At 46.1% G+C, this 72,089-nt stretch overlaps 1 long non-coding RNA gene across 1 annotated transcript; it reads left to right on the top strand.

Annotated features, from left to right (window-relative positions):
* Positions 1–28,842: 28,842 nt before the first annotated feature.
* LOC137545030 (uncharacterized) lies at positions 28,843–70,470 on the top strand. The gene is made up of 2 exons (XR_011025971.1): positions 28,843–28,975; positions 70,173–70,470. It is a non-coding gene; the product is annotated as an uncharacterized lncRNA (long non-coding RNA).
* The last annotated feature ends 1,619 nt before the right edge of the window (positions 70,471–72,089 follow it).

Raw genomic sequence — 72,089 nt, 5'->3', positions numbered from 1 at the left:
CCCTCCCTGTACCTACCCCTAACCCCTAGACCCCCCTTCCCTGGTGGTGCCTAACCCTAAAACCCCCCTGGTGGTGCCTAAACCTAAGACCCCCCTGGTGGTGCCTAAACCTAAGACTCCTCTGTGATAAGCATTAATAACGTTTTAAAAAATATTGTGCGGTTTTTCGTTTAAAAATAATGTGTAAAAAATTATAAATCATGAAATAATGTGTAATCATGAGAAGCAGTTATAAAACATTAAAAGTCTCCGGGCGCCGCTTTTAAAATGTTATTTTTCTCCGGCGCCCTTTTTTCCTGTTGGGCGCCGATTAAACGATATTTATTATGGGAGTGAATGGCGGCGTCCTTTTTGTCCACCTGCCTCATGCGCCCACATTTCCTGCTTCCAGGCTCAAAGCACTAGGGCACACTCTATAGGCAGTAGCTGTGTTAGGGAGTCTTGCACAATGTCTTCTACTGAACAAATGCTGGCTTACTGAACAGGAAGAGCCAAGGCTTGAACCCTGGTCTCCTTAACCAATACACTATCCAGCCACCATCCAGCAATGCATACATCTGTGCTTACCTTAAGTAGTTTTGCCTCAGATCAGGTGTGCTTTAGGAGTGGTGATTTATATTTAGGTCATCTTCACTGGAGGTCCCTGGAGATATTCTGAGATGTCTTTAGTAAATCAGGCCTTATAAGAGCACTTATCCTATAAGTGGTGATTTTTTTATGTGTGCCTGCAGGTCATTTCTCAAATTGCTCTATTTTCCAGCCATACGCAAGCCGTTACTTGAACAAATAGTTCTCTAAAACAGACCATGCCAATTCCTATTCATATCTCTAACTCAAGTTACATATTTGTGAATTTGCCATTGCAGGGCCTTCTCTCTTGTTGTTCTATCCACATACATTTAAAGCTAGTGGATTCATAAACAAACCCAAAGCAGCTGCAAATGACACAATGCCCAATTGGTGCTTTTTACGCATTTGGAACACAGAAGGAATTACGGGCTGAGAGGGAATGAAAGGGCCGCTGACAGCTTGTGTGTTTTCATAAACATTTAACCACTCTGACGTTCTCTTCTAGAACAAAGCCTGTGAGTGACTTATTAAGCTAATATTTAGATTACTATTCTATTTTAGCCCCTTATTTATACAGCTGAACAGAAAAAGGTTTTTTTATGTGTGTGTATATATACAAACAATACACTTAACATATTGAACTGCATTTCTGTTTGTATTCTATATTATGAAATGCAACAGGGTATAGAGATGGCAGCGCATCCTAAGACCAGGCTGAATTTGAATGACTACCAACAGAGGCGTGCAGAGCCCCCCTGGAGGTAACATACACACCTTGTATTCAAAGCAGATGCTACAATATGCACTAGAGGCCTAACCTATTGAAAAACAAATGGAATGCAAACATAAATCTCAAATTGAAGCATCTAGCCATAAGGTAAACTTTTTTTTTTTAGATAGCAGGTAGAGGTGGCAGCGCTTCCTAAAGCAGGTTGCATCTGAATGACTACCAGCATAGGCGTGCAGAGCCTAATTATAGGCAGGGTACACATATTGCATTCAATAGATGCACCAAATGAACATTAATGGAGGATGTTAGCTTCCAAAATAGTTTGCATGCAAAGTATTCAGTACTGGACCCATCCACTGCAATGAGGCCATCCTTTTGTTAATCATTTTATCAATCTGTTTTGTGGATCGATTACATCGGAAATGAGTGGAAATGTTATAATTTTATTCCATTTATGGGCCAAAGTGATGCTTTCTGCTCTAATAGGGGGAGCTGGGTGGAGGGTGGAGTTGGACTCGAAGAGCAGCCGACAGTGAGGACGAGTGACAGCTCAGGTCACAGACAATAAGCTTCCCACGTTTGCTGCCCCAGGTCACATGTTTGGCAGCTTGACTGCATGAGTGGGCCAGCCCGCAGCCCGCCCCTTGCCTCCTGGTGCCCTAGTCCATGACCTTTGGGGCCTTGCCTGAGATATGTAATTGTAGGATAGCTTGTTGCAATACTTACAAATGATTGTATAAAAACTGGTTTCTGGTTTGATGTAAAGAGGAGCTACTCTTTAAACTTCTCTCACCTGACCGAATCACATGCTATTTTTTTCATCCAAGGAATTTCTCAGAAACATGTTTTTTTGCCGAGAGTTTGGACCGAACACGTCTCTGAGTCATTATTAAAGTAAAGCCAAAACAATTTTAAAAGTACATTTAACTTCTATAATAGTTTATTGGTAGCAAGAACATTCTGAACCAAAATAAAACACTCCCAGAGACGGTTTTACCAAAGAAAGGTGCAAACGGCACTGAAACAAACAGAAAGTAAGCCATCTTTTCACTTCTGTATTGATTTTAGCTCGTTATGACAACATCCAGGAATGAAGTGCACTTTGGAGGAAATGTTACATTATGAAGAAGATGGGTACAAAGTTGGCACGGTAAATTGTAAACACAGAAGCCTTGTACAGGATAACTGGGCTTTTAATGTGTAACTCCATATTCTTTAAAAAGTTATGCTGTTGCATTTGTCATTAATAATCTATTTTTTTTTTTTACTTCTTGCCGACCTCTTCACGCCAATCGGCGTGAACGTTGCCGCAGCCCCAGGACCACCCAACGCCAATTGGTGTGAAGTCCTGGGGGCGTGTTTTGCTGGGGATTGCGCGCGCCGATTGTACACGAATCCCCACTTGAATGATGGAACTCTGCTCCGTCATCAGTCTACCAGCAGCTAGGAGACTGTTAGATGGTGAAACCGCCGTCTTTTACATTGTACAGTACTGTAATCTATGGCCGAGCTGTACTGGGGACAGCCGTGTCACTCGGCTGTCCCCCTGGGAGGCTCAGAGAGTGGTCAGCTCTCATAGGCTGCTGTCTATGAGAGCCGATTGCTGCGATTGGCTGCCAGGGGGAGGGAGAGCAATAATAAATAAATAAAAAAATAGTATGATTTATTAAAATAAATAAATACATTTATTTAAAAAGACCACAACAGCCTGCAGCAGCGATTAGAGCCCACCAACAGAAATCTCTGTTGGTGGGCAGAAAAGGGGGGGTGGGTTCATTTGTGTGCTGCTTTCTACGGCCCTGCAGCAAGCTCTTAAAGCTGCAGTGGGCTGAAGTGTAAAAAATAGCCTGGTCACTAGGGGGCGTAAGCCTACGGTCCTTAAGAGGTTAAATTGCTTTTCCAGTTGAACTTTTATAAAACCCATTTAGTCATTTTTAGTCTGCTGTCTTGTTGGAGAATTTTTGGCCTGTTGAAAGTAGGGACGCTTAGTCATATTCTGCAGAATTGAAATTTCCGCATTTCCATTCTGTGCCAAAATTGGCATTTAAATCACAAAACGATATTCTACAGAAATCAGATTTATCACAACTCGGTAATTTTAGCCCAATCATAGAACTCGGAAGCATGGCACCTATCTGAGAAGGCAGTCATTTTAGAACAATCACAAGGCTGATGATTTGGGGAAGACTGTTTCTTGAAATGTATAAGAATGATCTGAATAGCCACTCACTGAGCAGAAGGGATGCATTATGGAAGTCCCTTTTTCTTCTTACATGAAGCTGAATATTTTAAGAGATTTGCAAACTCCTAACCAGTGGCGTAACTAGACATCACTGGGCGCCCCTGTGAAACTTTGGATGGGACCCCCCCCACCCCCCTCGCTTTATGCACAGGAAAACTGAGGACCAATGTGTTTTCCCCATGCAGATAAAAACACTTAGACTTAAAGGAAACGTCAGGCAAGCTATGCTACCCCCGGATCTACTTACCCGGGGCTTCCTCCAGCCCCTTGCAGCTGACAAGTCCCTCGTTGCAGCTCTGCTCCCAGTACATACATACATACACAGCCATATTATTTTACTACATGAGAGCACATGCTATATGGAGGAACAACAATGACATGCTGAACATAAGATATAGTATTCACTGTAACTTTGAGAAAACATTCAGAATGTCACTGATTGATACTGTTATTAGGGGATCTCGGACTCAGTATGAGACAACAAGCTCTCAATGAGGCAATGACAGTCAGACATCAATCTTACCCACTCCACTTTGTCCAGTAATCAGACACCATAAGGTCACTAGCCTGTGTGTGATAAGAATCTAGGAATCTCTTTTGAGGGAAGGTCTACAAATGTTTTTCAACTGTGACTCCTTTGTTTGTAAAGTTGTACATGAAGTCATCAAAACTGCTGCAGTGTGAGACAGATGTTTTTTATGAACCCTAGGGAGCAGGGACAGTGTACACATTCCAAAGTGTGTATGATTCCTTATCTGTGTGGTAGATACATGCAGTCAACATAATGATGGTATGAGAGTAGAATAAGTTTTCTCTCCATGCCCTTAGTTGTCAGTCTCTCAAACTTTTTCCCCCACGGGGCACCCTGTGGCTTCTGGGCCCCCCTGCAGAGGAATCCCTTGCACGATCTATTCTTACGCCCCTGCTCCTAACATAAATACTTACTTTGGGAGAGGCTTCCTTCCAGAGGCTTCCCCATCACTCTGCACCTCTCTGTTCCAGTACTCAGTCCCCCTAAGTGCAGTCGCATTGCACCTGCGCAGTAGCACCAACCCACTCAGGCTTTGGCAGATAAAGCCGAGCCCAATTGGGTCCGTGCTACAATGCAGGCACAAATGGCTTGCACATGCACAGTAACACAGACCCGATCAGGCTCGGCTTCTGCCAAAGCCAGAGTGGGTCCATGCTGCAGTGCATGCGCAGACAGCTCACGCATTTGCAGTAGCAGATCCCATCAGGCTTGGCTTTACACACCAAAATCTGAGCAGGTCCGAGCTACTGTGCATATGCGAGCCCTCGACAAGCGGTTTGCCGGACAGGACAGCATTGGAAATGGCAAGAGTAGGAGGACGGGGAAAGCCGCAGGAGGATCCAGAGGCTTCCTTCTCCCATGCTAAGTACCGACTTGGGACACATTTTTTTTCAGAGGATGCCTTTAAAGAGACACTGAAGCCACTTTAAAAACTTGATTTTACCTGTTATCTAGATTAAGGAATAATGCCAGTGCTAAAAATGCTGCATTCCCACGGCAGAATGAGGGTTTTATAACTCCCAAATCCCGGGCAAAAACCGGAGAGCGCTTCCTTGTAGAGGCAGAGCTTAGCGCTGAAGCTCTGCCTCTCCTCACATCAATCGCCGCTGATTGCCGCCTCTCCCCGCCCCTTCCAGTCTTCTTACACTGAGAGGGGCGGGGTGAGGTGGCGATCAGTGGAGGATTGATGCTAATAGAGGCAGGGCTACAGCGCTAAGCTCTGCCTATACAAGCAGCAAAATCCACGACTTTGAAAGCCGAGGATTTTTGCCCCAGGATTGGGGGTTATAAAACCCTTTTTCTGCCGCGGTAATGCAGTGTTTTACACAATCTTCATTCACAGATTATTTTAGTCAGTGTTTGCCCATTTTACATTTTTCCCTCTCTTGAATTACATTCTAAAATATATCACCGGTGGTGACACTTTTAATTCTGCTAGGTGATCATTACGGAATGTTCATCACTGAGAGTTCTATGCAAAGAGGGAGATATTGTTTTCTTGGCAATTGGGAAAAGCTGTTATTTCCCACAATGCAACGAGATTCACAGACAGCAAACTGTCAGGAACTTTGGTTCCTGACATCACACTGTGGGAGGGGTTTCACCACAATATCAGCCATACAAAGCCATCTGATGATCTATTCGAGAACAGGTAAATATTTCTCATAGGAAAGGGGGTATCAGCTACAGATTGGGATGAAGTTTAGTCCTTATTTAACCTCCTTAGCGGTAACCCCGTGTGTGACACGGGGTAAGCCTCCGGAGGGTGCCGCTCAGGCCCTGCTGGGCCGATTTACATCTTTGCTAGCTGCGTGTTTAGTCTGATCGCCGCCGCCCGCCCGCCGCCGATGCGCCGCTACCCGCCGCGGATACAGGCCCCCCCCGCATACCCCTTGCGCAGCCTGGCCAATCGCCGCCAGGCTGCGCTATGGGGTGGATCGGGACTCCCTGTGACGTCACGACGTCCATGACGTCCATGACGTCACTCCGTTCATCAGGGGAAGCCCTCAAGGAAATCCCGTTCAGAATGGGATTTCCTTATGGGCAAGGCGGCGATCGGGCGATACGGGGGGATGCCGCAGGGAGGGGGGGGGGAAGCATGTAGCTAGCGATAGGCTAGCTACATGCTAAAAAAAAAAAAAAAAAAAGGTGAAAAAACCCTCCCGCGGCCGCGCAGCCGCGGGAATTAAACCGCCAGGGGGGTTAAAGTTCCTCTTTAAGGTGGCAAATTTGTATTTCATAAGCTCAAGCCAGAGGATGGCAAAGCCTACACTGCATCTGTGATTAATGGCCTCCTGTCTGACACGTTATCATTAGTATTGTTGCATAAACATCACCGTCTTGCATTTGGGAGTACAATAAGATTAAATATGGCGAGAGTTATGTTAGCGGCTCTAAAGCCCATCTATCAAATATTACTGCTTTTCGTGGCCATTTATAAAGGAAAATAAATCAATATTGTGTCAAGTGTCTTTTTTTTCTCCCCCCCCCGCACACATTTGTCTGTCTCGTATAAAAACACATTTGTATCTCTTATACAATTACTCTCTTAATCATATAATCCATATATTTAAAGCAGACCTGAACTCAGAATTTGCTCTCTGCTCTAAAAGATAAGTAACGGCATAATAACCTTTAAAGAGAAACTCCGACCAAGAATTGAACTTCATCCCAATCAGTAGCTGATACCCCCTTTTACATGAGAAATCTATTCCTTTTCACAAACAGACCATCAGGGGGCGCTGTATGGTTGATATTGTGGTGAAACCCCTCCCACAAGAAACTCTGAGGATCGGCAGTTTCCTGTCTGTGAACCTTGTTGCATTGTGGGAAATAGCTGTTTACAGCTGTTTCCAAATGTCAAAAAATCAAGCAGCAGCTACATCACCTGCCAGCAGTAAAAATGTCACCACGTAATAACTTCCGAGCATCGACTTCCGAGCATTTTCCGATCGATTTCCGTGCACTTTAATAGGAAATCGATTGGAAAATGCTCGGAAATCGATCGGAAAGCAAATCGAACATGTTGGAAATAATTGATCTGACAGTAAATCGGCCAGAAAATCTCACAGTGTGTACCCAGCATAAGGGCCTGTTTCCAATACACACAGATTGGATGCAGAATTGATGCAGAATGCATGCAGAAAATCTGACTCCAATGAATGTCTATGGGAAAATCTGCATCAGAAAAATTGCGTTTAGGCCTGTTTCCATTACACACAGATTGGATGCAGAATCAATGCAGAAAAACTGACTCCAATGAATGTCTATGGGCCTGTTTCCTCTAAATGCGGATTTTCTGATGCAGATTTTCCCATAGGCATTCATTGGAGTAAATTTTTCTGCATCCAATCTGCGTGTAGTGGAAACAGGCCCTTAGTGGAAACAGGCCCATAGGCTTTCATTGGAGTCAGTTTGTCTGCATCCATTCTGCATCCAATCTGCATGTAGTGGATACAGGCCCTAATGGTGCCCATACATGGTACTTTTTTTTTTCATCCAATCTTACCATTTCTATGTAGTATAAGGGTAAGTTAAGTGAATATACTGAAAGCAGAGATGATCGTAGTCAGCCAACTTCGCTACGCTGAAACTACGCATAGATTTACGCACTTACGCTTCGCAAACTACAGCTTCGAAATTAAATATTCGCTTCGTATGCATTTCATAGACTACGCGTTAAAAAACGCAATTACGCGTAGTGCGAAGCGTAGTGTATGCGGATACTTATGCCCGCAAGCAGGAAATTTTACGCATTAATTTTGCTTTAATTGCTTATACCAGGTCTTCTTCTATGCATACATTCCCCTTTCCAATGCGTAAATTTGTAAGCATACAATCGCACGCGGAAAATTAGACACGAGTAACGCATTCATAGTTCACTACACAATACACATGTTAACTACACATAGTGGGCGTAAGCTACGTGTAGCGATACTTCGCTACGCGTAAATTCGTAAGCGTAGTTTTGAAACTCCACCTATGAACTGCGGTGCGTAGATGCGAACTACGATGTGTAAATTCGCACTGGCGTAGTTTCTGCTCATCCCTGACTGAAAGGTTAATTTAGGCAGTTCCCTTATATTGCATAGAAATGGTAAAATTGTACCATGTATGGGCACCATAAGAATCCCCATGAGGAGTTAAACTGGCCCTAAACCTTTCGGTTCTGTCAGTATTTATTTGCCTACTTTTTTAGGGATAGTGTCTGGTCCTTTAAAGAAAAACATTTCTTTATTACAACTCATACAAATTCAGCAATAAATCTGCAATCTGTGTACTTCCTGCTTTCATGGAAATAGACATAAGTTTAGCATCCTGTGTTTAGCTGCTTGTCGACCGTGTCACGCCGATGGGCGTGGCCACGGCGGCAGCCCCAGGACCGACTAACGCCAACCGGCGTAAGGTCCTTGGGGCTCGCAGTGCAGCAGATCATACGCAGGCTGCGCGCGCATCTCCTGTTGGTAGGCGATCGACGCTCAGAGACGATTAGACGACGAAACCGCTGTCTGTAAACATAGTACAGTGCTGCGATGTACAGCAGCGCTGTACTGGGGACAGCCGTGTGACACGGCTCTCCCCATGGGGCACTAGAGAGCAATTGGCTCTCATAGGCTGAAGCCTATGACAGCCGATCGCCGTAATTGGCTGGATGGTGGTAGGTAGGGAGGGAGGGAAAAAAAAAATAGGCAGATTTAATAAAAAAAAAAATAATATGAATCTTTGTAAAAAAATAAAAATAAATAAACACTGGGGGCGCAATCAAACCCCACCAATAGAGAGCTCTGTTGGTGGGAGAAAAGGGGTGGAATCACTTGTGTGCTGTGTTGTGCGGCCCTGCAGCTTGGCCTTATAGCTGCAGTGGCCTGTTTTAGAAAAAAATGGCCTGGTCTGGGGGTGTGTGGGGGGGGGGGGGTCCTGAAGTGGTTAAAAAATAGCTTCTCTGCCAAGGAAGCCCTAATTCCTGAGCTGACACAGCTGAGATATCAAATTACACTTGTGCTTAGTCACAGATGAGGGGGAATTAGACAGGCTAAACTCTCTAATACACACAGGGTGTATTTCTCTATGTTTTCCTTCTACCCTGTGCAAGAGTTCAGGTCCACTTTATGTATAGGTAACAGAATGGTGGGCAATGGTCATGCAGTGTTTATATGACATATTCATTTCTGGGAAGCGGATTGACATGGGGTGACAATGTTTATGTTTATTTTCCCTTATCCTGCTGATCTCCATAGATTATGGTGGCCACTAACGATACAATTTCCTGAACGATAGTTTAAGAACGATTCTTCATATGAACGATCAGAAATTATAGTTTGGGACCAATAATGGACAAAAATCACCTAATCAATCCAATGAGATTTTTATTAATCTGATCAGATTGGTTAGAAGATTTTTGTCCATTAGTGGTCCCAAACTATCATTTCTGATCGTTCATACGAAAAATCGTTCTTAAACTATCGTTCAGGAAATTGTATCCTTTGTGGCCACATTTACAGACATTTGGTCCAGTCATTTCTCCAAGTAACCACATGCTTGTACTCTGCATTGGTGTAGATTACCAAGTAGAAATTCATGACAGTGGCCCTGGGCCTTTATGTGATGCACATTGTGACATCATCATCAACATGCACTTATGTAGAAATTGTCATAGTTTCCCTGGCTCACAAGGCATCAGTCATGTGCTTACTACATGCATTTACGGCATTGTACCACCACTCTTTTGCATCACCTGTGCCATTCGGCATATGGCGCGAAAGTTTGTGCACATTCATACATGCAAAATTACAAGGTTTGCCTATCTTCTGGCAGATTATAGTGGACCCAAATTAAAAATACAGGATTTCAGAAATAAAATTTATTTTCTAAATTATAATAATAAATAGCAGCCTTTTTTCTTCTGCATGATGATGACAAATATAAAATATTTTACATTTATTGGAGGAACCCCTCCCTTCCTTTCATATTGACGGGACAGAATCCGGCAGACTGGTGGAGTAGGAGGTGTCCGGCAAAGGAGGAATTGCTAATGGCTGCCACCTGTATAACCCCTAGTTATGAAAAGAGAAGGGTGAAAAGCATGCACTGAATTGCTCATAGGCTTGAAGGAGTGTTTATTTATCTTTGTATGTGTCAGAGTGGTGCAACTAAATATTTTGAATAAAAAAAAATGTTTGGTTTGGGTCTGCTTTAAGTTTGTCTAAATTGTGGCAAATTGCTGTGATATCTGCAACTCTGAGCGTACCTGGGCCTATATGCAATTAACTTTATTTCCTTCATTTGTATCCTAGGAGATACTTTTTCAACTTTTTTTTAATATTTATTTTTTCATCATTTTGCAATTGAAAAGGCACCAAACAGTAGATGAAAAAAGTACTATCAAATTTATTTTTGAGGATTTTCCTGCTTACTGGAGTGCCTCGGAGGAAACCCACACAGACATGGGGAGGACGTACAAACTCTGTTAAGATAGTGCTGGCTGGTATTTGAACCAGAGGACCCAGCATTGCAAGGCAAGAGTGCCAACCACTGCACCACCACAGTGCATGTTTCAAAAATGGTGCCTGAACTGTGAGCAACACAATTGAATTGCAAAGATTTCTTCTTTAAATCAGCACCGCATGGCAAAGTGGGACAAAAGGAGTAGCTCTTTACAACTTGAACACTGACATTGCATACCATCTAAATATTAGACAGTATTGTGTGCCAAGCAACAGCTTAGCATAGTGCCTTGTATGGAATCCACCACGGCTCAGACATTAAAATGAGCAGGAACTTCCTGTGACCCAAAAGGTCTTTGGAAAGGACAGCAGACTGTTCACCGACAAGGCTGACAGACACTATTAATTGTCACGCTTTAGTTTTTCCCCAGTAGCTGACTCTACGCCTAGACTTTGGTTAGAATTTTCCGGGCCATTCATTCTGTGTCCAGATCACGTTGACCGTACAGATATAAATCTGTAGTCCAGATACTTGCTGTAAACCGTGGATGACTGAAGAAAACCATTTTCTTCAATTCCCACATCCCAGATCCATACCTGGGATAAATTTTCTTTCCGTTTTTGGAACGACGGAAACACTTAAAAACTCGAAATCAGACCCTTTCTACAACTGGTGGAAATGGACTCTCGAGGGTCCCTTCAGCATTTGATTTATAGATCACCTCTGACTCCACGGGCAGTCAAGCAGAGGAAAACAGATTTTTTTTCTCTCTTGAAAACTCACATTATCCAGTAGTGGAAAAAAATAATAATTGGTGTGGAGAATGATTGCACATATAAAAAGAAACAACAGTTCACGATATCTGGTAGAGAGAATAAAGTGCTTTCCTCTTATCATAGACAGGTCTTGGGGCAAAAGGCCGAATCAGCAAACATAATAGACCCGGTTGCTCAGGCTTGAAAATGACAAATACATCCTTTAACCCTCGCATTTTCTGCAGTAGGAAATTATGTAACATTCGCCAGACAAAAAGTAGGATCAGGAGTGTAACTAGACATCACTGGGCCCCCCTGTGAAACTTTGGAAGGGGCCCCCCACCCCTCTCGCTTTCTGCACAGGAAAACTGAGGACCAATGTGTTTTCCCCATCCAGATAAAAACACTTAAGGTGGCCATACACTGGTCGATTTGCCATCAGATTAGACCAACAGACAGATCCCTATCTGATCGAATCTGATCAGAGAGGGATCATATGGCTACCTTTACTGCAAACAGATTGTGAACCGATTTCAGCCTGAAACCGTTCACAATCTGTGGTGGTGGTGGTGCTGCTGCCGCTTCCCCCCATCCCGCATACATTACCTGCTCCGCCGGCGCGACTCCCGGGTCTCCGCTCTTCTTCTCCGCTCTGGTCTGGTCTGGTCTCCGGCATGCTTCCCTTCTTCCTGTCTGGGGGAAGTTTAAACAGTAGAGCGCCCTCTACTGTTTAAACTTCCTGCCGGGACAGGAAGAAGGGAAGCATGCCGGAGACCAGAGCGGACCAGAGCGGAGAAGAAGAGCGGAGACCCGGGAGTCGCGCCAGCGGAGCAGGTAATGTATTGCAGCTCTATTGCGTCGGCACTCGAAAGCCGCTAGCGATGCGCTCTTTACCCGCGGGCGATCGACGGCTATTTTCCGCACGGCGCGATCGACGGGATCGGACGGAATGGACCGAAATTCGGCATGTAGCGCGAACGATTGGCAGCAGATTCGATCCCAGTGACTTAAAGGAAACGTCAGGCAAGCTATGCTACCCCCAGATCTACTTACCCGGGACTTCCTCCAGCCCCTTTTTTTATCCGACAAGTCCCTTGTCGCAGCTCTTCTCCCAGTACATACATACACACACAGAGCTGTATTATTTTACTACATGAGACCACATGCTATATGGAGGAACAACAATGACATGCTGAACGTAAGATATAGTATTCACTGTAACTTTGACAAAACGTTCAGAATGTCACTGATTGATACTGTTATTACAGGATCTTGGACTCAATATGAGACAACAAGCTCTTAATGAGGCAGCGACAGTCAGACATCAATCTTACCCATTTCACTTTGTCCAGTAATCAGACACCATAAGGTCACTAGCCTGTGTGTGATAAGAATCTAGGAATAATCTCTTCTGAGGGAAGGTCTATAACTTGTTTTCAACTGTGACTGCTTTGTTTGTAAAGTTGTACATGAAGTCATCAAAACTGCTGCAGTGTGAGACAGATGTTTTTTTTATGAACCCTATGGACTAGGAGCAAGGACAGTGTACAAATTCCAAAGTGTGTATGATTCCTTATCTGTGTGGTAGACACTAGTGTTGGGCGAACAGTGTTCGCCACTGTTCGGGTTCTGCAGAACATCACCCTGTTCGGGTGATGTTCGAGTTCGGCCGAACACCTGACGGTGCTCGGCCAAACCGTTCGGCCATATGGCCGAACTAAGAGCGCATGGCCGAACGTTCCCCGAACGTTCGGCTAGCGCTGTGATTGTCCGAACGGGTCACGTGGTTCGGACCCGAACGCGCTCTGATTGGCCGAACTGTCACGTGGTTCGGGTAAATAAATACCCGAACCACGTCATATCTCCGCCATTTGTCTGTGGGTTTAGCTTTGGGTAGGCAGGCAGGGTAGTTCGCGCTCCAGCCACGCTAGCCAGGGTCCCCCCTGTCATTGTGTCACTGCTGGGAACAGTAGTACACCGCTTGCTCAGCCACACTATATAGCATTCTGTTTACTGCCACTCTGTGTACCTCGCTCAGCCACACTATATAGCATTCTGTTTACTGCCACTCTGTGTCTGCTGGGAATAGTGGTACACCGCTCGCTCAGCCACACTATATAGCATTCTGTTCACTGTTCTGTGTCTGCTGGGAATAGTGGTACACCGCTCGCTCAGCCACACTATATAGCATTCTGTTTACTGCCACTCTGTGTCTGCTGGGAATAGTGGTACACCGCTCGCTCATCCACACTATATAGCATTCTGTTCACTGTTCTGTGTCTGCTGGGAATAGTGGTACACCACTCGCTCAGCCACACTATATAGCATTCTGTTCACTGTTCTGTGTCTGCTGGGAATAGTGGTACACCGCTCGCTCAGCCACACTATATAGCATTCTGTTCACTGTTCTGTGTCTGCTGGGAATAGTGGTACACCGCTCGCTCAGCCACACTATATAGCATTCTGTTTACTGTTCTGTGTCTGCTGGGAATAGTGGTACACCGCTCGCTCAGCCACACTATATAGCATTCTGTTTACTGTTCTGTGTCTGCTGGGAATAGTGGTACACCGCTCGCTCAGCCACACTATATAGCATTCTGTTTACTGTTCTGTGTCTGCTGGGAACAGTAGTACACCGCTCACTCAGCCAGAGTATATAGCATTGTGTTTACTGCCACTCTGTGTACACCGCTCAGCCAGACTATATACCATTGTTTACTGACACTCTGTGTACACCGCTCAGCCAGACTATATACCATTGTTTACTGACACTCTGTGTACACCGCTCAGCCAGACTATATACCATTGTTTACTGCCACTCTGATTCTGCTGGGAACAGTAGTACACCGCTCGCTCAGCCAGACTATATACCATTGTTTACTGACACTCTGTGTACACCGCTCAGCCAGACTATATACCATTGTTTACTGCCACTCTGATTCTGCTGGGAACAGTAGTACACCGCTCGCTCAGCCAGACTATATAGCATTGTGTTTACTGCCACTCTGTGTACACCGCTCAGCCACACTATATAGCATTGCGTACTCTGCCAGTCAGTGTGTATATTGCTGGGATCAGTAATACTCCACTCACCGTCAACCACTATATGAGCTCAACATGAGTTCCCCAGAGACCTCCGCTGTGAGCAGCACTCCCAACAACAGCAACAGCCAACGCCCCACGCAAGCTATAACATCCACCCCAGCAGCCAGTGGTCAGCAGCAGCCCTCCCCGGAGGAGAACGTTGTGTCCATCAGTCCGTCGCCAGAGCGATTAATGAGGGCTGCCATTGAGGAGATGGTGGGGCCTGATGTGGAGGAGGAGGTCTGGCTCAGGCCAGCATCCCAAGTTAATGTTGAGGACGATGAGGGGTCTGTGTCTGGGGATGTTGGGGTGGCAGAGGTGGTGGGTGGGTCAGACTCAGGAGAAGAGTTGTATGATGAGGATGATGATCGGGACCATCTGTATGTGCCTCAGAGTCTGACCCCGGAAAACATGTTGTATCGTGTGTTTAGGTACTAAAATCTGCGTTCCCTCCCAGTAGTGTTGGGCGAACAGTGTTTGCCACTGTTCGGGTTCTGCAGAACATCACCCTGTTCGGGGTGACTATATAGCAGACTATATAGCATTGTGTTTAATGCCACTCTGTGTACACGGCTCAGCCACACTATATAGCATTGTGTTTACTTCCACTCTGTGTCTGCTGGGAACAGTAGTACACCGCTCACCCGCCACTGTATAGCATTGTGCTCTGTGTCACTGCTGACAATAGTGGTACACCGCTCACCCACCACTGTATAGCATTTCTGTACTGCCACTGTACTGCTGCCAGTCAGCGTGTACTTTAAGGATAAGTGAAATGAGGAAGAAATCCGGTGAAAGAGGGAGGGGCAAGGGAAGAGGTGTTTCCCCTGACGGTTCACGTACAGGCCACAGGGGAGCACCCAAGAAAACCCACTCAATACTGCCCATGTTGTCCAGGACAACAACCCTCACAGATCCAAAAGAGCAGGACCAGATAATTACTTGGATGACCTCTCAAGCGTCCAGCAGTGGGTTAAGCAGCACCAGCACATCACGCACGAGGTCCGAGTCCTCAGCCAGTTAAAGTCTGGGCTTTCTTTGAAGACTGCACTGAGGATGTTACCATGGCGATTTGCAAGGTGTGCAAGACCCGCCTGAGCAGGGGGAAAAGTATTAACAACCTCTCCACCACCAGCATGAGCCGCCACATTCTATCCAAACATCCCACTCTGTGGGCAAACGCGGCAGGACAGGGTACCACCAGCAACACTGCCTTTCTTGGGTTCACCAGACTCACCACCAGACCCGCCTCAGCAGCAGCAGTAGCCCAGCCATTGCGTGGTTCACAACATTCACAAACATCAGACGATGCTGACACTGTCACTTTCCGGACTAGTGCTCTTGAGGTCTCCCAGTGTTCATCAAACACAACAACCAACAGCCCTTCGGTGTGCAGCGCTACGGTTGAGTTGTCTGTCTCTGAGATGTTTGAGCACAAGAGGAAATTGCCAGCAAATGACCCCCGGGCCGTGGCAGTAACAGCCAGCCAGCATAGCCAAGCTTCTGGCCTGCGAAATGCTGCCATATCGAGTGGTGGAGACAAACAGCTTCAAGGGCATGATGTCAGTGGCCATCCCACGTTACGTGGTTCCCAGCCGCTACCACTTTGCGCGCTCTGCAGTGCCTGAGTTGCATGAGCACGTGGTCAGCTAAATAACCCGAAGCTTGAAGAATGCCGTTGCCTGCAAGGTTCACCTCACCACTGACACCTGGACGAGTGCGTTTGGCCAGGGTCGATACATCTCCCTTACCGCGCACTGGGTGAACCTTGTGGAGCCTGGCAGCGATTCCTCACCTGCTACGGCGCGGGTGTTGCCCACGCCACAAACAGCTGGATAACAACAGCAGCACCTACCTCTCTGACTCCTTCTCCTCCAACGCATCTCAAAGCTGTACCTCATCCGGAAATGCTAACCCAGCACCAGCAGCAGTAGGATCGTGGAAGCAGTGCAGCACAGCTGTTGGCATGCGTCAGCAAGCGTTGCTGAATCTGATCTGCCTTGGGGATAAGCAGCACACAGGGGAGGAAATTTGGAGGGGAATAAAGGAACAGACGGATTTGTGGCTGGCACCGCTGGACCTGAAACCGGGCATGAAGCTAGACACCTGGCACGAACTGGCAATGTACGCAATAGAGGTGCTGGCTTGCCCGGCAGCCAGCGTTATGTCGGAACGCTGTTTCAGTGCTGCCGGAGGCATCATCACAGATCGGCGTATCCGCCTCTCCACAGAAAATGCAGACCGTCTGACTCAAATTAAAATGAATCAATCCTGGATTGGAAACGACTACGCAACACTCCTGGACCCCAACCAAGTAACATGACCGATGAACATCTGGGATGGTTTAGCGTTTCCGGTCCCTGTTTATTGAACCTCTCATCTGTATTACATTTATGACTGCATGGCGGCAAAAAGCATTGCTGCTATATCCGCACGCTTTTTGTCCTCATGCAAGGCCTGGGTTGTTGTGTCTCACAAAGCGTGGCCTTCTCCTCCTGCGCCTCCTCCTGTTCCATCACGTGTGCTGCTGCTGCTGCTGCTGCTGCTGGGTTACCGTTGCCGGTCCCTGTTTATGGAACCTCTTATCTTTATTACATTTATGACTACATGGCGGTACAAAGCATGCTATCCGCACGCTTTTTGTCCTCATGCAAGGCCTGGGTTGTTGTGTCTCACAAAGCGTGGCCTTCTCCTCCTGCGCCTCCTCCTGTTCCATCACGTGTGCTGCTGCTGCTGCTGCTGCTGGGTTAGCGTTGCCGCGTGGTCCCTGTTTATTGAACCTCTTATCTTTATTACATTTATGACTACATGGCGGTACAAAGCATGCTATCCGCACGCTTTTTGTCCTCATGCAAGGCCTGGGTTGTTGTGTCTCACAAAGCGTGGCCTTCTCCTCCTGCGCCTCCTCCTGTTCCATCACGTGTGCTGCTGCTGCTGCTGCTGCTGGGTTAGCGTTGCCGCGTGGTCCCTGTTTATTGAACCTCTTATCTTTATTACATTTATGACTACATGGCGGTACAAAGCATGCTATCCGCACGCTTTTTGTCCTCATGCAAGGCCTGGGTTGTTGTGTCTCACAAAGCGTGGCCTTCTCCTCCTGCGCCTCCTCCTGTTCCATCACGTGTGCTGCTGCTGCTGCTCCTGCTGGGTTAGCGTTGCCGCGTGGTCCCTGTTTATTGAACCTCTTATCTTTATTACATTTATGACTACATGGCGGTACAAAGCATGCTATCCGCACGCTTTTTGTCCTCATGCAAGGCCTGGGTTGTTGTGTCTCACAAAGCGTGGCCTTCTCCTCCTGCGCCTCCTCCTGTTCCATCACGTGTGCTGCTGCTGGGTTAGCGTTGCCGCGTGGTCCCTGTTTATTGAACCACTTATCTTTATTACATTTATGACTGCATGGTGGTACAAAGCATGCTATCCGCACGCTTCTTGTCCTCATGCAAGGCCTGGGTTGTTGTGTCTCAAAGCGTGGCCTTCTCCTCCTGCGCCACCCTCCTCCTGTTCCATCACGTGTGCTGCTGCTGGATTAGCATTACCGGTCCCTTTTCCTGGAACCTCTTATATGTATTACATTTATGACTGCATGCCGACAAAAAGCATGTTACCTGTGCAAAGAAAACAGACATTTCCCGCATTTAAAAGACAGTTTTCCCTTTGAAACTTTAAAATCGATTTTCTCAAAAACTATAAGCTCTTTTTGCTAAATTTTTTTTTCCTCTTGTACCCACTCCCAAGGTGCACATACCCTGTAAATTTGGGGTATGTAGCATGTAAGGAGGCTTTACAAACCACAAAAGTTCGGGTCCCCATTGACTTCCATTATGTTCGGAGTTCGGGTCGAACACCCGAACATCGCGGCCATGTTCGGCCTGTTCGGCCCGAACCCGAACATCTAGATGTTCGCCCAACACTAGTAGACACATGCAGTCAACATAACAATGGTACGAGAGTAGAATATATTTTCTCTTCATGCCCTTAGTTGTCAGTCTCTCAAACTTTTTCCTCCACGGGGCCCCCTGTGGCTTCTGGGCCCCCCTGTGGAGGCATCCCTTGCAGGGTCTATTGTTACGCCCCTGAGTAGGATGCCTGCCTTCAGCTTTTACCTATCTACGACGCCCATCAGAAGTGGTGCATTTGGGAAAGGTTTTGTTTCTCAGGCATAAGCTCAGTCTTATGAAGGCTCCCAAGTTACTTATTGTGAGCCGCTATAGCCGTAATTCCTATTATGGCCTATGGTGGCGCCGGCTGCACCCAAATCACCTGCGCCCGCTTAACCTCTTGAGGACAGCAGTGTTAAACCTCCCTAGTGACCAGGCCATTTTTTGTTAATTGGGCCACTGCAGCTTTAAGGCCAAGCTGCAGGGCCGCACAACACAGCACACAAGTGATTCCCCCCCCCCCCCCTTTTCTCCCCACCAACAGAGCTTCCTGTTGGTGGGGTCTGATCCCCCCCACGGTGTTTATTTATTTATTTTTATTTCTTTATTTCTTTATTTTTCCCTAAAACCTTCCTCCTTCCCCCCGCTAGCCAATCACTGTGATCGGATGTCATAGGCTTCAGCTAGAGATGGCCCGAACGGTTCGCCCGCAAACTTATTCGCACGAACTTCGGTGGTTCGCGTATGCGGTGAACCGCAAACTTTATGGCGGTTCGACTCGCCCCCTATACTACATCATTAGGGTCAACTTTGACCCTCTACATCACAGTCAGCAGGCACAGGGTAGCCAATCAGGCTACACTCCCTCCTGGAGCCCCACCTCCCCCCCCCTTATAAAAAGCAGTGTGGCTCATGTGGCTGCAGTAATTAGAGAAGGGAGAGGTGCTGCAGAGACATTAGGGAAAGCTTAGTTAGTCTACAGTTAGGCTTGTTAGGTTGCTCTTTCTTGCTGATACTTATCGTTAAAAAGCTCTCCTCATCCTCAACAGCTCTTTTGAGAGCTAATGTTGTTCTTGTGATCTATTTTTTTGTGTGTGTCCAACAGACACTTGTTTTGCATATACAGCCCTGTCAGTCAGTCGCAGCTGCTGCTGGGACCTTGGCCCCTTGGTAATTCCTACTCTGTCACTGCCAGGCCCAGCACATTCAGTGACTACCTGTGTGTGTGACAGTTGTACACTTGTAATACCCATCACTGCATATACCTACCTGTTGTTCACAGTGCACCCACCTACCTACATGAGCGTACGCAGTGTCACTGTACCTGTGCAGTACCTATGTGTGTGTGACAGGTGCACATTTGTAATACCAATCACTGCATATACCTACCTGTTGTTCACAATGCACCCACCTACCTACGTGAGCGCACGCAGTGTCACTGTACCTGTTCAGTACCTATGTGTGTGTGACAGGTGCACATTTGTAACACCAATCACTGCAAATACCTACCTGTTGTTCACAGTGCACCTACCTACCTATGTGAGCGCAAGCAGTGTCACTGTACCTGTTCGGTATCTGTGTGTGTGTGACAGGTGCACATTTGTAATACCCATCATTACATATACCTACCTGTTGTTCAGTGCACAAACCTACCTACGTGAGCGCACGCAGTGTCGATTTACCTGTTCGGTACCTGTGTGTGTGTGACAGGTGCACATTTGTAGTACCCATCACTGCTTATACTTACTTGTTGTTCAGTGCACCCACCTACCTACGTGAGCGCACGCAGTGTCACTGTACCTGTTCGGTACTCTACTGGTGCTGCGATCTCCACTCCAACTACACAGCCCAAGCTCCCCAGGGCCTATGCTGCATGCCAGGTATGATGGTGTCACGCCATCTTAGACATGTCTTGCCTCAAAGCCGAATATCACACTGGAGCAGCTCTCCTGGCTGCTCTTAACAAACAGGTGGATCAGTGGCTGACCCCGGCAACGTGGTGTGTGACAATGGCAGCAAACCCTCGGTATAGGCACAAAGTGGCGGAGATGTTTCCAAATCACCAGAAGGCAGAAAGGATGCAGCACTTGCAGAACAAGCTGGCAACTATGCTTTACAATGCATTTAAGGGTGATGTCACAGCACAATGGAATAAAGGTACCAGACCACTGCCAGTAATCCTTCTCCCATGTCCACGCAGGCAAGGACAGGATGCTCCAGCGATTTCATGGTGATGCCTTAGCCCTTCTGGATCCACCCTCCACCAACGCCTGAACCGGCAGGTAGCCGAGCCGACTACCTGGCCTTAAGTGTGGATGTAGACACTGTGAGCAGCGATAAACCCTTAGACTACTGGGTGCGCAGGCTTGACCTGTGGCCAAATCTGTCCCAATTTGCCATCCAACTTCTGTCTTGCCCTGCCTCAAGCATCCTGTCAGAAAGGACCTTCAGCGCAGCTGGAGACATTGTCACTGAGAAGAGAAGTCACCTAAGTCACAAAAGTGTTCAGTACCTCACCTTTATCAAAATGAATGAGGCATGGATCACTAGTTGGATCATTAGTGTGGAGAGTTTGTCTGAAGCTGCGCATGTACAGCCTGTCCGTGCACCTAACTCAATCACGTGTGCATTGCCATAAGCCTCCTGCACATGCGCAGTTCTCAAAAGACTGAACTGCACATGCGTAGAAGGTGTACGGCGACATGCGGGTGATCAATCCAGGTGTTCAAATGGGCCGTGAATGCATAGTTGCGCACAATTTCAGCCGAAGTCACCGCACTAATGGGGCCGCCAGTGGGACCACAGAGGAGAAAGAGGGGCCTCTCAGGTAACAGGTGCTGGAGGAAGCCCCAGGTAAGTGGCAATTTTCATTTTAAAGCTCTGCTTAGGGTCCCTTTAAGGCATCACATCAGGGTTATCCCTATGCTGCAAACTGAAAGAGTATTTATTTTGGGGTTCTATTTTATAGTAATCTATAAGAAGCAATCTATGAACAATATTGGGAAAAATGATTTTGTTAATATGAATATTTTGATCTCAGGTTTTCTGATTTTGCTACAAGAGCATAAAACTGATAAAGCTGCATAGTCTTCTAGTTCTTACCACAAAAAACAAAAACCATCAGGACAGCACCTTTACAGTTCTACAAGCTGTACACTGACTACTTGTAGATCCATTGTATCAAAGTGTCATATCTTCAGTGTTGTCTCATGAAAAACTATTATAAAATATTTACAAAATGTGGGAGGTGTACTCACTTTTGTAAGATACTGTATACAGGGCCTGCCCTAGACTTTTTGCCGCCTGAGGCAAATTTAGGAGAAAATTGCTGCCGCCAACCCCGCCCCGCCCGTCCGCCGAGCCGGAGGGGTAGCGGGCAGGTCGGGGGTATTGGGCCTAGCGGTGGGGAGGTGGGGAGGGGGGTTGGACCCCCCTCCCTCGCCTGGGTCCCCCGATCTGTGCTCCCCTCCAGCTGTAATTAGGAAGCAGTCGCTTGCAGATCGTAAGAGGCACGGGCGGGGAGGACTTACCTTATCCGCGTTCCATCGTGCGCTCCACTGACGTCACTTCCTGCATCGCCGTCCACTTACAATACAGTGGGCGGCGATGCAAGAAGTGACGTCAGTGGAGCGCTCGCTGGAACGCGGAAAAGGTGAGTCCTCCCCGCCCGTTGCCTCTTGCGATCTGCAAGCGGCTGCTTTCTAATTACAGCTGGAGGGGAGCGCAGATCGGGGGACCCAGGCGAGGGAGGGGGGGTCCGACCCCCCTCCCCACCGCTAGGTCCAATACCCCAGACCTGCCCACTACCCCTCCGGCTCGGCGGCCGGCCCCCCCGGACGGGTGCCGCCCCTAGAAGTTTGCCGCCTTAGGCAAATGTTTCACCCCGCCTCATGAGCGGGCCGGCCCTGACTGTATATCAGTATACACTTGTGATCGCATGTTCTATTCTATAGAAATATTGCCTCTAAGGGCTCTTTCACATCCGCGCAGATTTTCTGCGTTTTGACCCAACAGCTAACGTTTGCGTTAACCAAGGTAAATGAAAGTCCATAGACTTTCGTTTTACCTTTCACACCCGACACTGCGTTTTTGTGCGGTACAACGCACCTGGGAGCTGTTTCTCGTCCGACGCACCCGCGAGCCGACGTTTTCCGTCGGGTTCAATGAATAGTTACCGCCGCTGATTGCGTCGCACCGCAGATACCCGACGACACGCCGCAGGCTATCAACGCGTGCAGGAGAACGGCTCATGCAGGCATTCGTAGATGTGAAAGAGCCCTAAAGACTTTTGAATCATTACTGAAATTGGACTGGACTTTGAGGCTCTTTGAAAGGATCGTTTCCTAACCCGGTTTATTGTTCAGACTGAGTTTGATCTGCAATTCATCCAGCAAGAACTGTACTTAACAATCACTTGCAGTTGTCACTGATATTATTTCATAATTATATATCGTATTACATAATACATGTACCTAATTGCTTAAAATTACTCTGAAGTGTCACCATTTGTATGTGTTTCATGACATTTGAATGTGGTTCTAGCTTTTCATGTCACAGTTTGAGTAATTATAGTGAGCTGATGATGAGATACTTTAGCTATATTATTCTTGTGCCACCGATTGCCTCCCAATGACAGACGTCCAACCTGTAAGTTATTATTATACTTTGATGCAGAGTATTATCCTATGAACAGACTTTTGTAAGGCTTTAGCCACCATTTACCATTTATGTAGACCATGTAATTTTCTTGGAGTTTAATGATGATACATTGTTTCAATTACATAGGATGGCTGTGAGTGTCATATAAAGGGAAAAGTGAAGTGAAAGGAATATGGAAGTAACTATTGTTGATGTTTGAATATAATCCTTGCTGTTGTGCTGATCCTCAGCATCTAACACCATCTACCGGTAATTTACTAACTAAAGATGGTCAATGAGACACTAATAATTTAGACTTGCATGCACCCCTGATGCAAATGTTATGCATGTTGGCATTGGGCCAATCAGAACAAAGAGGAAGTGGATTTCATTGGTTTGTTTTCAGATTGTATCCAGTTTACTTTACATTTGTAAGGCATAATCATTAGCATCTGTTGACTAGCAGGAGACATTGGCAGTGCTTCCAAACAGAGGCTGCACCCGAATTGACTACCTGCAATAGATGTGCAGAGCTCCACAATTGTGGACTAAAATACACAACATGCATTCAAAACAGGTACAGCAAAGTAGGACGTTAGCTTCAGTATAAATAATAAGTGCACAAATTATTCCCTACTAGACTTCCCCACGGCGGTGACGGGTCCTCCCGGGGAAGACATACCGCTAGTCTAACGATAAAAACACGATTTTTTTCCTAGTGCTGCTAGTCATAAAATGGTATACACATTTTTCTCAAACAGACATCAAACAAATGACAGCGCTCATAGGCTGCAACTGAATTGTAGACCAACAGCAAAGCCCCACAGGGCTAAATACATGCCATGAATGCAAATCAGATGCAAATCATGTACTAGTCCTAATCTATAATTTGAATACAAATTGATGCATTTGGATGCAGCTAGCCATAAGTATACTTACATAAGTAAGATAAGATAAGCATCTATTGACTAGTGATGACCCAAAACACATAGGCCTCGATTCACTAAAGGATGCTAACTGTTAGCACGCCAGTGAAAAGGCACTTAGGACGTGAAAACGGCTGTTTCACCCGCTAATATGCATGCAAGCGTTTGCACACACATAGTTTAGCGCTGCACAGTGCGCGCGAAGCATCGCACTGTTCGCGTGCAAAATAGCCTGAAAAGCTATTTTACATGCGAACGGTGCAACGTTTTGCACGTTCCGGGGCGACATTTCGAGCTCACCAATCGATCAGTAACAGCTTTGGACGTGCAAACTACTTAGCACCCTAGTTTGCACATCCAAAGCTTTTAGGCGTGCTAACTAGGTTAGCACCCTTTTGTGAATCAAGCCCATCAGGTGATCAGGTGTTCTCGCGACTCCACTGACTTCATACTTGTTCCTGATGATTGCCTAATACCGAAGACATATGAGTCAAATCAATATGTTGGAATAGCTGGAGTTTGGGTTAGGTCATCATTTGTTTCTCATGTTAAAACAAACCCGTGAGATTGTTAGGAGAAAAAAAATAGAGAATTACCTTGGTAGAGAGAAACCTCTTGATCCTCTGGAGGCTTCCCACGTCCTCCTCCTGACCACCTCTGAACGCTGGGACCTCTGTAAGTTCTCAGCCACATTCCTGTCCATGAATGAGTACGGCCACACTGTGCAGGAAGCTTCATACATGCATAGCAATGTGGAGTCTGCACAGGCTTGGTGGAAAAAAGCCAAGCACAATCGGTTCTGTGCTACTGTGATGGCACAAGATGTCCTGTGCCTGTGTAGTGTGGCCATGCATGTTAGCATTAACAGACCAGAGCGTGACCACACACACACTTCCAGAAAGCCATTGTCAAAGAGGTTCTATGGTCACTGGTCCCAGTGCTGGATCAGTTAAGGTGAGGAGGTCAGAGAAACCTTTGGATTATATACACATGTGGGGCACTATTTTCCTTCAGGTACGATTTAATATGTTGGAATCGCTGGAGTTGTAGAAGTTTGTCCGGGATGGTCGTGGTCAGCCAACTTCGCTACGCTGGAACTACGTGTAGTTTTACGCAATTACGCTTCCCCAAACTACGGCTTCGAACTCAAATATTCGTTTTGTATGCATGTCGTAGACTACGTGTTTAAATACGCAATTACGCGTAGTGTGAAGTGTAGTGTATGCGAATGCTTGTGCCTGTATGCAGAAAATTTTACGCATTAATTCCTCTGTAAATGCTTATACTGGAAACTCTTCTATGCTTACATTCCCCTTTCCAATGCGTAAATTTGTAAGCATTCAATCACACGCGGAAAATTAGATGCGAGTGCTGTATTTCGCGCCGTATAAGACGCTCCGGAATATAAGACGCATCCAGGCTTAGAGGGCAAAAACCAGAGAAAAAAAAATATACTAAACCTGGTGCGTCCATATTCCAGGAGCGTCTTGTACATGTTATCCCTCAAATGGTGTCCTCATGTCTCCAACATTGTTTCCCATGTCTGCCTTAAAGAGAAACTCCGACCAAGAATTGAACTTTATCCCAATCAGTAGCTGATACCCACTTTTACATGAAAAATATAATGATTTTCACAAACAGACCATCAGGGGGCGCTGTATGACTGATTTTGTGCTGAAACCCCTCCCACAAGAGGCTCTGGTACCGTACGTTACTCTGGGCAAACTGCCACAATGTAACAATGACACACACAGGAAATGGCTGTTTATAGCTGTCTGTTAAAGCCAGAACAGCTACATAATCTGCCCACAGTAACAATGTCACCATGTAATACATGTCAGAATGTGAATCTGGGAGAGGAAAGATTTTACAATGAGCAAACTCTGACTAAATCATGTATACATAATTATTGTAAAAATTAAGCACCTTTTTATATTAAATTATTTTCACTGGAGTTCCTCTTTAAGTGTCCTCTGTGTCCCCAATACCTGCCCCATGTGTCCTCTGTGTCCCTCATACATGCCCCATGTGTCACCCGTGCCTGCCCTATGTGTCCCTCATGCATGCACTATGTGTCCTCTGTGTCCCCCATACCTGCCCCATGTGTCCTCTGTGGGAACCCTGCATGCCCCATGTGTCCTCTGTGTGTCCCTCATGCCTGCCCCATGTGCCTGTGTCCCCCATGTGTCCTCTGTGTCACCCATGCATGCCCTGTGTCCTCTATGTGTCCCTCATGCCTGCCCGATGTCTATGTGTCCCTGTAACGACCGGTGAAGCACAGAGAGGATCTGATTACCGGTGATCTGCAGAATCACTGGGAATACAGATGTATACCAGATTATAAGTGATCTGCAGTATCACCGATAATCCGATATACCAGCTAACCTCTGTTCACATGAGTAGAGTGTAGTGTTTGGTGTAACAGTAACACTTAGAGGAGTCAGGCTGACAGTAGGAAGAATTGTCTGAAAGTGACACTCTGGAGGAAGTGTCACTAACAGGACGGGGAACCGCCTCCAATAGTGAGGTCGGTTCTCGAGGTCGGACAAGCCAAGTCGTTAACACACGGACAGATAAGGTACAAATACAGAAGGCGGAGGCGGAGTCTAAAGTACAGGCAGGGTTCGGTAACAGGGTATCAGAAATATCGAGGTACAAGATCAGGAGGCAGAAACAGAGTCTAAGGACGAGCCGGGGTTCGGCAACAGAGTATCAGAAATATCAAGGTACAAGATCAGAGTTCAGGAGGATAGTCAGGCAGGCAAAAAGTCATAACAGATAATCACAATCAAACTAGTACTTTAGCTATCAACAGAATCTAGCTAAGTGTAGGATTACAGCTCCAGCTGGTCCCGGCACACTTAAGGATCTGACTACAGGTCTGAGTGCTCCCACGTATGTGTTTGCAACGCCAGACACCAGGGAAATGACCAGCTAGCAGTATATATACACAAACATCTTCCAGCACCTCCCTAAGTGCTGGACCAATGAGGAGTGGAGCCAGAGTCAGCTGACCAGCCTGGTCAGCTGACTTACTTCTGACTGCTATATTTTCCCTGCCTGAGTGCGCCCGCGCGCGTCACTCTAAACCTGGACTATTTACGCGGTACTTCGCTACGCGTAAATTCGTAAGCATAGTTTTGAAACTTTACCTATGAACTACGATGCGTAGATGCGAACTACGATGCGTAAATTCGCACTGGCGTAGTTTCTGCTCATCCCTGAAGTTTGTTTTACCTCTTCCTTTACTTGTTTTTCTTCTTAACTTTCATAATACATTTTCCCCATCACAACAGTATGTTTATTGAAAAGATGAACAAAAGACAACCAGAAGTTGGATGAGCACATCCAAAACTACATTAAGTAAGGAGTGTGGAATTTTTCGCTTTGAAGCTGGTTGATTGCAGATAGTTAAATAATGTAAATTCTTTCACTCTAGAAACTTGACATTTGGAATGTGACATAACATAACATTTTCTATGGAATCTGTTAAAAACCATTTAATAAAAATATTGAAAAAAAAAAACATGCAAAAATCACATTGTTTACTGAATATATAACTCTTTTATATTAAAGCTGGTTTACTCCAGATAGCCAAATGATGAAAATGTTAAAATGTTAAATATGTTTGTTAAATGTGTTAAAAAAACTTTTATAAAAAGTAAGGAAACAGAACAGAAACATTAAAATAATAATAATCATAACATAAAAATTATAATAATGATTATAAAAGTAAAAAAAAAACAACAACAACAACAACACAGTTCTGTCTAACAAGTCAAAATTATTCCACCTTCTACCTCCAAACTCCAAACTTCTGCCTTTCAATCACTAAAACTCTCCCTGATCTGAACTCTACACAATTACTATTATTATTTACGGAAATGAGAAATAGATCACAGCGCTTGGGTTTTGACCTAATAGATAATGGGCTGCAAAGAGAAAATAGGCTGGCATTCCTAGGCCCATCAAAAATACAGACAGAGTGATAAAAGAACTCTTGCGCCTCAGCCAATGATAGCTAAAACCAATTTATTAAACAAACAGCGTGTGACAAAGATGGACCTCTAGATCCAAACAAGCAGGTCCACATAACACACATGCAGCATGTGACTAATCCTGCGACAGCTGGTTCAAATTGGCCCGCAGTTCTCCATCTGCACCGTGCAGTTTGGTCACCAATCAGGACACTGGGGCACGGCCGTTTTCATTTGATCTAAACGGGCCAATTTGAACCAGTGGTCGCAGGATTGGTCACATGCTGCATGTGTGTTATGTGGACCTGCTTGTTTGGATCTAGAGGTCCATCTTTGTCACACACTGTTTGTTTAATAAATTGGTTTTAGCTATCATTGGCTGAGGTGCAAGAGTTCTTTTATCACTCTACTATTATTATTTAGTATTTATATCGCACTGACATGGTGTGCAGCATCTTGTCACTTAACTGTCCCTCAGAGGTGTTTACAACATAATGGGCTCAATTCTGGTAGCTATGTGTGGTAAATATTTTTTGTAGGTAAAATACCTCATGAGGTATTTTCCTCTTCTTTTATCAATTCTGAAAGATTGTTCTCCATTTCCAAACATGAGGTAAAACATGAGGTAGATGCATATAGTGAGGTAAAACATGAGGTATTTCAGTGGTAAGCCTGCAGCAAATAAGTAATAGTCTTTAAAGGGGCACTATGGCGAAGAATTGTAAAATTTAAAATATGTGCAAACATATACAAAAAAGAGCTATGACTAAGGGCTGATTGTAAGGCTCCATACGCGTGAGCTATTTGTGCCATGTTCAGCAAAATTGGACTTTTATTGCATCGGTTGAGTTCATTTTTTCCAGAGTAAAATTAGCCATACATTATTTTTCTCCTATGTTGCTGTCACTTACAGCAGGTAGTAGAAATCTGACAGAAGCAACAGGTTTTGGACTAGTCCATCTCTTCATGGGGAATTCTCAGGGATTTATTTATTTTCAAAAGCACTTAGTGAATGGCAGTTGATCTGTCCAACTGCCAAAAAACTGTGTAGTGAGCAGGGAAAGCTAACCAGCATCATTCTTTAAATCCTTTTTAGGGAATATCTTTATAAAGAATAAACGCCTTGCTGAGAATCCCCTTTGAAGAGATGGACTAGTCCAAAACCTGTCACTTCTGTCAGATTTCTACTACCTACTGTAAGTGACAGCATTATAGGAGAAAAGTATTTTATGTCTCATTTTACTTCTTTGCACATATTTTACATTTTGCGTGCATTGCTATGGAAGCAGCACACATAACTAAGGGAAGGCACGCTCCTTACATGCTAAGTAAGGTGTGCATAGCCTGCGCTCCTGCACATAAAGCTGTGCCGCTATAGCAATCAAGCCCATGGTATTTGCTATAATTCAGCTTTAAGTATGCAACTGTGATTTCTCAGGATGCATCACTCCTGAATATGCAAATCATCTCTTTATACCCCTGGAAGCCAGGTTAACATCCAGAACCGCTGGTGTATAGTGAGCCTACAGCTAATACGTTTTACAGAACCACTTTAGTCCAGCATGCCTACGGATTTCTTTTTGGTCTCTATTAAGCACTTGAGGACTGCAGAGTTAAACCCCCTAAAGACTAGGGATGCTCATTTCCGAAATTCCGATCGGAATTTGCATTTCCGCATCGGAATGCGGAAATCGGTAATGCAAGTGTGTTAGGCGGATTTCCGCCGGAAATCGTGGAAATTCTGCCTGACTTTAACATCGATTTTCTCAAAAACTATAAGGTCTTTTTGAAAACTTTTTTTTGAATCTTGTTCACAAGATTCCGTTTAATAAACCCTGAAAATTTGGTGTTTCTAGGACTTACGCGGGATTTGCTATTAACCACTAAATTCGGCGGATTTTTACTGTAAAGTAAAATGCAGAAAATCTGCATCTGCCTATTTTCTGCAGTTATATTACATTAAAAATCCGCCGACTTTAGTGCTTAATAGCAAAGCCCCCGTAAGTCCTAGTAACACCAAATTTTTAGGGTTTATTAAACAGAATCTTCTGAACAAGATGCAAAATTTTTTTTCAAAAAGACCTTACAGTTTTTGAGAAAATCGATGTTAAAATCGGGTGGAATTTCCGCGATTTCCGGCGGAAATTCCGCATTGGAATGCGGAAATTGGTACCGGAAAGCGGAATCTGTAATTGGCAATGCCGGAATGCGGATTTACCGCGAAATCGGAATTTGGCATTTCCGACCATCCCTACTAAAGACCAGGCCATTTTTCTCCATATGGGCCACTGAAGCTTTAAGGCCTCGCTGCAGGACAACTCAGCACACAAGTGACCCCCCCACCCTTTTCTCCCCACCAACAGAGCTTTCTGTTGGTTGGGTCTAAGTGCTCCCCCAGTGTTTATTTTTTTAAATAAATATTTATGTTATCTGTTTTTCAATAAATTTCCCTATTTTTTTTTTAATTTACTTTCTATTCCCCCCTCCTTTCAGCCTATGAGAGACGATCGCTCTCCTGTCTCCAAGGTGGACAACCGAGTCACACGGCTGTCCCTGGTACAGCACTGCCTTAGATCGCAGCACTGTACAGCAATAAAAGACATAGGTTTAGCCATCTAAAAGTCTCCCAGGGGTGATCGCCTCTGGGAAACTAAAGGCGGAGCTCCGTCATCAGAGCGGGGATGCGCGTGATCTCCAGCAAACCACGCCCCAAGGACCCTATGCCGATCAGCGTTAGGAGGTCCTGGGGCTGCCGCCACCTCCACGCCCATTGGCGTGACGTGGTCGGCAAGTGGTTATTACTTCCCTAGTGGTTCTGTGTCACCATGAGCTGTCTGGTATTCCTTAGTGTCATGTTCTTGTCATTGGTTGTCTCATTATTGACACCCACTAGTAATTTAATATCCAGCTACTACACAGGTCTTACATGAATTATTTCATAGAAATGATGAGCAAAAATGTTCTTTGCGCATTAATTTTTGCGAAAATAAATATAAATAAATAAATATTCAACTTTTGAGCCACAAGGCCATTGACAATCATTCTATAATACTTACTGTATGTGTTTTTTATGGTTTTCCAGTTTCATAGGTATAGCATGATTGGCTCTCTGTGCCTGCCAAAGTGAAAGTAGAGCAGAAACTGCTTTCCCTGTCTATAGAAAAACATTCGTTTTTTTATTGACCATATTGCGAAAATACAATGTATTTTCTTGAAAATATTTTCGAAAGTGAAAATAACATTTTCGATGTGGAAATGACGTTGTGAAAAATTTGCAAATACCACTGTAGGTATTTTCATACAGTTTTCCAAAGGTTCTTCTAAGAAACCCCTCCTCATTGACTTCAAATCTTTAGCATTTTCCAAAACTTACAAAAAAAACCCATCATCTATGCATTCTTGCCTGCTCACACACCTTTTTTGAATCAAATTTATTGTTAACCCCCTAGGCGGTAACTCCAGTCAGGGTTTGAGTGGAAAAAGGAAGCCAGGAGTGGGAACTCCATGCCTGACTCAGGGTAGCCGCCAGGAGTTATGCAGAGACAGTGCAGTACAATGGCCATTTCAACTCACCTCCCTCGGGATCTAGAGGCCGACAGCCATTCTTCTTCCTGTCCTTGGAGGCTCTGGATCCCTCGGGTGTGACCGCTGTTTGTTGTCATGACGACAGACAGTGATTTTACTATAGGGTTACAGTGCCACCCAGAGGATGGAGGGAGAATGGATCCCAGCGAGGTGAGTAAGTGCAAGGGGTTGCCACAGATCTCAGTAATTTTTCCTGCTTTTAGATTCTAAAAAATGTGTCAAAAAAATAGCACCGGTTTTAGACCCTAAAATCCGGAAATAATCGGACTGCCAGGGAGGATAAACCCCCTGAATTTGAAATAACTGTGGGATTTTTCTTCTATGCAGCCGCTGCGATTATTTATCCTAACAATCGCAATCACGTCTCTTGGACAGAGAGATCTTTATACCGTGCCATAGCTCGCTGTATGACCTCCAAATAAATAGACAGTTATTTACCTTTTTATTTTTTTCCCAGCCAGTTTATTACAGCTGAGACATGCGAGGCTGAAAGATGATATAAATAAGAAGTGCTGGGATATGTGTGGCTTTGTGATGATGTGCCGTAAATCGATTGCAGGCTGACTTTTAATATCTCGTGATTTTTCAATATGCTTGAGAGTGAGGTGGAATTATTTATCCCTGTCTTTAAAAGCGCAGTCACTGCAAAAAGAAAAAAAAAAGGGAGAAAGAAAAGTAATGTCAGTAGCCCAAGATTACACTTGACTCAGCACATCGGATCGCGCGAACAAAAATGCCTCCGAGGAACCCATAAAATATCACTTCCTATCCGGCTGTAATTATATAAAGTTTACGGAGGAACTGTGTGACATTAATAATGTCCGCTGTAATTATTATGTACAATGTGACTGCCAAGCTGCTGGGCAATATTTAACACTGATGTGGCATGCGGTAATTTTTCTGCTAATGTGCAGTCATTTTTTTTACTCACAGTTCAGACGCGGTTTTTGTATTCGTCAAAAGGAGTGTTATTTTCAAGTAATTATGCATACAAAAACACTGTAGTTTGGGCAAAAAAGCTAAGTAAAATAGCTGCTGCTTCAGTTAAAGTGAACCAGAGATGAAAATAAACTAATGAGACTCTTAACCACTTGAGGACCCACCCTTTACCCCCCCTTAAGGACCAGCGCTGTTTAATGGGATCTGTGCTGGGTGGGCTCTGCAGCCCCCAGCACAGATCAGAGGGCACACAGAGCGATCAGACCGCCCCCCTTTTTTCCCCCCTATGGGGATGATGTGCAGGGGGGGTCTGATCGCTCCTGCCTGCAGGCATTTAGCGGGGGGGGGGGCACCTCAAAGCCCCCCTCCGCGGCGAAATTCCCCCCTCCCTCTCCTACCTGTCCCCTCCCCGGTGATCCGGGCTGCACAGGACGCTATCCGTCCTGTGCAGCCAGTGACAGGACGTCCCCTGTCACATGGCGGCGATCCCCGGCCGCTGATTGGCCGGGGATCACCGATCTGCCTTACGGCGCTGCTGCGCAGCAGCGCCGTACAATGTAAACAAAGCGGATTATTTCCGCTTGTGTTTACATTTAGCCTGCGAGCCGCCATCGGCGGCCTGCAGGCTATTCACGGAGCCCCCCGCCGTGAATTAACAGGAAGCAGCCGCTCGCGCGAGCGGCTGCTTCCTGATTAATCAGCCTGCAGCTGGCGACGCAGTACTGCGTCGCTGGTCCTGCAGCTGCCACTTTGCCGACGCACGGTATAAGCGTGCGGTCGGCAGGTGGTTAAAAATGACTCTTTTATCTCAAGGTTTTATTAAATGTTTAAACATTTGCAAAGCATATTTAATGTTTCATAGTCTCTGCTCAATTGCAGCGTCTCAACTGTCCCAGAGTGAAAATACATTAACTATTGGCCGTTTCATCATTTCCTTGCAGTCAGAAGCCCAGTTATCTGCTTAGGAAAGTGTTTTATAGCTGTAATTTGTTATCAGTGAACTGACTGGAGAAAAACAGTTCCATAGCTAATTATAAACTCTTTCAGGCAAGGAAAAAAGAAAAGGAGCACAGCATAAATGTCAGAATGCTTGCCACTGTACATACACATGTCTATCTCATCATGTCACATGTCATCTCTGGTACACTTTAACCACTTTATCCTCCACTACAGTATATCTACGTCCTCTGTGACTTCATCTAAGCCACAAGTCAGTAGATACAGTATACGTAGCAGAAGCAGTGCTGTGCAGGATTGGGCTTGCTCCTGACTGTGCACATTTCTACATTGATATTTAAAAAGTTTAGACCCTTAGGTAAATATTTACATGTTTTTTTTTTTATTGTAATGTTTTTTGCTTTTTTATATTAAACATTTTATTTGGGTCGTTTTGGGAGGGTGGGATGTAAACAATAGATTTATAATGTAAATGTGTGTTTGAGTTTTATTTTTTTTACTTTTTGTTATAAACTGTTCTAATCACCTTGCTTCGACACCATCGTCTCACAGACTGTGAGATCACTTGACTCTCCACACCGCAAACAGGATATAGACTTTCTCAGGCTTCTTCAATGTTTACGTTATTTATTCAGGAAACAGAAATACAGATAGATACATTCATCTCCTGGCAAAGCAGACTTCCATGTTGCGTTACAGCTGCTTGAGTATCTTCCTACTGAAGATACCCAGGTCTTCTTGTGTCTACTCTATGTTACAGCTAGACTACCTATGTACAGCATACATTATATCAGATTACAGAAAGGAATAACATGCTTAGAGGTCCAAGTCGGCCTTGCTAGCTAGTGCAGAAGGAAGAAGCAGAAGTGAGTTCTCCATTGCTCGCTCCAGATTTAATACCGACTAGGAAAGAGTTAAATATGACATCATCTTCGCCACCCCCTATATCAGTCTATTGGTGGACCCACTCGTGGTGTCATCATACCCGCCTACTCGATTAATAATCAATGAGGCATTTGACCTACATGCAGGACCGTGGATGTTTAGTAAACATGGCCAATGTTTTCTGTTCCTGTGGTTGAGGTCAGAGTAGTCCGATGGCCTTCTCTTAGGAACATGTTCTCAGTATCTGCGTGTATCCTCTGCTACACGCAGACCCTGAGATGCCTCTGCCTGCATCACAAAACCTCTATTTATTTTAAAGGCATACACTGCGGACAAGCCTTTTACATAAAACTCAGGCCAAGTAACTGAGGCCTACTTAAATTATAACACTTTTAGTTGTAGTTTTACTTATTGGCCACAAGATGGCAGCCATGAGTTTGTTTACATGACATCACTCTAAGCGTAACATACGCTTAGAGAGACGCATGGGGGACGCTACAGCCAGAAAAAGCGCAGCTTCCGAGAGAAGCTGTCGCTTTTTCAGCGGGAGAGAGGAATCAGTGATCGGGCACCATAGCCCGATTCACTGATTGCCTGGCTAACGAACCGCGGCAGAGAGCATGCGCGCACACGCGCGATCGGCTGCGGGAGCACGCATGGTTCCTGGACGTAGTTTCTACGTCCAGGAACTAAAATAGGTTAAAGTGTACCAGAGACGTCAACTATTAAATTTTTTTTACTTACTCTGGGTTTCCTCCAGCATCATAAGCACTGATGCGTCCCTCACCATCCTCCCGTGTGCCTACGCTATGCGGCAATCAGCTCCGGTATTCAGCTCATTGATGCAGCAGGGGGCATTCTGAGCATGTGCAGACCCCAGCTGACGTCACTGGTACGCTGATTGCTGCTTAATGGAGGCACGTGGGAGGACGGCGGGGGACGCATCCGTGCTTATGAGGCTGGAGGAATCCCCGGGTAAGTAAGAAATCTTTAGTAACTGACATCTCTGAGTTTCTTTAAGGGTGCGTACACACACACAATTTTGTTTGGCCAATCACTGACCCATTTTATCACCTCTCTGTAGTTGGATGGCCAACAGATTTTGAATACTATGAACAGATTGTGTAGGCAATTTATCATACTACATGGAAATGATGGATGTGACAAAATTGGCCAATCATTGGCCAATCAAAATTGGATGTGTGTACCAGGCTTAAGATTCCCATCTCCTCCTCGGTCACCAACTAATGCCTGCTCACCCCGAGTCAGTTTAAACTATTTCCCCTTTAGATACATAGACATGAAGTAAGGACTGGTGGACTCTGAGGCCTTCCATAAATTTGTGGCCATTGGGACAATTATTTCTCTAAAAAGGTGGTACCCAAACTGTACCGTGAAGTTGAGAGGCAAGTGGTGTCATCCCTGGCACACAGCGTTGGGTCAAGGGTCCACCTGACCACGGATGCCTGGTCTGCCAAGCACGGTCAGGGCAGTTACATAACTTACACAGCCCATTGGGTCAACCTGGTGAATGATGGCAAGCAGGGAGTGCGTGGCTGTGCAGCGGACCAACTTGTGACACCTTCACAGCTTGCAGGCAGGCCTCCTGTCACCTCCTCTCCTCCTGCTACATCCTCTTAGCTGTCGTCATCCTCCTCCTGCTTGGCTGAGTGGCAGTTCAACTCTACTGGTGCTGCGATCTCCTCTCCAGCTACACAGACCCATCTCCCCAGGGCCTATGCTGCATGCCAGGTACGACGGTGTCACGCCATCTTAGACATGTCTTGCCTCAAAGCGGAGAATCACGCTGGAGCAGCTCTCCTGGCTGCTCTTAACAAACAGGTGGATCAGCGGCTGTCTGACCCCGCACCAGCTGGAGATCGGCAACGTGGTGTGTGACAACAGCAGCAATCTCCTTTCCGCTTTGAATTTGGGAAAGCTGACACATGTACCCTGCATGGCACATGTGCTGAATCTAGTCATTCAAAGATTTGTTACAAAGTACCCAGGCTTAGAGGACGTCCTGCAGCAGGCCAGGAAGTTGTGTGGGCGTTTCAGGTGGTCTTACACGGCCATTGCACGTTTTGCGGACATTCAGCGGAGAAACAAGTTGCCGGTAAGACACGTGATATGTGATAGCCCGACTCACTGGAGTTCAAACCTGGTCATGTTCTCTCGCCTGCTAGAATAGGAGAAAGCCGTCACCCAGTACCTCTACAATTTTAGTAGAAGGACACAATCTGGGGAGATGGGGATGTTCTGGCCCAACAACTGGACACAAATGCGAAATGCATGCAGACTCATGCAGCCGTTTGAGGAGGTGACCAACCTGGTGAGTTGCAGTGAAGGCACCATCAGCGACTTGATCCCCTATGCTTACTTCCTGGAGCGTGCCATGCATAGAGTGGTGGATCAAGCTGTGGAGGAGCGTGAAGAGGAACAGTTATGGCAGGAACAGTTGTGGGAGCAATTTCCATCAGAATCAGATGTTTCCTCAACACCTGTGGCAGCACAGAGAGGGGAGGAGGAGGAAGAGTCCTGTGGGGAAGAGGAGTCAGACTCAGATGATGAGGAAGGTGTTTCTTTGGAGAAGGAGGAAGCGGCGGCAGAAGAACAACAACCCCAGCAGGCATTGCAGGCCGCTTGTGCTGCTCGACGTCCCCGTGGTATTGTTCGTGACTGGGGGGGAGGAGGACTTACCTGACATCACTGAGGAAGAGCAAGAGTAGATGGATAGTACGTCTGCATCCAACTTTGTGCAGATGTCATCTTTCATGCTGTCCAGCCTGTTGAGGGACCCACGTATAAAAAAACTCAAGGGGAATGAGTTGTACTGGGTGGCCACGCTACTAGACCCTCGGTATAGGCACAAAGTGGCGTACATGTTACCAACTCACCAGAAGGCTGAAAGGATGCAGCACATGCAGAACAAGCTGTCAACTATGCTTTACAATGCGTTTAAGGGTAATGTCACAGCACAACGCAATAAAGGTACCACTGCCAGTAATCCTCCTCCCATATCCACGCAGGCAAGGACAGGACACTCCAGCAATCTCATGGTGATGTTGGACATGCGGACATTCTTTAGTCCAACGCCTCGACTTAGCGCTTCCGGATCCACCCTCCACCAACACCTGGACCAGCAGGTAGCCGACTACCTGGCCTTTAGTGTGGATGTAGACACTCTGAGCAACGATGAACCCTTGGACTACTGGGTGCGCAGGCTTGACCTGTGGCCAGAGCTGTCCCAATTTGCCATCCAACTTCTGTCTTGCCCTGCCTCAAGCGTCCTGTCAGGAAGGACCTTCAGTGCAGCTGGAGGCATTGTCACTGAGAAGAGAAGTCGCCTAAGTCACAAAAGTGTTCAGTACCTCACCTTTATCAAAATGAATGAGGCATTGATCCCGGAGGGCTACTGCCCGCCCGAAGACTAAGTCAGTCCCCACACACAACATCTCTGCCTGCATGCTGTGTGACTGGCTGCCTGCCCCAAGACTAAGTCGCTTCCCACACAGCACCTCTGCCTGCAGGCCGCTTGACTGCCTCCTCCGTCACCACCAACAGGGTCCAGGACTCCAGGCAGATTCCAGAATTTTGTAGGCCGCTGCTAGCTGCTAGCAGCGGCCACTATAATAATTTTTCTGGTGCATGTACATGCCTGCCTAATTTTTCTGGCTGCACTGCGGCTGCAACAACAGAACAAAAGGCATGTACATGTGTCAATTCCCCTTCATGATCATTACCTTGCCACGGTGAAGGGGCTTGCGTATCACAATGAAGCAAAGACCGCCGGCCAGGGGCGTAGCTAGAAATGACTGGGCCCCATAGCAAAAAAAATTTATGTCCCCCCCCACGACCTTCCAACCCCACGGACTTCCCACCCAAACATTCCTCCACGACCCTCCACCCCAACATTCCCACACCCAGTATAAGTAGCCAGGTCTATAGGTGTCTTCAGAATAGGTGACCAGGGGTATAGATGTCCCCAGAACAGGTAGCCAGGGGTATATGTGCCCAGTATATGTAGCCAGGGGTATATGTGCCCAGTATATGTAGCCAGGGGTATATGTGCCCCGTATATGTAGGCAGGGGTATATGTGCCCAGTATATGTAGGCAGGGGTACAGGGCTGGTTCTAGACTGGCACATATGAGGGGGCAGTCAAAAATGGGTAGGGGGCAACATGTTCAAGGAAATTTTTTAAAATGGGCGTGGCCATGATGTCATGTGGGTGGGGCTAACTAATGTAGTTATACTAGCTAATGTACTTACATAAAAAAAAATATGATGTAAATGCACATAATGACAGACAGCATTTCCCCAGTAAATGCATGTAATGAGAGACAGCGTTTCCCCACTAAATGCACATAAGACAGCTTTTCACCAGTAAATGCACATAAGACAGCATTTCCCCATTAAATGCATGTAATAAGAGACAGCGTTTCCCCACTAAATGCACATAAGACAGCATTTCACTAGAGTTGGGCCGAACGGTTCGCCTGCGAACGGTTCCATGCGAACTTCCGTGGTTCGCGTTCGCGTCCCGCAGGCGAACGTTTGCGGAAGTTCGGTTCACCCCAAAATGCACCATGGAGGGTCAACTTTGACCCTCTACATCACAGTCAGCAGGCCCAGTGTAGCCAATTAGGCTACACTAGCCCCTGGAGCCCCACCCCCCTTATATAAGGCAGGCAGCGGCGGCCATTACGGTCACTCGTGTGCCTGCATTAGTGAGAGTAGGGCGAGCTGCTGCAGACTGTCTCTCATAGGGAAAGATTAGTTAGGCTTAGCTTGTTCCTGGCTGCATACCTGTTCTGTGAACCCACCACTTCATACCTGTACTGTGAACCCACCACTGCATACCTGTTCATTGAACCCACCACTGCATACCTGTTCAGTGAACCCACCACTGCATACCTGTTCAGTGAACCTGCCACTGCATACCTGTTCTGTGAACCCACCACTGCATACCTGTTCTGTGAATCCACCACTGCATACCTGTTCAGTGAACCCACCACTGCATACCTGTTGTGTTCAGTGAACCCGCCACTGCATACCTGTTCTGTTCAGTGGACCCGCCACTGTATACCTGTTCAGTGAACCCGTCACTGCATACCTGTTGTGTTCAGTGAACCTGCCACTGCATACCTGTTCTGTGAACCCGCCACTGCATACCTGTTCTGTGAACCCACCACTGCATACCTGTACTGTCGACCCACCACTGCATACCTGTTCAGTGAACCCACCACTGCATACCTGTTCAGTGAACCCACCACTGCATACCTGTTCAGTGAACCTGCCACTGCATACGGTATGCAGTGGCAGGTTCACTGAACAGGTATGCAGTGGTGGGTTCACTGAACAGGTATGCAGTGGTGGGTTCACTGAACAGGTATGCAGTGGCAGGTTCACTGAACACAACAGGTATGCAGTGGCGGGTTCACTGAACAGGTATACAGTGGCGGGTCCACTGAACAGAACAGGTATGCAGTGGCGGGTTCACTGAACACAACAGGTATGCAGTGGTGGGTTCACTGAACAGGTATGCAGTGGTGGGTTCACAGAACAGGTATGCAGTGGTGGGTTCAAAGAACAGGTATGCAGCATACCTGTTCTTTGAACCCACCACTGCATACCTGTTCTGTGAACCCACCACTGCATACCTGTTCAGTGAACCCACCACTGCATACCTGTTGTGTTCAGTGAACCCGCCACTGCATACCTGTTCTGTTCAGTGGACCCGCCACTGTATACCTGTTCAGTGAACCCGCCACTGCATACCTGTTGTGTTCAGTGAACCTGCCACTGAATACCTGTTCTGTGAACCCGCCACTGCATACCTGTTCTGTGAACCCACCACTGCATACCTGTACTGTGAACCCACCACTGCATACCTGTTCAGTGAACCCGCCACTGCATACCTGTTCTGTGAACCCACCACTGCATACCTGTACTGTGAACCCACCACTGCATACCTGTTCTGTGAACCCACCACTGCATACCTGTTCAGTGAACCCACCACTGCATACCTGTTCAGTGAACCTGCCACTGCATACCTGTTCTGTGAACCCACCACTGCATACCTGTTCAGTGAACCCACCACTGCATACCTGTTGTGTTCAGTGAACCCGCCACTGCATACCTGTTCTGTTCAGTGGACCCGCCACTGTATACCTGTTCAGTGAACCCGCCACTGCATACCTGTACTGTTCAGTGAACCCGCCACTGTATTCCTGTTCAGTGAACCCGCCACTGCACTCTCGCCATGGTGCGCACCAGTCCAGCACGGCCGTCACTACACAAACAGCTGTTTGCGGTGCATTACACGGTGAGTTTGGTGTGTCAGTGTGAAGCAGTACCTTAATTACACTACCTGATTGATGTATACACATGCAAGATGTTTTAAAGCACTTTAGGCCTGTCATTTAGCATTCAATGTGATTTCTGCCCTTAAAACACTGCTTTGCGTCAAATCCAGATTTTTCCCGGGGACTTTTGGCGTGTATCCCACTCCGCCATGCCCCGCTCAAGGTGTTAGATCCCTTGAAACATCTTTTCCATCACTTTTGTGGCCAGCAGAATTTTTTTTTCCAAAGTTCGCCTCCCCATTGAAGTCTATTGCGGTTCGCGAACTTTTCCGCGAACCGAACGTTCCGCGGAAGTTCGCGAACCTAAAATCGGAGGTTCGGCCCAACTCTACATTTCACCAGTAAATGCACATAATGACAAACAGCCAGTGTCCCCAGTATATGTAGTCAGGGGTATATGTGCCCAGTACATGTTGTCAGGGGTATATGTGCCCAGAATATGTAGCCAGGGATATATGTGCCCAGTATATGTAGCCAGGGGTATATTTCCCCAGTATATGTAGCCAGAGGTATATGTGCCCAGTATATGTAGCCAGGGATATATGTGCCCAGTATATGTAGCCAGGGATATATGTGCCCAGTATATGTAGCCAGGGGTATATGTCCCCAGTATATGTAGCCAGAGGTATATGTGCCCAGTATATGTAGCCAGGGATATATGTGCCCAGTATATGTAGCCAGGAGTATATGTGCCCAGTATATGTAGCCAGGGGTAAATGTGCCCAGTATATGCAGCCAGGGGTATATGTGCCCAGTATATGTAGCCAGGGGTATATGTGCCCAGTATATGTAGCCAGGGGTATATGTGCCCAGTATATGTAGTCAGGGGTATATGTGCCCAGTACATGTAGTCAGGGGTATATGTGCCCAGTACATGTAGTCAGGGGTATATGTGCCCAGTACATGTAGTCAGGGTTATATGTGCTCAGTATATGTAGCCAAGGATATATGTGCCCAGGATATGTAGCCAGGGGTATATGTGCCCAGTATATGTAGCCAGGGGTATATGTGCCCAGTATATGTAGCCAGGGGTATATGTGCCCAGTATATGTAGTCAGGGGTATATGTGCCCAGTATATGTAGGCAGGGGTATATGTGCCCAGTATATGTAGGCAGGGGTGTATGTGCTCAGTATATGTAGGCAGGGGTATATGTGCCCAGTATATGTAGCCAGAGGTATATATGTCCCCAGTATATGTAGCCAGAGGTATATATGTCCCTAGTATATGTAGCCAGAGGTATATGTCCCCAGTATATGTAGGCAGGGGTAAATGTGCCCAGTATATGTAGCCAGATGTATATATGTCCCCAGTATATTTAGCCAGAGGAATATATGTCCCCACTATTTGTAGGCAGGGGTATATGTGCCCAGTATATGTAGCCAGAGGTATATATGTCCCCAGTATATGTAGTCAGAGGTATATGTCCCCACTATATGTAGGCAGGGGTATATGTGCCCAGTATATGTAGCCAGAGGTATATATCTCCCCAGTATATGTAGGCAGGGGTATATGTGCCCAGTTTATGTAGCCAGAGGTATATATGCCCAGTATATGTAGCCAGAGGTATATATGCCCAGTATATGTAGCCAGAGGTATATATGCCCAGTATATGTAGCCAGACGTATATATGCCCAGTATATGTAGCCAGGGGTATATATGCCCAGTATATGTAGCCAGAGGTATATATGTCCCCAGTATATGTAGCCAGAGGTATATATGTCCCTAGTATATGTAGCCAGAGGTATATGTCCCCACTATATGTAGGCAGGGTTATATGTGCCCAGTATATGTAGCCAGAGGTATATATGTCCCCAGTATAGTAGGCAGGGGTATATGTGCCTAGTATATGTAGCCAGAGGTATATATGCCCAGTATATGTAGCCAGAGGTATATATGCCCAGTATATGTAGCCAGAGGTATATATGCCCAGTATATGTAGCCAGAGGTATATATGCCCAGTATATGTAGCCAGAGGTATATATGCCCAGTATATGTAGCCAGAGGTATATATGCCCAATATATGTAGCCAGAGGTATATATGCCCAGTATATGTAGCCAGAGGTATATGTACCCAGTATATGTAGCCAAAGATATGTCCCCAGTATATGTAGGCAGGGGTATATGTGCCCAGTATATATAGTCAGGGGTATATGTCCCCAGTATATGTAGGTAGGGGTATATGTAGTCAGGAGTATATGTGACCTGTATATGTAGTCAGGAGCAGGGCCGGTTTAAGCAACAATGGGGCCCCAGGGCAAAATAAACCTGGGCCCCCCCCCCCAACATATACCCCGGGACAAAAATCGGCATTAGGGGACCTTTTTTGCAGCTGGTATAGACAGGGTGTGAAGTCCCAATCGGTCGGAGCGCCACATTCTGGCTATCCCAGCCTGCATGGGGGACAAGGGGTTAAAGAGTTTCAGGACCCCACATAATTTTTTTTTTTAATTCCCACACTCTAAACATAAAAAAAAATTGGGAAATAGGAAAAAATGCCAGGGATCTTCATACAGCCATATTGCAGCTGTATAGCGATCCCTGGCCAAAGCGCTGCGGCTGCATATAGACCCCCTGGAAACCCCCGTCAGGAAATTTATTGCGCTTTCGTTTGATGCATGTAAAATTACACTACCGTTAGGTTTGCTACTAAAAGTGACATTTACCGCATTTAAAAGTATACTTTTTTCCTTTGAAACTTTAAAATCGATTTTCTCAAAAACTATAAGGTCTTTTTGAAAAATTGTTTTTTCCTCTTATTCCTAATGATCTCCTTAACTCTGCAAATTTAGGGTTTCCAACATTTAAGGTGGATTTGCTATCAACCATTAAAGTCGGCAGGTTTTTAAATGTGTATTTTTTTCCTTTAAAACTTTAAAATCGATTTTCTCAAAAACTATAAGGCCGATTTGAATTTTTTTTCCTCTTGTAGCCACTGGGGGCCCCTACAAGCTCTGGGGCCCTGGGGCAGCTGCCTCCTTTGCCTCTATGGTAGCGCCGGCCCTGGTCAGGAGTATATGTGACCTGTATATTAGAGATGTCGCGAACCTCCGATTTTAGGTTCGCGAACCCTGTTCGCGAACCTCCGCGAAAAGTTCGGTTCGCGAAAAAGTTCGTGAACCGCAATACACTTTAATGGGGAGGCGAACTTTGAAAATCCTAAAAAATTCTACCGGCTGGAAAAATGATAGGAAATATGTTTCAAGAGCTCTAATACCTGGAGGCACACCTGATTGAGTGAAATACACATCACTGCTGGAGGACCCGCCCTCCCTCCTCCAAGCAAGGTCCTTATACCATTTGACTCAGTTGTCTGCCTACACTAATTAGTTATGGGACAGCTGCTACACACTCTGCTAGGGAGTTTTTAATTAGCCTCTTGTGGGTCTCCTCCCTCCTACCGGAGGGAGGAGGGTTTCATCTGCCAGGGAATTATCCTATTTCAAAAACCAGTGTACATTATACCATGGCTGGGAATCGAACCCAAATCTCACTGTGTGGTGGACAAGCACACTAACCACGGTACCACTACAGTAGTAACTAAAGCTGGCCTAAAATTTACCATTTATGCTCAATGCAATAGAAACATTAGGTTGCTTAAAGGGAACCTTAAATGAGAGTGATATGGATGTTTCCTGTAAACAATACCAGTTGCCTGGCAGTCCAGCTGATCTTTGTGACTGCAATAGTGGCTGAATCACACCTTGACACAAGCATGCAGCTAATCCAGTCTGACTTCATTCAGAGCACCTGTTCTGCATGCTTGTTCAGGGGCTGTGGCTAAAAGTATTAGAGACACAGGATCAGCAGGCGATTCAGGCAACTGGTATTATTTTAAAAGGAAAAATCCATATCCTTCTCTGTTTAGGTTCCCTTTAAGGATTTGTAGCATAAAAGCCAACTCACATTGGCTGGGATTTGAACCTGGGTCTTACTGTGTGGTGGGCAAGCACACTAACCACTGTACCACTACAGTAGTAACTGAAGCTGGCCTAAAATTTACCATTTATGCTCAATACAAGAGAAAAAGTAGACAAGACAAATAACATTTATATCACACTTTTCTCCTGACGGACTCAAAGCACCAGAGCTGCAGCCACTAGGGCATGCTCTATAGGCAGTAGCAGTGTTAGGAAGACTTGCCTAAGGTCTCCTACTGAATAGGTGCTGGCTTACTGAACAGACAGAGCTGAGATTTGAAATTTTAGGAGAAGGATATGGATTTTTCCTTTTAAAATAATACCAGTTGCCTGAATCGCCTGCTGATCCTGTGTCTCTAATACTTTTATCCACAGCCCCTGAACAAGCATGCAGATCAGGTGCTCTGAATGAAGTCAGACTGGATTAGCTGCATGCTTGTTTCAGGGTGTGATTCAGTCACTATTGCAGTCACAAAGATCAGCTGGACTGCCAGGCAACTGGTATTGTTTACAGGAAACATCCATATCACTCTCATTTAAGGTTCCCTTTAAGCAACCTAATGTTTCTATTGCATTGAGCATAAATCGTAAATTTTAGGCCAGCTTCAATTACTACTGTAGTGGTACAGTGGTTAGTGTGCTTGCCCACCACACAGTCAGACCCAGGTTCAAATCCCAGCCAATGTGAGTTGGCTTTCATGCTACAAATCCTTAAAGGGAACCTTAACGGAGAAGGATATGGATTTTTCCTTTTAAAATAATACCAGTTGCCTGAATCGCCTGCTGATCCTGTGTCTCTAATACTTTTAGCCACAGCCCCTGAACAAGCATGCAGATCAGGTGCTCTGACTGAGGTCAGACTGGATTAGCTGCATGCTTGTTTCAGGGTGTGATTCAGCCACTATTGCAGTCACAAAGATCAGCTGGACTGCCAGGCAACTGGTATTGTTTACAGGAAACATCCATATCACTCTCAGTTAAGGTTCCCTTTAAGCAACCTAATATTTCTATTGCATTGAGCATAAATGGTAAATTTTAGGCCAGCTTCAGTTACTACTGTAGTGGTACAGTGGTTAGTGTGCTTGTCCACCACACAGTGAGATCTGGGTTCGATTCCCAGCCATGGTATGATGTATACTGGTTTTTGAAATAGGATAATTCCCTGGCAGATGAAACCCTCCTCCCTCCGGTAGGAGGAAGGGGGTAGAAGGGGAGGAGAGGCTAATTAAAATCTCTGTAGCAGCTGTCCCATAACTAATTAGTGTAGGCAGACAACTGAGTCAAATGGTATAAGGACCTTGCTTGAGGGAGGGTGGGCAGGCTCACAGCAGTGAGACCCGTGTGTTTTTGGCAATAATGTGTCTGCTGACAGTGATATGGAGGGTCAAAGTTTTGCTCAATAGAGCATAATGGGGCGAATCGAACTTCCGCAAAAGTTCACCTGATGCAGGTGAACGCGAACCCCCAAAGTTCGCCTGGAACCTTTCGCAGGCGAACCGTTCGCGACATCTCTACTGTATATGTAGTCAGGAGGATATGTGACCTGTATATGTAGTCAGGAGTATATGTGACCTGTATATGTAGTCAGGAGTATATGTGCCCTGTATATGTAGCCAGGGGGCCCCACCCACCGACCTACCCACCGACCTACCCACCGCACCTCCGTTTACAGCAGCCAGCAAGTGGGGTCGGGTCGCTCCACTCGAGGGCAGCTCCAGCCAGGGCAGCTCCTCTTCACCGCTCCGGCCTCCGGCTCGCTTAGCTCCCCTCCAGGCTCCAGTCCAGACTCCAGACAGTCGCGCAGTAGTCTGCAGCCGGTCCAATCCCTCGTCGCACGCACGTCACTCCTCCCTGGCTGGCCGGGCCCGGAAGCCGGAACTATAGATTAACTATCTGGTCCCGCCACCAGGGAGTATCAATGCGCCGCCCGCCACGTAGTCCGTCCCCCTCCTCACCAGCCACCTTATCAGAGGAGGGGGGCCGGGAGGGGGGCCTGGGGGCCCACTGACTTTTATAAAATTATCGGGGGATAGGTGTATGGGGGGGGGGGGGCCCGGACGGCATCAAATAAAAAAAAAAAAAAGAAAGAAAAAAGACCTTCATGTACGGGCCCCTGTGGCGTAGGGCTGCCGCAGTGCCCCATAGCAACCACTATGGTTGCTATCCTTATTGCTACGCCCCTGCCGCCGGCTATATGAGTGTCTCGGGGGGGGGGGGCCACACCAAAGATAATAATGTCGTTGCTTCCGACCAAATTTGATCAGCTGGACAGTCACTGTTGTTCTATCAATGATCTACCACAGCCCGGCGACCATATGGGCTTGAAAATTGCCATGGCCTGCACTCTGGCCATGGTGCGCACCAGTCCAGCACCGTCACTGCGCAAACAGCTGTTTGCGGTGCTTTACACAGTGAGTTTGGTGTGTGAGTGTGAAGCAATGCTCTAATTACACTCCCTGATTGATGTATACACATGCAGGATGTTTTAAAGCACTTTAGGCCTGCAATTTAGCATTCAATGTGATTTCTGCCCTTAAAACGCTGCTTTGCGTCAAATCCAGATTTTTCCCCGGGACTTTGGGCATGTATCCCACTCCGCCATGCCCCCCTCCAGGTGTTAGACCCCTTGAAACATGTTTTCCATCACTTGTGTGGCCAGCATAAATTTTTCTAGTTTTCAAAGTTCGCCTCCCCATTGAAGTCTATTGCAGTTCGCGAAAGTTTGCGCGAACCAAACTTTCACGGGAGGTTCGCAAACCCGGTTCGCGAACCTAAAATCGGAGGTTCGGGCCATCTCTGATGAGTGTGGTTTCTAAACTGCAAATATGACAGAATGATGCAATGTTATAAAGCTATATAACTGAAAATAAAAATATGTCCACACATGTCCACTTGAATGATGGAGCTCTGCTCCATCATCATTCTCCCAGCGGCAATCGCCGCTAGGAGACTGTTAGATGGCGAAACCTCCGTCTATTTACATTGGCTGGTGGGGGGAGGGAGGGCTGGGAATAAAAATAAAAAAAATAGACAAATTTACTAAAAACAAAAAAACAAAAAAAAAACAAATACATTTAAAAAAATAAATAAACAAACAGGACAGCAGGAATCAGAGCCCACCAACAAAAAGCTTTGTTGGTGGGCAGAAAAAGGAGGTGAGGGAATCACTTGTGTGCTGAGTTGTACGACCCTGCACCGGGCCCTTAAAGATGCAGTGGCCTGAATTGTAAAAAGTAGCCTGGACACTAGGGGTGTGTAAGCCTACGGTCCTCAAGTGGTTAAGTACCTTACTCACTTTGAAGGTTTGGCCTCCTCTTCACTCTTTCCCTCTTTTTCACTTTTGCTGTCTCTCTTTTTTTGCTTGTTCTTTCTCTGAGTCACGTTGCTTTCTGTCTCTTCCCATCTCCTCCACATCTCTCTCCTCCTCACTGCACTGTCGCTGTCTCTCAGCTGCCATAATATCTTTTTACTCTCTCTGCACTTTCTCTACCTCATAAACCTACAACTTCCTCTTCTCAAGTTCCAACTATGCCCAAACGGCATACTCTTGCTAGCTTTTACTAATATGCATTTATATAGTGCTGACATTTATACTGTGAGAACATTGAACAATTCACAGTGTCATTAACTATCCCTCAGAAGGACTCACAATATAATCTAGCTAATGGCAAATAAAAAATGGGAAAAAAAGATGTGGCAAGATATAGGAGCCTCGACAATGGAAAAAAATATATATATATATATATATATATATGTTCAATAAAGACAAGACAAGAGAAAGAACACATTTTCCCAAATACAGGTACGAATGAAATAATAATATTATTAGGATGCAGTGCTTATGGATTAGGCTCTAGATCCTTAATAATTACCTCAGATTTTTCTCTTGTCACCATGTCAAAGGAATGAAGGGAAGACAAGACACCTGTGACTGCTTATAGAAACAGGCCAGATTTATCAAAGCATTACCAGTTTTTTGTTCTTAAACAGTTCTAACCAGCAGAGGGACTGTTCTGCATGATAAGAAGAAGATTCCTAAATCATATGTAATATCATATGTAATAGCAGTAGTTTAGCGTGGATTTCTACAGCTGCACTATAGTTAAGAAAATTGCAAATCCATTCCTAAACTGCCACAGATTAAGAAGTGCTTAATAGCAGTTCTACAGATGCAGCAGTGCAGACTAGACATGATTTTTGAAGTGCTCATCCCCCTGCTGAATCCTGTGGAGCTGTTCTGTGCATAACCCTTCCAATGCTGGGCATTGATGCAATACAGCAGATGTATTGGTTACCTCAGCAACAGCAATTCCCCTCACACACTGCCCTGCCTAAGAAACCATCTTAACTCCTCCTATTCCTAACAGTTTAGGAAGGAATCTGCACTATTTAGTGATTTCTTAGGATGTCTGAGACAATTCTGCAAGGATTTCTAAAAACATACTAATGTTTTGTCTCAGACACTCTTGATAAATGTCCCCCACAACTCTCTATGCTGCACATCATCCAACATATCTTCCAAACAGTGGGAAAGATTTTAAAAACTAGTGCAAGGAAAATTGGAAAATTGTGCAACAACGGGTGGGGAATTGGCGTTACTAGGGTTGAGTAGATCTGCCCAGCGGATCCCTTGCGGGTCGGGCGGTCTCCGGCTACAGTACACACGCCTGATTGTTAGCTAAGGTTGTCGTTATCATTCGCCTCAGCAGACTTAAGTCAGGTGTGTGTACAAGACATAAAGAGGAACACGAGTTAAAATAATGTAATAAAAAAGTGCTTAATTTTTAAAATAATTATATATAAATGATTTAGTCAGTGTTTGCCCATTGTAAAATCTTTCCTCTCCCTGATTTACATTCTGACATTTATCACATGTTTACTGCTGGCAGGTGATGTCACTGGAAGTAGCTGCTGCTTGCTTTTTAGACAGTTGGAAACAGTTGTTACTTCCCACAATGCAACAAGGCTCCCATAGTGTGGTGTCAGTACCTCAGTACTGTGAGGCGCTGACATCACACTGTGGGAGGGATTTCACCACAAAATAAGCCATACCGAGCCCCCTGATGATCCGTTTGAGAAAAGGAATAGATTTCTCATGGGAAAGGGTGTATCAGCTACTGATTGGGATGAAGTTCAATTCTTGGTTGGGGTTTCTCTTTAAGTCCCTTCCCTATCCCTGGACCCTAACTACTACTACTGCTAAATGTATGAAATCCCTGTCTCTAAACTATAACTCTAAACTATAACTCACTACACACTCTCACTTCACCAGGGGCATTGCTAGCCCCAAAGATCAGTGGCACGTGCCCTGGATCTATTCTGGGGTGCCCCAGAAGTCCCCCAAGCAGAGTAGAGGCACCACAACACCCACAATGGCACCACACAGTACCCAGCATGCCCCACAAAGGCAGCACAGCACCCAGCATGGCACCACACACCACACAGTACCCAGAATGCCCCATAGAGACACCATAGCACTCAGCATGGCACCACAGCACACAGCAATGCGGGGTATGCTAGGTGCTACGGTGCCTCTATATGGGCATACTGGGTGCTGTAATGCTCTGCTAGGTGCTGTGATGCCTTTATGGGGGTAAGCAGGGAGCTGTGGTTCTTGTATGGGGCATGCTGGGAGTTGTGGTGCCTTAATGGGAGGCCCGTGGGAGCATGGAACCCCCTTCCATGCTGCCACCCATCCGATAGAAGGTCAGGAAATTCCTGGGGGGGGGGGGGGGGGGGGGGGTCAGCAGGCCAGGTCACCCAGCAGAAAGCCAGATCAGCCAGCACAGAAGCTAGGTAACTAGTTATGCCTAGTTATGTGTTTAGGTGACACTGACTATTTATGTGATATGCTGCATTTATTGATTGTTTACATTAATGGAGAGGGGGCTTCATCTAACATTTTGCTGGGCAGGCCTACTTAGACCACTGTTAAGTTCATGTCAAAATGGTTCCACCAATGACCACACCCACATTCTGGTGCATGATCACACCCATTTTTCAGCTGGCGTGCCCAAAAGTGTCCTGGATCTCTAAGGATCCTAGCAACACCCCTGTACTTCACTACACACTACACACTTTCAAAGCAGGGCCGTTTCTTGGGCAGTGCGGGAAGGGCGACCGCCCTGGGTGCAGGTAGAAGAAGGGGGGCGCAGGCAGAAGGACATAACCGCTAGGGAGCTGGTGACGTGTGGTGTAGCCAAATGGAAGAAGAAACAAGATTACCAGCGCAATCACCTTCCTTGACTCCTCCTGGGCTGCCTGCATCAGACGTCAAGTCTTCATCACGTCACCCCCGTGTGATGACACCTGATGTCCTGTAGCGGTACTGCAGGCTGTCAGGAGGAGTCGGCTTTCCAGGCTCTCTTCACCTGCATGTTCTCCTGGTCCCTGCTTCCTCCTGGGTGAGCTGCTGGTCACTAGTAAGTAGGCAGATCTACTTGTGGCCTGTGGCTGTGTGACTGTCCCTAAATAGTAAGGGCCCTTTTCCACTGCACAGCTAAATTGCAAATTGCTAATAATTTTTAAATCGCTAGGGTTGCTACTTTATCATAGAAATCATGAGAAGTATTTTCCACTATAGTGATTCGATTTGCAAATCGCAAGTCACAATCGCTTTCTGGAGCGATTTTAAGAGGGATAATGTACTGCAGATGAAAAATCGCAATCGCATAACAAAATTAATGAAACATCGGAATCGCTGGCGTTTGTGATTTGAGATTGCTAGTGGAAAGGGGCCCTAAGCGTCCGCGAGTCAACGGGGGTGGGGGGGATTTTACACCTTCGCCCTGGGTGCAATTTCACCTAGAAACTGCCCTGTTTCAAAGCAAATAATAAGTATGCTAACTCTTTAACTAAATTACAAAGATAACAATTACAGGTAAAAAAATTGCAAATTGCAAATACAAAGTATCGCTCTCTCTAACAAAACCTCTCCACTCAGTACTGAGTAACAACAAGGAGTTAATCCAAAACGGCATCCGCCTTATATAGAGAGGGGAGGGCCCAGAGCTCAGCTCATTTCTATTGGTTGCAATGAACATTCTGCTTTGCCCCCCAATTTATTTTTTTAAATGGACTTCTCTAATGTAATTAGACTACTCATTAGGCTCGTAATGACTACTCATAAATGACGAGCAAATATGCCTAACACTGTTGAGTAGACCTCAGCAGAACCTTTTGATAAATCTCTCTTAACCCCCTTGGCGGTATGAAAAATACCGCCAGGGGGAAGCGCAACAGTTTTTTTTAAATTTTTTTTTTTATCATGTAGCGAGCCGAGGGCTCGCTACATGATAGCCGCTGCTCAGCGGCATCCCCCCGCCCGCTTCGATCGCCTTCGGCGATCACCGATCAGGAAATCCCGTTCAAAGAACGGGATTTCCTGGAGGGCTTCCCCCGTCGCCCAAGAAATGGCCCTGCTTTGAAAGTGTGTAGTGTGTAGTGAAGTACAGGGGTGTTGCTAGGATCCTTAGAGATCCAGGACACTTTTGGGGACGTCATTGGGAGACCCGATCCACCCCTCGGCGCTGCCTGGCACTGATTGGCCAGGCAGCGCTCGGGGTCTGGGGGGGGGGGGCGCGCGCCGCACCGGATAGCGGCGATCGGGCGCGCGGCGGCGGCGATCGGGGTGCTGGCGCAGCTAGCAAAGTGCTAGCTGCGTCCAGCAAAAAAAAAAATTAAGTAAATCGGCCCAGCAGGGCCTGAGCGGCACCCTCCGGCGGCTTACCCCGTGTCACACACGGGGTTACCGCCAAGGAGGTTAAAGAGAAGCTCCAACCAAGAATTGAACTTTATCCCAATAAGTAGCTGATACCCCCTTTTACATGAGAAATATATTGCTTTTCACAAACAGACCATCAGGGGGCGCTGTTTGACTGATTTTATGTTGAAACCCCTCCCACAAGAAACTCTGGGACCGCAGTACTTTTGGCAGTTTGTTACAATGTAACAAGGCTCACAGACAGGAATTAGCTGTTTACAGCTGTCTCTAACAGCCCAAACAGCTAGGAGCAGCTACATAACCTGCCCACAGTAAAAATGTCACCATGTAATAAATGTCAGAATGTAAATCGGGGAGAGGAAAGATTTTAGAATGAGCAAACACTGACTAAATCATTTATATATAATTATTGTAAAAATGAAGCACCTTTTTATTGCATTATTTTCACTGGAGTTACTCTCTAAGAACATCATATTTTCTCACATCCAAGCAATTTTACAATAGTATGAAATGCAGCAAAAAGCTTGTGAAATGTTGTACTTTAAAGGAACACTGTCACAAAAAAAAATGAAATACAAGTAAACACATAGAAACAAGAAGTATGGTTCTTTCATAATAAAATAAGCCAACAATTACTTTTCTCCTATGTTGCTGCCACTTAGAATAGGTATTAGAAATCTGACAGAACTGCCAGGTTTTGGACTACTTTATCTCTTCATGGGGGATTCTCAGTATGACCTTTATGCTTTATAAAAGACTCCTTGAAAATGATTTATACAAAGATGCTGGCCTGCTTTCCTGCACACTTTTTTTGGCAGTTAGACGGAGCAACTGCCATTTACTAAGTCCTGTTGAGAATACAGACAATCCTGAGAACCTCCCATGAGGAGATGGGTTAGTCTAAAACCAGTTCAGATTTCTACTACCTACTGTAAGTGACAGCAACATAAGAGAAAAGTAGTTTATGCCTCATTTTACTTTGGAAAGAACTTACATTTTATTTGTATGTATTTACATGTACTGTATATACTCGCGTATAAGCCTAATTTTTCAGCACATTAATGTGCTGAAAAGTTATCCTGTCGGCTTATATGCAAGTCAGTGGAGCAGAATGGATGGTGGACCAGGTTTTGTTACTGGCAGAGGAGTGTAAGGATCGTGCACTAGTGATCCTGCTCTTGCCAGCTGGCTCCCTGCTGTGTCCGTGCCCCTCATCCCCTGCAACATGGTGTGCAGAGTTTTCTGCTGCTCAAGACTACCTGTGTCCCCTGGCTTGTTGAGCAGAGCATGCAAGCAACTTGTCAGCGGTGCAATGATCGGGGATTCTTCCTATGTGGCAATCGCTGTCTTATGTCTATGATGCCATCTAGTGGCATCTTGAATCACAGCTGTATTATCCTTGGGGCACATCTGGCTATGGGTAGGGGGGGTGACTTGTACTGGGGGCACATTTGGCTACTCTGGAGGGAGCTATACTGGGGAGGGGGCTTATACATGAGTCAATAACTTTTTCCTAGTTTCTGGGAGAAAAGTGGGTACCTCGGCTTAAACACGGGTCAGTTTATATGCAAGTATATACAGGTATTTTACATATAAAAATGTTTGCGATAGTTGCCCTTTAAATAAAACCTGGATAAAGCTGTTTAGAATTGATCCTTGGAAACAGGACTAGAGACATGGAAGGATTTTAGATACAAAATCCCAAATCCCAGTTGAGGTTCTACATTAACAATAATAGCGGATATTTAGCAAGGCACATATTCACGTTTAATGGTTTGTTTTCCTGTCTAATATAGTGAAGTCATTCCTGTGTGTTTTTCTATTATGCTAACGGAAGGGGGTAAAAAAATGAACAAATATAGGCTAGAGAAAACGAAAAACTAGCATTCCCCCGTGACCTCGTATGGATAAAGCTGCAGCTAAGAAATGTGTCTTAATTTCCCAGGAGGGTTATAGCAACTGGGCCTGTGCTAGTAACTAGCAGAAATTATGAAAGCATGGATAGGAAAATAAATAGGAATCACACCCTAATATATCATTGTAGAAACATCAAGAAGGTGTTAACTGACTTCTATTGACTGTTTCTAGTATATTTATTTAAAGTGTACCCGAGGTGACATGTGACAGGATGAGATAATCATGTCTGTCCTATCTGTGTCTGTGGTGTTCTCCGCGTTTCCGATGGCCTGCGTCACTCCCGCTCTGTAAAAAGTAATTAGCGGCATTAGCTACTGGCATCACTCACCTCATCCAGTGAGCCCATGGCGATCGGCTGCTTCTGTCTTTCTCACTCCTCCTCCCTAGCGCCAGGACTTCCTGGTTGCAACATCATAGGAGCAACCAGCCGCAAGGGGGAAGGAGTGAGAGAGACAGAAGCAGCCGATCACATTACTAATAGACATGTGCAACACCAATACATTGAAAGGTTTTAACAATTTTGTAATTAAATTGCAATTTTCCTTTAACCACTTGAAGACTGCGGTGTTAAACCCCCCTAGTGACCAGGCCATTTTTTTTTACTAAATGGGTCACTGCAGCTTTAAGGCCTCACTGCAGGGCCACACAACTCAACTGATCGCTCCCCCAATGTTTATTTTTTTTTTTATAAATATTTTTATTTTTTTTTTAAAATAAATTTGCTTATTTTTTTATTTATTTTCCCTTCCACCCTTCCTCTCTCCCCCTGTCAGCCTATCACAGCGGTTCGCTCCTGTGTCCCGCAGGGGGACAGCCGTGTCACACAGCTGTCGCCAATACAGCGCTGCCTTAGATTGCAGCGCTGTACATAGTTACTAGATGGCGGTCTCACGTCTATCTCCGAGCAGCAACTGCCGCTAGGAGACTGAAGGCGAAGCAGAGCTCCGCCATTAGAGCGGAGATGTCTCCTGCAATAGGAAGCCATTCACTCCATTGGCGTGGAGCGGTCGGCAGGTAGTTAAATTTCCACAAGCCGGAAAAATAAACCTTTATTACAGTTATCTAATGGTAGACTTTTTTTCTATACATACATTTATAAGCCTGCCTATTAACTTTACTTAGTCCCATATTTACTGCTATGCTCTGTAAGTGACACTAATATGCTTTGCATGACCTCAGAAAGAGCAGAAAGATAATGATACCCTTGTTATTAGGTCCGGTTTGCATTGTCCCAGTACCAGGTGTTCAGATGTTATAATAAGACTTGTTATTATGGTGTTATTAAATGCACATCCAAGCCTTTGTTTCTGTCCTCTGTATAATAAAAGACACAGAAGCAGCAAATTATGGAGAACAATAGGAGAAGGTTTTAGCTATCCACGTGTACATATTTAAACACAATATAGATGTTGCCCACAGCTGACTTCACTGTTACAGTAAAGCCTGGATCAGTCTCACTCTGGTATTCCAACGAGATAAAATTCTCGCGGATTGGAATCGAATAATTTTGCACTAGGCTGGCGTGAGATCATTTTGTTGGGCAGAGGATAAAAATCAAAAAGCTCTAACGCTGGCTCAATCGGGTTGGTCATCTACAATATAACCCCTTTACAAAGCAAATAAATGATGGCATGGAAAAACAAAACCTCAAAGCATGAAGGCATAGAAAAAACAAAGACTCGTGGCATTCAGGGCAACACATTCATTGGAACACGGTTGTCAAATTGTTTTGGAATTCTGAAACAAAATTCCTTAGCGGTAGAGGTAATTCATCAAAGTTCTTAGCAGGTCAAAAGCAAGTTGTGATAACAAAGCCAACTGTGCGTAATGTTTGTGTTCTTTAACCTTGGATGACCAAGGGTGCCTGTAGGTGTTATGCCAGTTTCTGGGAAGGGGAAAAGCAGGCTCTTTTGGGTTGGGCAGCAGAAACAGTTCACCGGCTACAAACGTTAATCACAGAGTAGTTGATATGACCAAGAGTGATGAAGCTGACTTGAACATACCGTGATGTTGCAGGCTAGAATATATGTGTTACAATAGTGGTAAAGTTAGACAACCATGGGCCTGAATATGAACATTGTAATCACCCCCCCCCCTTTCCCAGCAAATACTGCCACAACTATAGTTTGATCCATGCTGTTCTCGCCTCAGAACTTTCTCTCCCACTAGTTCTGCCCCTCTTTCCACTTCTCCTACTAATAAAGAATTCTGACCCAAAACTGCTATGCTCCCCATACTCCATGTTCATGACTTGGTTATTTAAGTAATCTATTTGTATTCATCATTTTATAAGTAAAAGCCCAATGGGTAGGGATGGTGATGTTTAGGAGAACTCAAGGAGAAGCATGTGATCAGCTTGATCAGCTGATTTGCAACATTCTGATTTGCTGGTCATCTGATATACAGACCACACATTCTCCTTAATTTCTGGTCTTCAGCTCTAACCAGTTTGCCGGTACCACAGAGTCCAGCATGGACTCCACTTCCTGCAACCACTTGAAACAAACAAACTCGGAGACTGCACACCAATGGCTTTGCAATTTCAAATTGTATTGGGAGCACACAGTGGTACACACAACATGTTTCGGGTGTTGCCCTTCCCTAGGTGTACCACCCCTCACCCAGGTGACACCTTTATACCCAACCCCAAAAGGCCATCTATATGCAAATAAACCACATCACATGACCAACAGAACAAAAGTGAATACAAAATACAAAAGCACATTACATCCATCTGGGGAACTACACAGATTTCTGAGGCATTTCTGTCTCAATGGAAAGTATAGGAAAGTGGAAAACGGCTCTGAAAAATGCTAGATCAGAGTGGTTTTCCAATCGTTTTTGTTACAGAAGCTGTTCAGTAACAGCTTTACTGTAACAATATATGAAATCTGCTACACAGAAGCACCAAAAAATGCTAGGCATCTTTAGAAAACGTCTCTAATAGGGATGGCTTGAACCTCAGATTTTAAGTTCGCGAACCTCGAACTCGAACTTCCGAAAAAGTTTGCGAACCTGCAAACTTTTTGAACTGCAATAGACTTCAATGGGCAGGCGAACTTAAAAAACTAGAAACACTATTTCTGGCCACAAAAGTGATGGAAAAGATGTTTCAAGGGGTCTAACGCCTGGAGGGGGGCATAGCGGAGTGGGATACATGCCAAAAGTCCCGGGGAAAAAGACAGATCTGACGCACAGCATGGTTATAATCCCTAAAAGGCAAAAATCACATTGCATTGCTAAATTGGAGGCCTAAAGTGCATGAAAACATCTTGCGTGTGTATACATGGATCAGCAGTTAGTGTAAGTAGTGTACTGCTTCACACTGACAGATAAAACTCACTGTGTAACGCACCGCAAACAGCTGTTTGTGTAGTGATGGCCGTGCTGGACTTGTGCGCACGATGGCGAGAGTGCAGGCGATGGCGGTTTTCAAGCCCATATGGTCGGGCTGAGGTAGCTCAATGACAGAACAACAGTCCACAATGAAGCAACGCCTTATTATCTTGGGTAAGGTGTGCCCAGCAACACACTCATATAGCCGGTCATTGCTTTATTGTGATATGCAAGCCCCTTCAATGCAGCAAGGTAATGAATATGAAGGGGAATTGACACATGAATATGCCTTTTGTTTTGTTGTAGCAGCTGCAGTGCAGCCAGAAAAATTAGGCATGTACACGCACCAGAAAAATTATTATGTTTGATAGCAGCCGTTGCTAGCAGCAGCGGTCATAAAAATTCAGGAATCCACCTGGAGTCCTGGACCCTGTTGGTGGTGGCGGAGAAGCAAGTCAAGCGGCCTGCAGGCAGAGATGCTGTGTGGGGAGCGACTAGTCTTGGGGCAGGCAGCCACATGGCATGCAGGCAGAGATGATGTGTGTGGGGACTGAATTAGTCTTCGGGCAGGCAGTAGCCCTCCGGGATCCATGCCTCATTCATTTTGATAAAGGTGAGGTACTGAACACTTTTTTGACCTTACTGCTGGTGGTATAATGTGCAGTCACACAGGTGCATTGAAAAGGTATGCAGTGACTGCTGGTGGTATAATACAATGTGCAGTTACACAGACGCAGTGAAAAGGTATGCACTGATTGCTGCTATAATACAATTGTGCAGTCACACAGGTAAAGAGAAAAGGTATGCAGTGACTGCTGCTATAATACAATTGAGCAGTCACACAGGTGCAGGGAAAAGGTATGCACTGACTACTGCTATAATACAATTGTACAGTCACACAGGTGCAGGGAAAAGGTATGTACTGACTGCTGCTATAATACAATTGTGCAGTCACACAGGTACAGGGAAAAGGTATGCACTGATTGCTGCTATAATACAATTGTGCTGTCACACAGGTAAAGAGAAAAGGTATGCAGTGACTGCTGCTATAATACAATTGTGCAGTCACACGGGTGCAGGGAAAAGGTATCAGTGGTGCTCACCGCCAGGTCGTGATCACGCTTACGCGTGGATTCACGACCATTTTGACGCATTCCGCCTCGGACACGAAAATCCGTGAATAGATTTTCAACCACGAAAATCTACTTCGGCTTCGCGTGAATGCGGACAGAAATCCGCATTCACGCTCGTGAAACCCGGTGCTGAAGTCGTGGTTTGCGGAAATGCGTCAAACTATGCGGAAGTGACACATTGCAGGCCAATCAGAGTGCCCCAGCCAGGCCCTAGCAACCAATCACAGGAGGGGAGCTATGCCCTCCTCTCCTGAATATAAAGCGGCGGCCATGATGGAAAAGCTCTGTCCTTGTTAGACTGTGGTGCTGAGAGAATTATCTCCATGCCATTGTTGTTTGAGCAAGTGCATTTATTGTGTTAAAAACAAAGCGTTTTTTTTGCTAACACTGCTCTTATACTGTACACAGTTAGCTAGTCAGTGAGTGATTGCTGTAGTTAGTTGTAGTCAGTGTAGTGTAGTGGGAGTCTAGTGATTATTTAACTGTGTGTAGTGCTGTGCAGGCAGGTTCAGTGCTGCAGTGTAGTGGGAGTGGGGATTATCTGTGTGTAGAGTGCAGGCAGGCAGGTTAGTGCAGCTGCAGTGTTCACTTGTATATTCCAGTGACAGTTATACACTTTGCAGGCAGCCAGTCACACCGCCGGCGCCGCCACTCTCTGCCAGCGCTGTTCATTCATTCTGTCAGTGACCTTGTGCCGTGCCCAGTGCCCACTGCTCGCTCGCTCGCTGGCATATGAGCATCTCATTACACAGTGTGACATCCTTGTGTGCCCACTGCATCCTTCAGTGACCTAGTTGTATATCCAGTGCCCACTGCTGTGCCCACTGCACACTTCAGTGACCTTGTACTGTGGCCACTGCATCCTTCAGTGACCTAGTTGTATATCCAGTGGCCACTGCTGTGCCCACTGCATCCTTCAGTGACCTTGTACTGTGGCCACTGCATCCTTCAGTGACCTAGTTGTATATCCAGTGCCCACTGCTGTGCCCACTGCATCCTTCAGTGACCTTGTACTGTCCCCACTGCATCCTTCAGTGACCTTGTACTGTGCCCACTGCATCCTTCAGTGACCTTGTACTGTGCCCACTGCATCCTTCAGTGACCTAGTTGTATATCCAGTGCCCACTGCTGTGCCCACTGCATCCTTCAGTGACCTTGTACTGTGGCCACTGCATCCTTCAGTGACCTTGTACTGTGCCCACTGCATCCTTCAGTGACCTAGTTGTATATCCAGTGCCCACTGCATCCTTCAGTGACCTTGTACTGTGCCCACTGCATCCTTCAGTGACCTTGTACTGTGCCCACTGCATCCTTCAGTGACCTAGTTGTATATCCAGTGCCCACTGCTGTGCCCACTGCATCCTTCAGTGACCTTGTACTGTGCCCACTGCATCCTTCAGTGACCTTGTACTGTGCCCACTGCATCCTTCAGTGACCTTGTACTGTGCCCACTGCATCCTTCAGTGACCTAGTTGTATATCCAGTGCCCACTGCATCCTTAAGTGACCTTGTACTGTGGCCACTGCATCCTTCAGTGACCTAGTTGTATATCCAGTGCCCACTGCTGTGCCCACTGCATCCTTCAGTGACCTTGTACTGTGGCCACTGTATCCTTCAGTGACCTTGTACTGTGCCCACTGCATCCTTCAGTGACCTTGTACTGTGCCCACTGCATCCAGTGATTCATTACTAGCAACATGTCTGGCAGGGTTTCGCGGGGTGAGAGGAAAGGGAGTTCAATTGCCTCAGCCACTTCTGGGACTGCTCCACGTCCAGGGAGAGGACGCCCAGCTGTACGTGGTCGTGATGCAGCAGAAAAGGGGGCAGCAAAGCCTGGGCCAAGTCAGCGGACGCCATTGTCCAAATATTTTAAAGTTTCTGGTCCCCGTGTGGTGGTTGAGCAAATAGAACCTGACGTACTCATGGACATCATGACTTCCTCCCAGACCTCTACTGTGAGCACCACTCCAAGCAGTAGCAGCAGCAGCCAACATCCCACGCTTGTTGTGACATCCACCCCAGCACCCACTGGTCAGCAGCCCTCCCAGGATGACAGCGTTCTGTCCCTCAGTCCGGCATCTGGGAACCTGCTGATGCAAGAAGCTCAGGACTTACTGGGGACTGATGTGGCAGAGATTGAGATCGGGCCACAATCACAAGCGTTGTTGAGTTCTGGTGATGAAGAAGAGGGGTCTGTGTCTGGGGATGTAGGGACAGAAGAGGAGGCGGGGGAGTCAGAGGAAGAGCTGGATTATGATGATGCTGCTGATGATGACGACGTTGATTAGTATATTTCCGAGGATATTGCGTGGGAACTGGCTTTTAAAGGGACAGGTAACTATTAATGGTTAATTAAGAATATTAAAGGACTTTTTTCGTGGTTATGTTTTTTGTTCAATTAAAATACTTTTTCTAAGTGTCTGTGTGTTTATTTACTTTTAACTCTTAAAGGAAATGGGTAAGGGGTACAAGTACCTCTATACTCATTTCTCCTGGGAGGGGGGGTGGGCATCTGGGGGACCCCTTTTTAAAGGGGACTCCCAGATTCCACCATGAACCCCCCCCCCCCCCCCAGGAAATCGCGCCTCCACCTCCACCGCCCATCGGAGGTGGAGAAGAGCCCCTTGTCCTTGGATTGGACAAGGGCTCGGAGGGGGAGGGGAAAGCTTGGCTGCCCCTCCCCTTCCGAGACCCCCCAATCCATGGACCATGCGGGCTGGTATAGTCAGGGTGCGGAGCCCCACGCGGCCGGTGCGGAGCATTCTGGCTATCCCAGCCTGCATGGGGGACAAGGGGTTAAAGAGGTCTGGGAGGGGGGACCCCACGTCGTTTTTTTTTTATATTTCCCACACTCAGAACGAAGTAAGTAAAACTCTTCCCACTTGGGGGAATCTATGAAAATAATACACTATTGTTACCTGTGCAAAAAAAACTGACATTTTCCGCATTTAAAAGACATTTTCGCCCTTGAAACTTAAAAATCGATTTTCTCAAAAACTATAAGGTCTTTTTGAAAAAAAATTTTTTGCTCTTATTCCCACTGATCCCCTTAATATACCCTGGGAATTTGGTGTTCCTAAACTTTAAGCAGGCTTTGCTATTAACCGTTAAAGTCGGCGGGTTTTTAAATGTATACATTTTTACTTTGAAACTTTAACAGCGATTTTCTCAAAAACTATAAGGTCTTTTTGAAAAAAATTTTTTTCCTCTTATTCCTCCTGATCTCCTTAATATATTCTCCAAATTTGAGGCTCTTAGCATTCAAGGGGGCTTTGCTATTAACCCTTAAAGTCGGCGGCTTTTTTATATTATACGGAGCGTTACGGTTTAATGCGAAATTACGGTAGCGTTTAATGCGAAATTACGGCATGAACGAAACGCGAAATTTCGCGTTGAAAATTACGCTTACGGTATTTTCAATTACGATTTTAATGGCAATTTCGCTACGCTAATTTCGCATCGTAATCGCAAATTTCGCATGCGTAATTATAGTAATGCGAAATTACGAAAATTTCAGCTCAACTCTACCTCATCCCTCCAGGGCCACCTGAGAAGCCGCCACTGCCGCGAGTATGCGGACTTTAAGAGGAAGCAGGCACTGCTGGCAGGGGTTCCTGAGAGCAGAAGGCCCACCAGCGCAGCAGCATCCTCCCTCCCTCAGGGTCGTGAATCCCCCACAGCAGCAGCAGTAGTAGCACGCAAGCGCTCTTCCACCTCGGCTGCTCAGGACACAGACATTGAGGCTGGCAGCCAGTGTTCGTCTCTCTCCTCTGTCTCCCCTGCATCCCAGTGTCGTCAGACCCTGCTGAGCGACACCTTTCAGGGTCTGACCAAGCCTCTGCCTCCAAGCCACAGGCAGATCCACAAACTAAATGGCTTGCTGGCCCGGGCCATGGCATCACAGCTGCTTCCCTACTCCCTGGTGCAGGAGGGGAGCGCCATGCGGATGCTGCTCCAATTTGGCATCCCCGAGTGGCAAGTCCCCAGTCGCCACTATTTCAGCAGGAGCGCGATCCCAGCACTCCACAAGTTTGCGGTGGAAAACGTGGCCCGTTCCCTGGACTACTCTGTGGGCAAGCGGGTCCACGTGACCATGGACTCGTGGAGTAGCAGATTTGGGACAGGTCGCTACCTGTCCTTTACGGCCCACTGGGTGACACTGATGGAAGGGAGGGAGGACAAGAGCGCATCAGCCCAGCTAGTGGTGCCACCACGCAGGATCAGGGGGGATGCAGAAGGGTCCTGTCATGACACTCCCTCAGCACCCGAAAAGCAAGCCCGCCTCGGCAGCAGCAGCGCCAAGCCTCGGCACTGCCAAGCCCTTTTAACATTGGTGACCCTGGGGAAGGAGAGGCTTACGGCCACCAACGTCCTGGCCGCCCTCAGGAAGCAGGAGCGGAGGTGGCTGACCCCCAGAGGCCTGGAAGTGGGGTATGTGGCAGCCGATAACGGGGCCAACCTGGTGGCAGCAGTGCAGCAGGGAAACCTCCAGCACATCCCCTGCTTGGCCCACGTGCTAAATCTTGTGGTGCAGCGCTTCTTGCGCACCTACCAGGGGATGAGCGAGCTGCTGCAGGATGCCCGGGCGGTGGTACGCTTTTTCCGCCTGTCAGCCACTGCCTCTGCACTCTTGTCCACCTTACAGCAGCAGTATGGAAGGCCACAACACCGGCTGATCATCGACATGCCAGTTCGCTGGAATTCGACTCTGGCCATGTTGGAGCGGCTGTGTCAGCACAGGCTGGCTCTTAGGGCCTACATGCTAGACCCAAGTGTCCCCAGCAACCAGCAAGTCCCCATGATTACTGCCACTCAGTGGACACTGATGCAGCAAGTATGCCTGGTGCTGAGTCCCTTCCTGGAGGCAACCAAGATGGTCAGTGAGGAGCGGGCCTCTGTGTGCCAGTGGGTGCCCTTGGTTTGTCTACTGGAGCAGGCAATGGACAGTTTAATTGAGCGTGGGGATGAAGCCCTGAGGCAGCTGGAAGAACAGGAGCAGATGGCAGCACAGTCCAGCTCAGAGGAGGGCTCACAGCAGGTAGTGGAAGAGTTGGAGGTCCCTAACCTGAATGAGGAGGAGGAGGAGGAGCAGAGTGCAGCAGGCGTTGTACGTGGATGGCGGTTTGAGGAGGACAACGACATGGCACAGGAAGAGGACAGGCATGCGTTATGGGACAATGGCGAGGACGAGGAAGATCTTGCTGGCAGGGCCCACTTGTTTCCCATGGCTGTGCACATGTTGCGCTGCCTTCGCAGGGACCCCCGGGTGATCCAGATGCGTTCAAGGGAGGACATCTGGATTACCTTGATGCTTGATCCCCGTCTGAAGGGGAAGCTGGGAGACTTAATGACGACATCCACCACCGAGCAACGCACAAGGGAGTTGAAGGAGGCCCTTGTGCGCAGACTACTGGAAGCATTCCCCCAGCCTTCCACCCCCACTGTAACTGCTCTGCCAAGCCAGCAAGAGGTGCCTGCCATTGCCACTAGCAGCACAAAAACAACCACCACCAGCAGCAGCAGCAACTGGCACCCCGGAGACCTGAAGAACCTAAGCAAGAGCCTGTATGCAGTGCAGCAGCCCAGAACAGAGGTGCCCGCCACAGCATCCACCACCAACCAGCACAAGCAACGACTGACCACCATGGTGTCTGACTATATGGGGTCATCCAGCGGGCTCAATGACACCGACAGCCCCGTGGACCCCTTGGAGTACTGGGTCAAGAGACTGGACATCTGGAGCGAGCTTTCCCAGTACGCCCTGGAACTCCTATCCTGCCCTCCTTCCAGTGTCCTCTCAGAGAGATGCTTTAGTGCGGCCGGTGGCGTGGTCACAGAGAAGCGATCTCGGCTCTCCCACGCCTCTGTGGACAAACTCACCTTCCTGAAAATCAACCAGGCTTGGGTGGAAGGTGAGTTCCTGGCCCCTATTGTCGGACACAGGGGGACATGAAGTGGCTGCTGCATGTGCTGTTGTTAACTATGCCTGCCTTTATAAAGACATTTACTACCTGCCTAGTGCCTACCTTGGTTAATTTTTTTGGTGTTATGGTACTGCTACCAGTAAGTTGCCATGGTCCTCCTTCTGAGCTGCTGAACTGACCGCCCGCTTTGTCCTCCTGACTCAGTCGCTACTACACTCTGCATTCACACTGCCCGGGTCGCCGGGTGCATTTAATTTTTTGGCCAGCACTATGACGCTGTGCTACTACTACTGTGCTGCTGCTGCTGAAATGACCGCCCGCTTTGTCCTCCTGACTCAGTCGCTACTACACTCTGCGTTCACACTGCCCGGGTCGCCGGGTGCATTTAATTTTTTGGCCAGCACTATGACGCTGTGCTACTACTACTGTGCTGCTGCTGCTGAAATGACCGCCCGCTTTGTCCTCCTGACTCAGTCGCTACTACACTCTGCGTTCACACTGCCCGGGTCGCCGGGTGCATTTAATTTTTTGGCCAGCACTATGACGCTGTGCTACTACTACTGTGCTGCTGCTGCTGAACTGACCGCCCGCTTTGTCCTCCTGACTCAGTCGCTACTACACTCTGCGTTCACACTGCCCGGGTCGCCGGGTGCATTTAATTTTTTGGCCAGCACTATGACGCTGTGCTACTACTACTGTGCTGCTGCTGCTGAACTGACCGCCCGCTTTGTCCTCCTGACTCAGTCGCTACTACACTCTGTGTTCACACTGCCCGGGTCGCCGGGTGCATTTAATTTTTTGGCCAGCACAATGACGCTGTGCTGCTACTACTACCACCAGTATGTTGCCGTGGTCCTTCTGTGCTGCTGAACTGACCGCCCGCATAGTCCTTCTCCTGACTCAGTCGCTACCACCACTGCACTCTGCGTTCACACTGCCCGTGTCCACTGACAACTCTGCTGCGATGTCATTGCTAATTGCTGCAAAAAAAAAAAAAAAAAAATTACAAAAACCTCTCTGGAGCCTTTTTGCCGTCAGCCACTCATCCTCCTCCAGCGGTACCTTCGCCGCCAAGTGCCATTGGAACTCGCCTTCACCTCTTTGACTGCTTAACGCGTATATCCCTTTTTAAAACCACTTATTACCAATTAATAGCCCCATTTAAAGTGTTGATTTCACTTTAACATCCATTTTCTCTAGAAAAATTTTTTGGGGGGGAATTTTTTATGTTGAAGTTATGTTGCCCCTTATCACCTCGATAATCCATGCTATTTGGGGGACTGTAGCATGTATGGGGGCTTTGTTATTAACGTTAAAAGAAAATCCGCCTCCGGGCGTGAATCCGCGTGTGATTACGCCATTCACGGGAAAAAATCCGCGGATTTCCGAATTCTTGGATGAGGCACATCCGAGCATCCCTGAAAGGTATGCAGTGACTGCTGCTATAATACAATTGGGCAGTCACATAGGTGCAGGGAAAAGGTATGCACTGACTGGTGGTGGTATTGTATAATACAAAATGCAGTCACACAGAGGCAGTGAAAGGTATGTAGTGAATGTGCTGGGCCTGGCACAGTACAGCAATTAGCAAGGGCCAGCTGCGACAGACAGGGCTGTATATGCAGTGTCAGTGGCACACACACAAAAAAAACACATCAGAAGAACATTAGCTCTCAAAAGAGCTGTTTTGGGGTGCTTTTCATCAACAAATATCAGCAAGGAGCAAGCTAACAGACCTCCTAACTATCGCTTTCCCTATCACTCTAATGCACATGTGTCGAACTCCAGGCCTGGAGGGCCAGATCCATGCCAGTGTTTAGGATGGACTGAAAAAGAGAGGAATGTGTTCCACCTGATGGACCACACCTTTCCTGATTCAGACCCATCAATTCATTTGAGCTGTATCAAAAATGTGTGAGGATCTCGGCCCTTGTAGGACCGGTTTGACATACCTGCTCTAATGTCTCTCCCTTCTCTCACTAATACTGCAGCACACAGAATGAGAACATGGCCGATGCTGCTGCCTTTTATAAGGGGGCGGGTGGCTCCAGGAGGGAGTGCAGCCTGATTGGCTGCCATGTGTCTGCTGACTGTGATGTAGAGGGTCAAACTTTAGCCCAATGATGTAGTATAGGGGCGGGTCGAACTCGCTAAGTGTTCGTGGTTCACCGCGAACTCGACCCAGCTAAGTTTGCGTGGACAAGTTCTCCGGCGAACCGTTTGGGCCCTCTCTAGTCTCTAAACATGCCTAGAATCACTCTGATAATCTGCTTCAAAAACCTTTAGCGTTTTGCAGATCTGCTAGAGGTTTTTGGTGTTCACTGGGCCTATCTGTGTGTAGGAATGCTCAATCAGATTCCACAGAATTGAAACTTCTGCATTTACGATCGGAAATCAGAAAACCTCCACTCGGTAGTTTCAGCCCAATCACAGAACTCGGAAGCATTGCACCAATCAGAGAATGCAGAACTTTTCAGCAAAAAATCAGAGAATGCAGAACTTTTCAGCAAAAATCAGGTCACAGCAGTAATTTAACTACTCTACGACCGCTCCACGCCAATGGCCGTGGCAGCCCCAGGACCGCCTAACGCCAATTGGTATCAAGTCCTGGGGCTCTGTTTTACAGGAGATCGCGCGCAGACTGCGTGCGCATCTCCTGCTCGGGGGGTGGAGTTTCACCCCGCCTTCAGTCTCCAAGCGGCGATTCGCCGTCTTTACATATAGTACAGTGCTGCAATCAGCAGCAGCGCTATACTGGGGACAGCCGTGTGACTCGGCTGCCCCCCTGGGGCACTAGAGAGCGATCGGCTGTCATAGGCAGAAGCCTATGACAGCCGATCGCCAGGATTGGCCGGCTGGGGAAAGGGAGGGGTTTGTAAAAAAAAAAAAAGACAAATAGTAAACAAAGACACAAAAACACACCAATAAATATTTATTTAAAAATAAATGAAGAACTGGGGGGCGATCAGACCCCACCAACAGAGAGCTCTGTTGGTGGGGGGTGGGGGGGGGGGGGCGTGTCACTCGTGTTCTGTGCTGTGCGGCCCTGCAGCTTGGCCTTAAAGCTGCAGTGGCCATTTTAGTAAAAATTAGCCTGGTCTTTAGGGGGGTTTACCACTGTGGTCCTCAAGTGGTTAAAAGCAATCACACTTTTACAATTTCCGTTTTTACAATCTCCATTTTTTTTTTCTTTTTTTTTAGCATCCACTGATACAAAAATGATTAACAAAATACTCCTCAAAAATCAGAAAAAGGGAAAATGGGTAATTCGGAAAAACGGAAAATGAGAAATCGGAAAAGCGGAAATTGGCATTGGCAGAAATCGAAATTTCTGTGGAATCGGAAATGAACCATCCCTAACTGTGTGGTCTGCTATGACTATAGACTTTACACTGCCAGAAAACCTGGCTATTTCCATATTTCTCATTTTTGCTCATGTCCCCCCCCCCCCCCCCCTTCTGTCTATTCTCAGACACATTCCTGTATGATGGAGATCCCAGACCCAGTCAGCACCGTCTAGCTTTGTTATAAAAGAATGCTTCTGCTTCTCATTGTTACATGGGTTCTGTTGATAGGCTTTGTTTTAATTGATGTCAGATCAAGCTCACCGGCACAGAGAATACTAACTTTGCATAAAAAGCACTAAGTCAGTAATATTTATTGAGGCATTCATGTTATGGAGACAAGTGGTCGAACAGACATATTTCCTAATGACCCTTTTCTGTTCTCTATTTCATGCTTTTATGTGCTGACAGAAGCAAGTTTTTTTTAATACTTACAGAAGTCAATTCACAAAGCATTTTTACATGCAAAATCCTTAACGATCACACAAAATTCTTAACTAAAACAAATGGATATACAATTCCCAGACATCCCTGATTAATTGGTTGTTGGGTTTTAACTATTTGTGTTTTTAATAAGATAAATACCAACTGAGAAAAAAGATAAAAAAAAGAAGCTGATTAGTACATTTACACTTTGTTGCTATTGATAAAAAGGTACATTATTATCGTTCGATCTTGTGGCAAATTGTCCTGTTTTTACTTACCAAGTTTTTTAGAGCAGGGAATAAAGAGGACAAGAATCCGGGCACCACCCGCAGGAAGATCCAATCAATCAACACCTTTATTGCATCCCTAATAACCCAACATAAACGGTAAAGTGTAGGCCTAACAGCCGTTTCGCAGGTAACAACCTGCTTCGTCAGAGGCCTCTGATGAACCAGGTTGTTACCAGCGAAACAGCTGTCAGGCCCACACTTTACCATGTATGTCAAGTTATTGGGGAGGCAATAAAGATGTAGATTGATTGGATCTTCCTGCGGTTGGTGCCCGGATTCTTGTCCACTTTATTTCCTGCTGTAATTGAATTAGTGGTCTGGAGGTACAACGGATACCCCCTTTACCTCCAATATTTGCTGTATGCTTTCTGGTGCCGATCATGCTCTCTTTAATACCTATATTACCAAGTTTTAAGCGGAGTTGCCATATACTTTGCTTTAAAATTTGGTGATGACATTTTTACAAATCTGCATTGCAACCCAGTGGTGTTGCTAAAGTTTGTGACACCAGGGCCCATGTGCAATTCACTTTTTCTCTTTAGTTTTCTCCTAGGTGATATTTTCACACCTCATCATAAAATCCATTTTAAGCCACCAGCAAGCAAGAAAATACTTAAAATAATTTTGATAAACTTGATTACAAAATGCTGAAAAGTTATTTTAAAAAGAAGTTTAAAAATTATCTCGTAGGAGAAACCTCAAGTTTCACAGGAGACCCTTTTGTTCTCCAGCCTAGTCACCTCCTCTCACTCTCGCATCCAAGACTTCTCACGGGCTATCCCTTTCCTTTGGAACTCTCTCCCTCAGCCGGTTCGTCATGCCATGAGTCTGGAAACCTTCAAAAGTACTCTGAAAACACACCTGTTCAGACAAGCCTATAATTTGCTATAGGCAGCACTGACGGCACTCTGCCTCACCCACTAACCCCTGTGTTTCCTTCCCTATTGTTTCCTCCCCACTACCCTCTAGATTGTAAGCTCGCAAGGGCAGCGACCTCCTCCGAGTGTTTCTCATACTGCTGTAATTTTAACATATGCACATGTACCAACTACACGTCAACTATGTATGTATTTGTATTTATTCTATTCAGTACAGTGTCTTTCTTATGTATATTTGTTCCCCATTATTTGTTGTATTATGTACAGCGGTACGGAAGATGTTGGCGTTATATAAATAAAAAAAAAATAATAATAATAATAATATGGCCCCATTTGGGGTAAGTCATGGGCTCCCCCCCCCCCCACACCCCCATTAAGACTGCATCACACAGCACCGTGCTGATAGGTGCTGGAACAATGTTTACATTTAAGATGAACTGTAGTAAAAATTAAAGAAAGGAACAAAATTGCTTCTTTTTAAAAATGTATAAATGATTTAGTCAGTGTTTGCCTGTTATAAAAGCTCTCCTCTCTCTGATTTACATTCTAAAATGTATCACTGGTGTTTACATCTTTACTAGTGAACACTGTGTGTAACCATGGCTCTCACCCAAACTGAACTCCCTGGCTGTCTAGAGAAGGAGCTAGTTGGGTATTTGGCTCTATCCAAAAGTTGCACTATTGCATAATGATAATTTTAAATAAAAGGGTAGGGATACAATTATGTAATTTTTAAATGGAACAATAAAGTTTTTTTTTCTTTTTTTTAGATGACAAGGGTGGGAGGCTGAATGAAGAGCCAATCAAAACCCACAAACAAGCTTTTCAGCAAATGCAGAGCCGCTGTGACTCCATTCTACTGATGAGTCCTGTCGATTGTGACAAAATCGGGAGGCGTCACAGGCGACATTTTGAACTACACAGGAAGTGTGAAGGATAGAGACACACAAGGGATGTCAGTACAGTGACCAAGCGGGGGAAAGCCTGCGAGAAGAATTCTGTGCTCTTGTAAAAAGCAGCTAACCTGTGTGTACAGTAGTTAAATACATTTTAAACCTTTTTAATCAGTATTGTGCAATGAAAGATTTTATTTTATTTGAGACAACATTTATCTACAAGTGAGTTGTAACTAGAGATGTCGCGAACATCAAATTTTGGGTTCGCGAACAGAGAATGCGAACTTCCACAAATGTTCGCGAACGAGCGAATCTGGCAAAGCACCATAGACTTCAATGGGCAGGCAAATTTTAAAACCTACAAAGACTCTTTTCTGGCCACAAAAGTGATGAAAAAGTAACACCTGGACTGTGGCATGCCGGAGGGGGATCCATGCCAAAAGTTCAACCAAAAATTACGAGGTTAATGCAAAGTCTGGTTTTAATTACTAAAGGGCAGAATTTACCTTATGCACAGCTCTGGGTGTCAGTGGGCTGTGGAGTGTCTCACACAGAGAAATGCAATAGCATAACAAAATCAAAATACAGTGAAAAAATCATGCACAGGGGTGGTGTAACCCCCAAAAGAAGGTTACAAAATATTATTGCAGATTTGCCTTCTGAAAAATGGCCACAAGAGTATCTAGGCCTATGAAACCCAATAGGCGCATGGAAGGGAGAGTAAGCGTCAGACAAGTCGCATAGACTGTTGCTAAGTGATCCAATATGCAAATTAGGGGAATTTGCTGGAACTTTCCAGAAACCCCACGTGGCCAGTCAGAGAGCTACTGCGCAGGCTCAAGGGGCGGAGAGACCAGGGTGTAGCCGGAGGGAAGAGGCTGAGACCAGAGAGAGCGCGCCAGAGAGGGGCGAGAGAAAGACTTACCTGGCGTAACTCGCCGGCAACCAATTCGGGCCATCTCTAGTGGTGACATTACTAGACACAGGCTGCAGGCTTCTCCTAGGAGAAGAAGGCTTCAGGACACCATAGCCTAGGCTAAGCATCACTTGGAGGGCAGGGTTTCATACCAATATAAGGAAATATATAAAAGTGTATCTAAAGCTGAAATCAGAATAATTAAGGTAAGAATAGGTGAACTAAATAATTTACTACATTCCAATATATGTCTTTAAATAACATAAAGTAAAGAATACAAATGTAAAACAAAAGAAAGCAATGGAAAGCAAAAAAAAAAAAAAAAGGGAGGGGAAAGCAAGAAGAAGATGGTAAAGGAGGGAGAATCCCCCAAAACTATGAAAATCACTGAAATGGAAAAGAAAGAAAAGAAAAGGAAAACAAAGAAAATAAATACAAAGGGAAGTAACACAAAGGAAAGGAATGTAAAGGGAGGAAAAAAAGGAAAAGGGATAAGAGATAAGCAATTAAAGCAAATGAAAAGAAACAGAAAGGAAACAGAGGAAAGGGAAGTGTAGCAGAGAAAATGGAAAGCAAAGGGCATGAAAACAAAGCAAAATAGATGAAGGGAAGGGAAAGGAAAGCACAAGAAAGGGAAGGAAAGTATAAGAACTGAGTGGGATGGAAAGGGAAGGTGACAAATCTTTTTTGTTAGATAAAGCAATCTTCTCCTGAAAATGTTATCCCACGCCAACCACACGCTGCAATTGTAAATAAAAAAAAGCATAATAATGAAAAGAAAACTTTTTAAAGAGACACTGATGCGGAAAAAAAAATATGATATCATGAATTGGTTGTGTAGTACGGATAATTACTAGAAAATTAATAGCAAAGAA

The sequence above is a fragment of the Hyperolius riggenbachi genome, chromosome 2, assembly GCF_040937935.1.
Source record: "Hyperolius riggenbachi isolate aHypRig1 chromosome 2, aHypRig1.pri, whole genome shotgun sequence".
In the NCBI taxonomy this organism is placed as follows: Eukaryota; Metazoa; Chordata; class Amphibia; order Anura; family Hyperoliidae; genus Hyperolius; species Hyperolius riggenbachi.
Note: the sequence above shows the minus strand (reverse complement) of the source record. Positions and strands in the feature narration are given on the sequence as shown.